At 40.1% G+C, this 72,089-nt stretch overlaps 1 pseudogene; it reads right to left on the reverse strand.

Annotated features, from left to right (window-relative positions):
• Positions 1–9,239: 9,239 nt before the first annotated feature.
• Positions 9,240–15,712, reverse strand: LOC115030643 (high mobility group protein B1 pseudogene; annotated as a pseudogene).
• Between the last annotated feature and the right edge of the window lie 56,377 nt (positions 15,713–72,089).

The following is a 72,089-nucleotide window of genomic DNA, read 5'->3' on the forward strand; positions in this document are numbered from 1 at the left end:
CAAAAAGATACAAAAAAGGAATGATCTGAGATTTTTATTTCAAAAGAAGAAATAACAGTGGCTAAGAAATATCTCAAAAATCTTCCAGCTGAGTCTGACCTGATGCTTCCAAGATGCTGTGCAAATTACCAACAAGGAGAACCAATAATCCTACGTAATTGTGACGTCTATGAGCCTCAACAATAACCAGCAGAGGACAATAACTCTCAGGGTGCAATAGTGGCACTAATATCTTAGTAGTAATCAATAATTCTCTAATTAGACTTACAGCTCATTTAACAGGAGGAAAATAATGCCTGGTATTGGAAACTGAGCTAATTCAGGGCAAGTGGGATTCACTAATATAGCATACTTCCTTACTGCATTCTAAACATCTATCCTTGTACTCATAGATCTGTCATTCTCTCCCATCATCAAAGACTCACCTCTTCGTAACAGAAAGGGTATAACACAGCCAGTACAAATAAGAGGGGCGTGATCATGAGATGCCCAGCCCCAGTTGACACATCTACAATACAACTCTTACACCTAACTCTTAGAGAACACTGTGTAAGATGGGGCAGAAAGATTGTAAGAGCCAGAGAAACAGAAAATCTACTGCTTGATTAGAAGTGACAGGGAAATTTCACCTATAACACACCAACAATATGGCTTTCTAACAAGACTTGAACAAGTGCAACACCAATAGCTATGCTAACATGGAAGAGGGAAATTCCATTGGGTCCCACTCTTAGACAAAGAATTACAAGCAGCTAACGAATGCGGAGAGAGGGAGAAATAGTCTTCCTGGAGGGTAAGACTATTGGGTTATCTAATACCAACAGCTTAGCCCTGTAATCATATATCATATATAAGTAACACTAAACATAATGAGCAAGGTGTGTGTGTGTGTGTGTGTCTGTGTGTCTGTGTGTGTATTTCTCTCTCTCTCTCTCTCTCTCTCTCTCTCTCTCTCTCTCTCTCTCTCTCTCTCTGTGTGTGTGTGTGTGTGTGTGTGTGTGTGTGTGTGTGTGTGTGTGTGTGTGAATAATGAAGGGGAAAATGCTATGGACTTAAAACGGAGTTGGGGCAGACAGGTATATGGGAAGGACCAGGAGGAGAAAGGGGAAGAAGTAAGTTGCTGTAATTATATTTTAAGTAAAAAACAACAAAAGAGAAATAAAGTAAGCCACACCAACACAGGAGGATGCCAAAATCCAAAATGTCCCAACTCCTTTCTTCCCCTCCTTTCTTTAAATGACATGAAGATAATCTAGATATACCAGTAAAAGTTGAATAGTTTGAAACATTTCCTTATTTCTGGAAAAATTAGTCATTTTTTGGCAAAAACTTAGTACGTTCAAAATATAAACATTAGCTTTTACAAACATATATATATATATATATATATATGTTTGTAAAAATGTAAAAATATGTTTGACAGCTTGTTCAATATTTTTCCATATTGTATCTACATCCACAATAGCACCTACCTATGTCATTGTTATACAGCTGCTTATTTGCATATTGGTATCTTTATCATATATATATATATATATATATATATATATATATATATATATATATATATATGATGATCTGTCTCCTACTCCCAGCTTCCAGTAGCATTACTCCATCTCTCAAGGGAATAAAAAAGCTAAGAAATGCCTACAGTCATAAGCCAGAAATCAAGTCCACAGAAGGACTGAAATATAATCACTATATAGAAAATGTTTCCCTTCCATGTACCTTAGAGAAAATTTTGAACACATTCACTTAAACTTCAGAGTAAAGTCCTACCACTTCACATAGCATTCATCATCATCATCAACAACAACAACAACAACAAAGAATTGTCTTTTTAACAAAATATCAAAACACACACTGGAACAACACAAGAAAAACACAGCATGTATCATAACCAAATTTTGAATGTCATGCAGATTATTTTGATTATCACATAAGGAATTTTAAATGACTCTGATTACTATGCTAAGCACTCTACTCATAAAAAGCAAACAGTCTTTGAGAACAGATGGGCAGTGTTGGACCTAGGTTAGGATGCTGTAGCACTACAGTAGTGCAGTCTGCTAGCAAGTGGTTCTCAGACAACATTGCTATGCAGTAGACTGAAAAAGTGTTCAGAGATTAAGGTAAAAGAGTAGATGACAGGAGAACTTTGGATTCAAAAGCAGCCTGGACTATGTGGCAAGACTACCTCAGACCACAACTGCAAACCACAAACAGAAGAAGAAAGAGAAAATATGAACTAAGAAAGAATTAAAAGCAACTGCTGGAGATGTTGTCTAAAACAGCAACAGAAATAAAAAATGCTTCTCATGGATTCACCACCTCGTAAAGTTCAGGCGAAGAAAACATCAGGATGCTTAAGCCAGTGTCAGCAGAGTCCCCACATTGAAATGCAAAGACAAAATCAGATAAAACAATGACAAAAATGGTCAGCCTTTCAATGTAGTCCTGGGAAAACTGGATATACATAAAAAGGACCCTGAAACTAGATCTCTGTTACTCACCCAACTGAGAAATCAACTCAGAGTAGATTGGGCATCTTCATATAAGATCTGAGACTTGAAACAGATAGAGGGAAACATTGCAAGATCTCTACGTAGGTAGAAACCCGGAATAGGACTCTATGAGCTCAGGATATAATATAAAGTGCTGACAGATAATATTGCACCAAATTAAAAAGCTTCAGCACAGCAAAGGAAATTAATGGAGAGGGAACTTACAGAATGGGAGAAAAGTCATTGTTAGATAGACTTCTAAGAGGAGAGTAGTATGCAGTTATATAAAGAACTCAATAAAAGAGCAAATAATGCAATCAATAAATGGGCAGTGGAAATGTGCAGAATCTTATAAATGAAGAAGTACAAGTGACTCATACATAAAAGATGTTTGCTGTCCTCAACCATAGAGGAAAATAAATCAAAACTATATTAAAATCCCGTCTCACCCTTGTCAGATTGGCTATCATCAAGTAAACAGACAACAGCAAATACTGGAAAGGATGGAGAAGAGAGACTCACTACCGGTGGGAACGTAAATGAGACTTCTCTACAGTTTATACATAAAACTTCCATTGAATCGAGTGAAGCCATTTCTATTATTGTGCCCCAAAGAATTCAAAGCAGCATATAGTGGAGATGTCTGCATACCAGTGATTATTGCGGTACTATTCACAATAGACAAGTTATAGAATTGGACTAGGTACACAGCAAGAGAACAATGGATAATGAAAATTCTGTATATATACATGTCATTTTACTCAGTCAAAAAAAGAAGTTGCAGAAAGGCGGATGTATATGATATTATTACATTTAAGTGAAATAAGCTCACCCCACAAAAGTTAAGTATCACATGTATCCCCCCTTTGAGGTAAAAGCTAGAAAACAAGTGGGGCGGGACATCAAGCTAAAAAGGTAAGGAGAGATCCAGAACGAGAAAATAGGGGAGTAGGTAAAAAGGATAAAAGTGAGAGAGGCTGGTGCTGTAACAATGCGTTACAGTGAATATGATCAAACCGCATTACATGCATGTATGGAAATGTCTCGGTGAAACCTGCACTCTGTGCAGTTGATATGTGTTAAGAATGGGCAGGAACACCCCAGAACCATAGACACTTTCAGTAAATGTAACAAGTAAGTAATTTGCATTTTCACAGAAGTATGGAGGTGAGGGAGGGAAGGAATCAAACATGTAAGGAATGAGTAGAAAATAACATTCCAAAATTAGTGGAAGGCAACAAACCACAAATCCAGAAAACTACAAGAACTTGAAGCAGGATAAATGCCAAAGCAATAAACAAATGTAGAAATGTTCTCCCTAGACGTGTCATTTTCAAGCTATATACACACCAAAGACACCAAAAATGAAGAAACATGAAAGGGGTCAATGGTTTCCTTGCAGAGGAATGAGAATAAAAACTACATCTGTAGTCTGGAGCCCTGCATGCCTCCACCGCCCTATGAAAATGACTGTTTTGTTCAAATAAGGGTGTGGGTTACTGTGGGTACACAGTGCCAGTGCATTTTCACAGCACAGCTTCTGTGGAGTAAAGATCAGTTTCTTACTAAACATGGCGACCTATAACACCTGACAATCACTCTTCTGGGTATTTAAGCAACTTATTTGAAAATTCACATCTACACAAAATCTTGTGGATATTTCTATACGTAGTAACTGGATTCCTTCTTTTAAATCGACAGAAAGCATAAGAAGAAAAGTAGTTGGTCGCTGTGGAAGAAAGGGGGAGGACCTAGGGAGGAATTACAAAGGTGAGGCATGAAACTATTCCTGACACTGCCACCATGGATATGTGAGAACACTCTTAAAGACACACAAGATTTCATTGAACAAAGAGTGAATGTAAATGTCAGGAATTGTTTCAAAGGATAGAGCCACAGGATGAAATACAAAATATAACCAAGCAATCAAACTGAACTCCAAAGGATGGAACCACCCCAATGAAAGAAGTGGGAAGTTGCTGGTCACTGCATCTTTAGAAATGAGTCTGTAAGACTTATGACTAAAGAAAAAGTATTTAAGCAATATGCCCTAGGTGTTAAATTTGTTTCATGTGAGGGTATTAGTCATCATATCTGATATAGCCATGCATGCATGATGAAAATGAACAATTCAGCAAGTTTATGCTGGCACCCATTTTCCTCACTGCTGGAACAAGTAGTTAGGAAAAAGTAGGACGACACCAGGTAATTTTTGCAAGGGTGGATTAGAGTGGAAGACAGCACTATTTACGTTACCAAAACATAGACCAGATGACATGGAGAAATATTTATGCACATGCATAAATACAGAAATTATCATAAACAAATCATGATTCTATCTGCTGACAAGGCCCAGAAGCAACAGCAGCCAACAGCAGCAAGCACACTTGCCTACTTGATGCCATTCTAACAAAATAAGAAAATCAGGTTAGAAAAACTAATAGGAAATACCTCTACCTCCACCTCTCTCTCTCTCTCTCTCTCTCTCTCTCTCTCTCTCTCTGACACTCACACACAGATAAGATACATCAAAGGGACACAGGAGTCGACCAAGAATTCCCCAATGGCCAAAGATGAGAATATTGGACCAATGATGCAATTTAAACAGTATTTTATTATAAGCTCAAGTATAAAATAAATATTCATAAGTTAATATAAATAGATGATTGACTGAATAAATAACTGAAAAGAAGAAGCAGTTATCCTCTGGAGTAGAACTCCAAATAAGTTATGTAGCATCTGTACTCCTTTTCCAAGGGACTGAAGATTAGCTTCTTTACTCACAAGACAGACACGGGGAGTTTGGGCCATATAGATTAGCTTGCTTTCAAATGACAACTATGAGGAAAAGGGAAACAGAAATGGGGATAGAGTGACTCAATGAACCACTTTACAATGGAGAAGCCTGATGTGAACCACCTCCAGCAGGTGATACGGGTTTATATGAATGTTAACGCCTCATGTTTATAGTATTCATTCCTCTTCCCCAAACAAGGTCTTCCAAGTATCCCAGGCTAGTCCTTGAACTTGTTTTTCTCCTGACTCAGCCTCTCCAGTAGCTGGGACTCCAGCATGTGCTGCCACACCTTAACAAATCATCTATAAGACGAGATGAAAATGGAAATTCACCTTTGGGGCTCATCTCCACCAAAATCATAGTAAGTTTTTAATCATGAGAAAAATGTCAAATTCCTAGGGAAGAGCTCATTGTTGACCATTACTCTTTAACTGCCAATGTCATTAAAAAATCATAATAATAATAATAAGGAAAACCTGAGAGACTGTACTGCTCGATCGAATATAAAACATGTCACAGATAAATATAATCCAGTACCCCCGAAACAAACTTGGAATGGAAAATGGACTGGGTTGAAACTAAGACAATTTCTACAAAGGATGATAATAGAGATGTGTTACTAACATTTCCCTAGTTTTAACAAATGTACAATACAAATCATGAGAAATGTATACACTATGAATATATATTTCTCCATCAACCCAAATCTCTCCTAAAATTAAAAGTTTTTAATTAATCAAACCATTACTGACATAATGATTTAAGCACAAGCATTCATTGATCTCTGCTTCCTGACTGTGGATACAATATGACCACCCAGCCTCTCTCTCCTGCTGCCCTACTTTCCCATGGGAAATGTATCTCCTTGAACTATAGGCCAGACTAAACCCTTTCTTCTTTAAATTAACTCTTTTCAGGTAGTCTGTTACAGCAAGTAACCAATGCAGGTCTCACCTGGTAATACTACTACAACGGCAATTAAATCTAAGCATCCTCTATAAAGAGGACAGCCAAGCCATAGAGTTCCACCCATTCTCCATACTTGCCCTTCTCACATACAAAATATATTCATTCCAACCAGTCACCCTCAAAATTTTAACTCTCTAGCACAACTCAACTAGTCTTTACTAGTCTCCTGTAAGTTAGATGAGGGTGATGGTCAAGGCTAAAATTCATCCTGAAACAAATCCCTCTTCAGATGTGAGCTTATGAATCCAAACCCAACCCGTGTTTCCAAAACAGCATGAAGGAGAATGATGGCTTAGTTACTTAAAGTTTCATTCCTATAGGAGACATCATGACCAAGGCAACTTATAAAAGAAAGTTTTTAATGCAAGGCTTGCTTATAGTTTCAGAGGGTTAGTCCATGATCAACATAGCATGGAAGGTGGTGGCAGGCAGGCATGGTGCTAGAGCATTAGCTAAGAGCTTATAACTGACACATGAGCAGGATGTAGACAAAAAGGGGACTAGCTAGAAATGACATGTGCTTTTGAAACCATGAATTGTACCCCCAGTGACTCACCTCCTTCAACAAGACTGCACCTCCTAATCCTTCCCAAAAAGTTCCACTAGCTGCAGACCAAGCAGGCAAACATTTAGGCCTAGGGGAATCATTGTCATTCAAACCATCACAGATGGCATTAGAAGAAAAAGAAGACCAAGGAGAACAAGGAGGAGGAGGAGGAGATAGAGAAAAGAAGAAAGTCTAAAGTCCAACACAAGAAACTATACTATGTACTAAAGTTGAGTAGTAATCTACTTTAACATCAAGCCCCAACTTCTGAGAATGTTGAAGCTAGAGTTGGGCCATTAACAAACTCAGTGCATGATTAACTCTTGTAGTTATACTATCAGGCCTGCAGCTCTTAGGATGAAAATGAATACTGGTAGCTCTAGACCTGGGGTCTCAGGATACACCCTGCCTCTCAACATGTGACAGCAATTCTACCCCAGTGTCATGTCTCCAGCTTCCTTTGAAAACCAAGTGGAGGTAGCTATCATATTGTGGTCCCTTTACACCTGTAGAATTTCCCCTATGGGTAAGAATTCCACTCTTGGTAGTAATATTTGTATTAATAGGAGTCTTATCAAGAGAAAGAACCAATAGGTGGATATTCATATGAAGCCCTCAGCTCAAGAAGGTTGGACTTCAGAGTAGCCAGTTTTATAATGATGTAAAATAGTATATACCATTTCAGTTTTTGAATTTTAATCATTTCCCTTGCTATAGAGATGTCGTAAGTTACTCTCTTGTTATTCTGGACAGTGGAAGCCAATCAGGACTCTCAGTCAGCCACATGATCACAGTGGGTTGCTAAACTACAACATTCAGTATGTTTATGCATAATAAATGATAATCAGGTCCTTTAAGTGAAATCCTGTCGTGAGTTCAGGAACACTTAGGTGAATACATATTTAAATAAGTATTTATTAAGAGAGTTAGCTCACATGACTATAGAGGCAAAGTCACAGGACAGACAACATACAAGCAATAAACCCTGGGCTACTTACTAATAGCATGGCTCAGTTCAAGTCCCAGAGTGTCAAATGAGTGAAATGACAATGTTGCTCTCAATCTGATGCAGAAGGCCAGTGAACTGAAGGGGCAAAAATCACAAAGGTCAAAGGCCAGAAAACCCAGAGCTTTGGCATTTGGGAGATGGGAAAAGAATGTCTTACCTCCTGGAAAGTCAAGGCAACTTCCTTTTGCCTTTTTGTTCTCTTGGACTCTAGGCCAATTGCATGGTGGTCTTTCACAATGAGAGGGACTCTTCCCCACTCAGCTGACTAACTCAACATGCAGACATATCCAAAAATAGTGCTCTACCAAACTTTTTGATATCCCATCATTGAATGAGGTTTATACCTAAATTAAGCATCACAACCATGAAAACTGTAAATATGATTGTGTAGTGTAAGACTCTTAAGGGTACTGCATATTTAATTATAAGAATATTTATTCACATTATAACTAATAATATGATGCCCCCCATTCCAGGAGACACATGGATCCCTGGGGTTCACTTACCAGACAGATTAACCTGCTAGGTGAGCTCTGGACAAGTGGGAGAAACTATCCAAAAAGACTTGGGGGCCAAATAGTACCTAATGAATGAAATTCAAAGTTGTCTTCTGGCCTCCACACACAAGCACACATCCTCACTCCTGGACACATGGACACATACCACACACACACACACACACACACACACACACGCAAACTGTGTGGCCTAAGTTCTTATATACTGACAACTCTTTCAAACATCAAAGTTACTATATGTCTACATGTAGACATTTGGAAATAATGGTGTGATTTTCTCTGCAGGCCATTCTACTTTACCATGTACATAATGGTTGTGGTAACTTGGCTAAAGGTGCCCAGATGAGGATAAAGCATAAAGAGAAAATACAAACATTTATTCCTGGGAAGGGGAGGTACACCAACTCGTCTGTGGGAAATTTGTTTTCAATGAGTCTTTCCCAAATAGCCTCAAGTTCCTACAGGGAACTATGGAAACAAACCATCTACCTCGGGCACCAAAGCAACTCAGTGGCAATTTCATTCTGTTACAATTGCATCTGTCTTTCCTGAATTATTCATTAATATTTCCTACATTTTCTATGCAATATATTTTTTAATTTTATATTTTTCAGGTTTGGCATTAACTATTAGTTACTTATTCTCATGTATATTTTGTGAATTTCCTTGATGTCATTTAAATTATTATGGACTGGGATGCATATAAACCAATAATGAATAAAATAATATAAACATAAAGATTAATTGATTCTTATTCAGAACCTCATTTGAAAGTGAATGGTTTTTTGGGTTTTTTTTCTTTTTTTTTTACATTTCACTTGTTTTCTTTAAAAGGGGTGAGTTGTGTACAGGGAATTAAATGCTTTATAGACAAGAAAAATGCACTAGAACCAACTTATTCATCTTCGTCATCATCATCTTCGTCTTCCTCTTCTTCCTCCTCTTCCTCATCCTCTTTATCCTCATCATCTTCCTCTTACTTGTTTTTCTTGCTCTTTTCAGCCTTGACCACCCCTCTTTTTGGCTGCATCAGGTTTTCCTTTAGCTCTGAAGGCAGCGATATCCTTCTCGTACTTCTCCTTCACTTTGGCGGCCTTCTTCTCATAGGGCTGTTTGTCATTCTCTGCAGTATTGTTTCACATCTCTCCTAGTTTCTTTGCAACATCACCAATGGATAAACCATGATGCTCACCTTTGATTTTGGAATTCAGAACAAGAAGAAGGCCGAATGAGAACTCTTGGGTGTACTGGGGTCCTTGAACTTCTGTTTGGTCTCCCCTTTGGGGAGGGGATGTAGGTTTTTCATTTCTCTTTCATAACGAGCCTTGTCAGCCTTTGCCATATCTTCCAGTTTCCCCTTTCCTTTAGCAAACATGGTCTTCCACCTCTCTGAGCACTTCTTGGAGAACTCTGAGAAGTTGACAGAAGCATCTGGGTGCTTTTTCTTATGCTCCTCCCAGCAGGTTTGCACAAAGCATGCATATGAGAACATTTTGCCTCTAGGCTTCTTAAGATCTCCTTTGCCTATGTTTAGTTGATTTTCCTCTTCTAGGAGGCACAGAGTCACCCAGTGCCTGTTGGGCGCTGTCTCTATGAAGCTCAACGTACTGCAGTAGCTGTGAATGATTTAAATTTATAGAAACTTTTCACTCTGTTCAAATGACTCAAGAATAAAATCTAGTCCTAGTTATTTCTGGCATCAACACCTCTGTTCCTCCTCCCAACAGTCCACAGGTTCAAAAGAGCATTTATCATGAAGTGGACTTAATTCTAGTCTTGGGAGGTAATGAGCCACTATGTGCTGAGAGCTTCCATGTTGCTTCCATTCCCTCTACTCCTTCAATAGTTAACGAAAGAAACTTGAAAGGCAGAGTACACAGACTCTAATGTCTGGTGTATTCTAAACACTTGGGAAATATTTGTTTGGTAAATAAACTGCTCATGATTGAATTAATCAACCCCTGAATATTACCTCCCTTGATGAACATGGCACACTGTGGTAGGCGGTAGTATTTGCTGATAACACTTCTTCTCTTCTGTTAATAGGCTAAAAGGATCTGTGGAAATCTTTTAGATTGCTACCACCGTTAGCAATCTTAAGTCCTGTCCCTAAATACTTGATCCTAAACACTAAGAAGTGATAAAATACCCTAGAAGTGCCCACTGAAGTTACTCTCCTGGAAACTGTACCAAACTCTCATGAACTACATGCCAGGGTCTCTACAGATTCCCTAGTTCCATCAATAAAACTATTGTGCCTACTGCACTGGTGCATAAAAAGCTGATTAACAGCCACTCCTTGCACAAATAAAAACTCACAATGGAGATATTTGTTTCTTGGTATCTTCCCACCATTTCAAATCCTGTACCTGATCCAGTTTGCTAAATATGTAGAAGTCGTCCATTCCCAAGGGCAGACAGATTACTGAAAGCAAACAAGTGAACACAGAGAACCAAGGATGTCAAGGCCGGTGTTACAGAGGGCAATCAAACCTGTGGGACAATATCATGTGCCAACAGCCCTGAGTTTAGATGCTTTGTAGAGCAGCCAGGCTCACAAGTAAAGCCAAGATCCCCGTTCAAGGGTGTCACCTCAGATTTTAGACCTTGGTATAATTTCAAGTCTTGTTAAAAACTCTGCTCTGAAAACTCCTACCAGATAGTCATCATTCTGAGGTGAGAACCACCAGAGGTCATTGAGCAGAAAAAGAATAAGATTTCACTTAAGCAAGATCAGTTTGTTTGCCCTGGATTCAGAAGAATAAGGGCAGACTGCCACTGACAGGAGCCATTTTAGGTATTCCAGTAGATAGTAATGGTGGTTTGGACTCTGATGGAATTTATGAAGGTGGTGATTAATAGTCAAATTCCAGATACATTTTAAAGAATTGGTATCACACATTTACAGCCCAGGGATCAACATAGCTATAGCATTTTAAACTGAGAAGTCAAAATAATTAAAAGGATGGATGTTAACTAAATGATAGCATTTGAGTTAAAGACTAGATTATGCTTTGGGAAGCAGGAATGTGAAGAGCCAATTAGACATTTAGGCAGAGATGGAAAAACCACCTGGAGATATAAACTAGAGTATTGTCAACTTATAGACAACTAACCTGAAAGAAATTCCTCTTAGAAAGAAGGTACATGAAAAAGAAAGAGAACTCACCCCTGAGGGAAAAAAATGTAAAAAAAAGCAGAAGTTAAAACAGTCCCTCCAATAATACAGACAAGGGCTAAACCACCCATATGTTACTCCCCGGAACTAAAACAAGTGTTTTAAGAAGAAAGGCAAACCTGCCAAGCACCCTTGATCTCCAAATAAGCTAAAACCTCCATTAGCCCACGCAGGCTAAAGCAGTCTCCCACTTTTTTTTTATGTTTTTTTATTTGGTATTTATTTCATTTACATATCCAATGCTATCCCAAAAGTCCCACACACGCTCCCCCACCCACTCCCACTTCTTGGCCCTGTCTTTCCCCTGTACTGAGGCATATAAAGTTTGCACGACCAATGGGCCTCTCTTTCCACTGACAGTCTCTCACTTTTATGGTCTCAAATTTGTGGAATGTCTCTAAAAAAAGAACTAAAATAATGACATGCTTTGAGATCAGGTGCCAATATCAAGTTCACATAGTGGAGTGAAAACTGTTCAAGTTTGAAGAGGCTAAGCCAGATTCATGACTCCCATGACTCTCCACTGCATCCCCCTTTCTCCCTGCCCCCACCCCCACCCCAGTGTGTTCTGTGGTCATGAAGGTTAGAAAAGTTCTCCCAAGTTGTCTTCTATCTTTCCATGGCTCAATATTTACCTCAAAGGAATCTCTGTCTCTCTACATGACCCATTTGGTTAAGTCAGTGCAAGCTACAACGGAATGCCCCCTTTGCCTCTGCCCACTGCTGCCCATTCATGAGGGGTGATCCGCACTGGACTGTAGGATTGCTCCAAGCTGGGTGTGTACTGTCAGCCTGTCAGATAGCTACAGTGCTGCCTTCCTGTAAAGTGGCTTAGCTTTTGTGTTTATTCTTTGAGGAATGTTCTCTCTGACATTTCTTTCTTGGAGCTCAAAGACCTTCCTGTGCTTCTGATATTATAACTCCCATACAAAGAATGACTATGTAATATCCTAGGTTATTTTGTAATACATGCAATTAAGAAACAATGAAGTCAATGAGATATCCAGAGAAATAGGTCTGCAAGCAAAAATAATCAAGCACCAAATTCAATCTTATCCCAGGCTCAGGTTGACCTACTTCCTTGGAGGCATTAGGAGAAATCCATCCAACTGGATTAGAAGTAAATTCAACCTAAAAAATTCCTGCTCATTTGATTAAAAATTAAATAAAACAAAAACAGCTGCAGAACTTGCTGGATTTAGTTTTAGGCATGATAAATCCAAGAGCTAAAAGAAAAGGGGAAAAGAGAGATTTTTTTTTTAAAGGAAGGGGAGAAAGAGAAGAGAAGGAGCATGGAGGAAGCATGGATGGGTTAGCTTTCTGGTTTCCCCACTCATGGTCAGGATCACGAGAAGATAAACTTCTTCTTGGCCTGCACCATACACCATATACACCTGAGCCAAAAGACACAACTGGGTCACTTAAACCAGTCACTAGTGAAATATGCATGTAATGGCCTTAGTATCTGAGTCATCTCAAATAGTAACAATAGGTGATTTTTCTTAGATAAAAACTAGGATATTGTTATTATAAGAAAAGATAATCTTACGACTCTGGAAATCAGTCTGGCGGTACCTCAGAAAATTGGACATAGTACTACTGGAGGTTCCAGCAATACCTCTCCTGGGCATATATCCAGAAGAAGTTCCAACCAGTAAGAAGGACACATGCACCACTATGTTCATAGAAGCCTTATTTATAATAGCCAGAAGCTGGAAAGAACCCAGATGTCCCTCAACAGAGGAATGGATTCAGAAAATGTGGTACGTTTACACAATGGAGTACTACTCAGCTATTAAAAAGAATGAAATTATGAAGTTCCTAGGCAAATGGATGGACCTGGAGGGCATCATCCTGAGTGAGGTAACCCAATCACAAAAGAATTCACATGATATGTACTCACTGATAAGTGGATATTAGCCTAGAAACTTAGAATACCCAAGATACAAGATACAATTTGCAAAACACATGAAACTCAAGAAGAATGAAGACCAAAGTGTGGACACTTTGCCCCTTCTTAGAATTGGGAGCAAAACACCCATGGAAGGAGTTACAGAGACAAAGTTTGGAGCTGAGATGAAAGGATGGACCATCTAGAGACTGCCATACCCAGTGATCCATCCCATAATCAGCCTCCAAACGCTAAAACCATTGCATATGCAGCAAGATTTTGCTGAAAGGACCCTGATATAGCTGTCTCTTGTGAGGCTATACCGGGGTCTGGCAAACACAGAAGTGGATGCTCACAGTCAGCTATTGGATGGATCACAGGGCCCCCAATGGAGGAGCTAGAGAAAGTACCCAAGGAGCTAAAGTGATCTGCAACCCTATAGGTGGAACAACAATATGAACTAACCAGTACAACTAACCAGTACCCCTGGAGCTTATGTCTCTAGCTGCATATGTATCAGAAGATGGCCTAGTCAGACATCATTGGGAAGAGAGGCCCCTTGGTCTTGCAAACTTTATATGCCTCAGTACAGGGGGAACGCCATGGCCAAGAAGTAGGAGTGGGTGGGTAGGGGAATGTGGGAGAGGGTATGGGGGACTTTTGGGATAGCATTTGAAATGTAATTGAAGAAAATACCTAATTAAAAAATAAATTTAAAAATAGAAAAAAAAAAAGATAATCTTGACAGTGGAAGTTGACTCCACTTGGTGTACCATGTCTCAAGAAGTTTTCATAGTGCCTCCTATGAAAGACAATACCAGACTCCCCCCTCCCCCGACCCCACTCCCCAGAACTCCCAGGGACTAAGCCATCAACAAAGGAGTACCCATGGCTCCAGCTGTATATGTAGCAGAGGATGGCTTTGTCATGCATCAATGGAAGGAGAGGTCCTTGGTCCTATGAAGGCTCGGTACATGCCCCCATGTAGGGGAATCAAGAGCAGGGAGGTAGGAGTGGGTGGGTGGGTGTAGGAACACCCTCATAGAAGTAGGGGGAGAGAGGATGTGATAGGGTATTTCCAGGAGGGAGGGAAACTGGGAAAAGGGATAATATTTGAAATGTAAATAAAGAAAATATCCGAAGGAAAAAAAAAGACTAGTACTAGAATCGGAAAGGATGAAAGGACTTAGCATTATTGAGGGTCCAATTTTTACAATGTTATGTATTAGGCAGTACTATTCTTGCCATACAGATGTGAAAAGTGGGTCATGGAAATATTTGATAACTGGCAAGCAAACTTTGTGATAAATATGGTATGTAAATAAAATAAGTAAGAGCTAAAGCCAACATTAGAACCCAAGGCCTCCAACTCTCAATTCCAATTGTTCTCTCTCCTTGGTACTCTTGACCCTGAGATATTGTCATTAAATGAAGGTGATGAATGTATTATTAATTTAATGCAAATAACTCAGGCACGATAGGTGTTACAAATGAACTGGAGACAGCTGTATTTCTTGTGATATATGCTATAGTCTAAACTATACCTACAGGGAAGAGACTGGCCCAAAACAGCTTCCTCCACCCACTATTTCCCTCACATAAAATTAAAGATTAAACCCCTTTTGAAATCCAAGAAATTCATATGAGATAGTATCATGTTAGGATGTTTTTATATTTGATATCAGAAAAAGTGATTTTTTTTTTAGCCACTGTCTTAGTTATTTATTGTTGTGACAAAAATACCTGAAGGACTCATCCTAATGATGTTGGCTCCCAGTTTGAGGGATACAGTCCATCATGCTGGGGAAGGCACGGCGGAAGGAATGTGACATGGTTGGTCCCATTGCATCTGCAGTGAGGAAACAGAGTGAAATGAATGCTGGTGCTCAGGTCACTTTCTCTTTTATCCTCCCTCTGCAGGATGATGATGCTCATGTTCAAGGTGTGTCTTGTCTCCTCAGTTAACCTCTCTGAAAACACTGTCACAGACATACCCAGCCAGAGACATATCCACTAGTCAATTCTATATCCAGTCAAGGTAGCAATGGAAATTCTCCATCACTGGCACATTGGCTCATGTTACAATTATATCTATAAAGGATACAAAGTAAAATTGACAATCTAAAATTGAAAGGCAATCGGGGCTAGGGATGCAGTTCAGTGGCAAGGTACTTACCCAGTTGTCCAAGACCCATAAGTTCAATCTCCACACTTACCCAGTGTGTCCAAGAACCCCAAGTTCAATCTCCAACACTAGAAAATTATGAAAATAGTCATGCTGTATTTGGACCTCAGACATCTTTCCAGAAGCCTTTCTGGGAAGTATTAAGTGCAGATGTGCACGTAACCAGCAATGCCCTATTCAAGATACAAGTGATTCTTGCTTTGCTTCTCTCTGTAGGTGTTCCAAAAGCTCGCAATCTCCTTTGGTGTTCTGAACTTCTTCTCAGCATTAAATAATCCCCATGGTAACTAGAGCTAGCAAGAACACCTGAGATCTCATTAAGCAATCAGCCATTTAAATGAAGTTTTAATTTGCCTTTGTCTCCCTTTTGTTAGATAGTCGATAATTATCAGTGTTTATATTTCTTCAGGATTTGACTCGTAGAGAAGCTTGGGAAATGAGGTCTGGTTGGCTCACAAAGGTCACCTCCAATATAAAAGGAACCATCTGTATTTTAGAAGTGATGCTTTGCAGTACAAACAGGCAGAAAAAAAGAATCCAAATGTTTCCAAAGTAACTCAGCCGTTTAGCCACAGAAGGAAAAGTCCTGAATTCTGGGATATTTTCTTTTTCTTGGTAATCTTCCAACCTGTGTTTTCATCCTCCCAAATGCCACCTCAGAACCACAGATGGCAGCATGAGTTCAGCAAGCTTGAGCTCTGCTCTTTAATCCAGATCTTAAATTAGTGCAAGTTGATAGGAACCTCCCGGCTTCCTCCACCTCTGTCTTACTCTTCTGCTCCTGGTGCTTTTGTTCCATTGAGCTTGAAGTAGTTGTCTGATCCTAGTAGTGATTTTCCCAGAAAATCCCCCAGACAAAACAGGACTGATGTACATATGATGTCAGAGACTGTGGCAGCACATGAAGGGTCTGCATAGGTTCAAGCCAGCTGGTGTCCCTACACTGAGAAGGAAGTAGATGTGGGCTCCCAGCCTTAAGCAAGAAGGTATCTACACTTGAAACTCACTTTTAAAGAAAAAAAAAAAAACAAAGACGAGTTTTCTATAAAGGAGTGTTACTAGTTATATTAAGCATACTTCAGGATAGGATCAATGCCCACATGTAGGATTGGGCTCAAGTCTTTAAAATCATAATATCATGGATTGATCTGTATCTACATTAGGCACAATATTCCTCCTAGAATTAACCTAGAATTGTTTCCACTGTTCACCTGGTATCCAGGTCCTCGATGTGACTTAGACGTGAAACAGAGCCTTAACACTGACATACAGCACTACAGAGCAATTGTGATAGAAACTGCATGGTACTGGTATAACGACAGACAAGTAGACCAATGGAATAGAATTGAAGGCCCAGAAACGAACCCACACATCTATGGTCACTTGATCTTTGACAAAGGAGCTAAAACCATCCAGTGGAAAAAAGACAGCATTTTCAACAAATGGTGCTGGCACAACTGACAGTTATCATGTAGAAGAATGCAAATTGATCCATTCCTATCTCCTTGTACTAAGGTCAAATCTAAGTGGATCAAGGAACTACACATAAAACCAGAGACAGTGAAACTTATAGAGGAGAAAGTGGGGAAAAGTCTCGAAGATATGGGCACAGGGGAAAAATTCCTGAATAGAACAGCAGTGGCTTGTGCTGTAAGATTGAAAATCAACAAATGGGACCTCATAAAACTGCAAAGCTTCTGTAAGGCAAAAGACACCGTCCATAAGACAAAAAGGCCACCAACAGATTGGGGAAAGGATCTTTACCTATCCTAAATCATATAGGGGACTAATATGCAATATATATAAAGAACTCAAGAAGGTGGACTCCAAAAAAATCAAATAACCCCATTAAAAAATGGGGCTCAGAGCTAAACAAAGAATTCTCACCTGAGGAATACCGAATGGCAGAGAAGCACCTGAAAAATGTTCAGCATCCTTAGTCATCAGGGAATTGCAAATCAAAACAACCCTGAGATTCCACCTCACACCAGTCAGAATGGCTAAGATCAAAAATTCAGGTGACAGCAGATGCTGGCAAAGATGTGGAAAAAGAGGAACACTCCTCCATTGTTGGTGGGATTGCAAGCTTGTACAAACCACTCTGGAAATCAGTCTGGCGGTTCCTCAGAAAATTGGACATAGTACTACCGGAGGATCCCACAATACCTCTCCTGGGCATATATCCAGAAGATGTTCCAACCGGTAAGAAGGACACATGCTCCACTATGTTCATGGCAGCCCTATTTATAATAGCCAGAAGCTGGAAAGAACCCAGATGTCCCTCAACAGAGGAATGGATACAGAAAATGTGGTACATTTACACAATAGAGTACTACTCAGCTATTAAAAAGAATGAATTTATGAAATTCCTAGGCAAATGGATGGACCTGGAGGGCATCATCCTGAGTGAGGTAACCCAATCACAAAAGAACTCAAATGATATGTACTCACTGATAAGTGGATATTAGCCCAGAAACTTAGAATACCCAAGATACAAGATACAATTTGTAAAACACATAAAACTGAAGAAGAACGAAGACCAAAGTGTGGACACTTTGCCCCTTCTTAGAATTGGGAACAAAACACCCATGGAAGGAGTTTCAGAGAAAAAGTTTGGAGCTGAGATGAAAAGATGGACCATCTAGAGACTGCCATACCCAGGGATCCATCCCATAATCAGCCTCCAAACGCTGACACCATTGCATACACTAGCAAGATTTTGCTGAAAGGACCCTGATATAGCTGTCTCTTGTGAGGCTATGCCGGGGCCTGGCAAACACAGAAGTGGATGCTCACAATGGAGGAGCTAGAGAAAGTACCCAAGGAGCTAAAGGGGTTGGCAACTCTATAGGTGGAACAACAATATGAACTAACCAGTACCCCCAGAGCTTGTGTCTCTAGCTGCATATGTATCAGAAGATGGCCTAGTCAGCCATCGGTGGAAAGAGAGGCCCATTGGTCTTGCAAACTTTATATGCCTAAGTACAGGGGATCGCCAGGGCCAAGAAGTGGGAGTGGGGGGTGGGGGGAGGAGAGTGGAGGAGAGGGCATGGGGGAATTTTGGGATAGCATTGGAAATGTAAATGAAGAAAATACCTAATTAAAAAAAAGGGAATACACTGTAATACATTCATTCATGCATTAAGACTCAAAGGCTTTAATGCACCACAATTCAATAGAAATATTCATTTCTATGAAAAGATAGAATATCATACATTATTTTAAGCTTGGTTCTAATTTGCTTTTCCATTACTATGATAAAATACTGACCAAAATAAACATGGGAAGGAAAGGGTGTATTTCGTCTTACAAGTTGCAGTCCAAGGCAAGAACCTGGAAGCAGGAACTGTAACAGAGATCATAAAGGAATGTTTCCAGGATCATGTTCAGCTACCTCTCTTACAGACCAGATCCTCCTGCCTAAGGATGGTACCGCCCACAGTGGGCTGGGCCCTCCTTCATATATAGGGGTAAAGGGGTATAGGGGACTTTCGGGATAGTATTTGAAATGTAAATGAAGAAAATATCTAATAAAAATTTGAAAAAAAAAGAAAATGCCTCATAGATGTGCCTCCAGGACAGTCTAACGGAGGCAGCTGTTCAATCAAGGTCCTATCTTCCCAGATGTGTCAAGGTGACAACCTAGATTAGGCATCTCAAACTATTATCTGAGTTTTTAAAAATATATATTAAAAGTTGTGGACTTCTATTCTGTGGAAGGCATTCCTCTGAGGATTTATGAGACATAGAAGAAAACATAAATGGATCTGCTCATCTGCTAATGAATAGAACACTCTGTTTTAGTAGTTGATAAAGCAGATGATTGAAATACAAGCTACTCCACTGGAGAAAGCCTGTAGCTGTTTTGTGACCAATTCACCTTGTGCTTGGCTGCCTGTCATTTCTAAACCTCTGTGTGCTGTACCAAGCATTCCTGGGATTGATTTGATGAACTAATTCATTCAACAAGTGTATGACTACCGACCAAGTGGTACACACTGTAAAAGGCATTGAACATACAAAGAAAGTCATTTCCATGTTCTCAATGTTGGAGTCCAGGAGTCACCCACAAACCACACGAACACTGGTCTCAGGCAGACAGGTGGTTTATTGAATGCACATCCCTAAGATTGATCAGGAATGTAGCTCAGAATTCAGGAGTTGAGGCTATGGCCACAAACACTTCTTAAGTCTGATAAAGGGAAACACCACAATGAGGTCATTCAAAGGTGCAGGAAGTGCTGCCCAGGGGTAGGCTCTGACTCCAGCTATATTGGCTAGCTAGACAGAACAGTTCTAAATGACCTGTATTCTGATTGGTCCTAAGTGGAGCTTAGGGTTGTTGGATTTCTTAGGAATAATAAACCTTAGAATATATACAACATAACAGGGTATGTGATCAGCATGACCTTGCTCTGAATCAAGTTATTTTTCTGTGTCAATGACTGGCAGGCATATTAAAGCAACAATATGAAATAGCTGGCAGGCATGGAACAACCCCAAGTTATGGCTGGGGACTGAGGGGCAAGCCTCAACATTCAAGATGTGAGTAGTCTCATAGCCAAGGGCATCTAAATAAATCCCTGTAATGGTTAGATTTTACTGTCATAGTGGCAGGACCTAGATTTACCTAGGAAGGGAAATTCACATGAGAATCATATTAGGTCAAAACTGGCCTTTGGTTGTCACTGTGAGAGGATGTTTTGATTGATAATTGATGTGGGCAACACCACCCCTAGGCATGTAGGTCTACAAAGGCTAAGAAAGCTAGCTGAGTGGGTGAGTGAATCAGAGTGACCCAGGAAGTGGTATTCTTCCACTTCCTGTATCCAGGTTCCCACCTTGGGTTCCAACATTGATGTCTCTTAATTATGGATTGTGACCTGGAACTATACGTCAAATAAACCTTTCCTCCCCCAGATTTCTTTTGGTCATGGTGTTTATCACAGCCGCAGATAAATAAACTAAAACAAGACCCAGTTCCACAAACATTATTTAGTCAGGGAAGGGCTGTGAGGGGGGCTGTAAGTTGTATTTATGGGACAAAGAACTGAGACCTTGAATTTACACATTAATATTCCTCTCTCCTTAGACTCCAAAGTGCAAACATTGTCCTCACCAATTAATGTCTCTCTAACACAGATCTTTTAGCAGCTTAAAAATCTAACTCATGGAAGCATCTATAAAAGGCAGATTTCAATCTACTACTGACAGGCTGAATCGCTGGGCAAATTAGTTTAATATCTCTGTGTCCAAATTTCTCTCTATGTGTGTCTACTTTTCATGGCCATGACAAAATAATTGAGATGAAAAGCTTAAAAAGAAAAAAGCATATATAGATATATAATTTCTCTTTAAATATCTTATATCACACTTTTAGAGATTTTACTATAGCATCACTTAGCAACATCAGATTGAACCTGTGGTAAGGCAGAACATCATAACAGGAAAAGCAGAGAAAACTGTCCCAGAATTCAGCAGCTAAGAAGAAAATAGTGAAAAGGACCACATACCCAATATTCCCTTCAAGGACATGACCACAGACACCAAACTTCCTTCCACTAGGTCCCATTCCCTAAAAGTTACATCACCTGCCAACAGTGTCACAAGGTGGAGATACCCTTTAACACATGGTTTTGTGGGGACATTCGACATCAAAACTATAACCCTTTATGACAAGGATTTTGTGGTGGTTTGAATGAGAAATGTCCCACATAGACTCATACATTTGAACATCTGGTCCCAATTGTTGGTACTCTTTGGGGAGATTGTGGTACCTAAAGGAAGTGCAGCTTTGCTTGAAGGTGTGTGTCTCTGAGAGCAAACTTTGAGAGGTCATAGCCCTGCCCCACTTCCAGGTCTTGTCCTCTGAGCTCCCTGTGTACAAATGAAATATGATCTTCCTGCTTCTGCTGCCATGTACTCTGCACCACTGTGGTTTCTATTCCACTGGAACCATAAGAGAAAATAGACCCTTTCTTCTTTAAGTTGCCTTTCATCACGCTGCTTTATCATAGCAACATGAAAGTGACGAATGCAGATGTGTTACTAACTCCAGGTATGTGCAATATGATGTTTGAGGGGAGATAACATACAATATGCCTGACATTGTACATGCTTACTTTCCCCTAGGCAGTCATTGTTTAAATGACCTAATTGACAATACCTCATCTCTAGGCTTATTAACCACCCTGGCCTATAATGATAACAGCTAGCACTCAGACCGGGCTTAAAGGATGCCAGGCTTCTTTGTTCATCATTTCATCCACACATCCCGTTGTGGTTAAATGATAAGCTGTTCCCCATCCACTCATGTGTCAGAACACTTGATCCCTAGCTGATGCTGATGCTGTTTGGGACGGTTATGAAGCCTTTGTAAGGCAGAGCCTTGCTGCGAAAGTGCGTCCCTGAGGACAGGCCTTTGGACTTTCAGGGACAACATTAGATGCTCACTTGCAGTTTGCTGAGGTGCTGATGCAGTGTGATCATCTAGCTTCTTGCTCCTGCATCCTGTCTCCCATGATAGATTCCATCCATCCCCTGAGGAGTGTCAAACAATATAAACCTTTCCTCTAATAAGCTGCATTTTGTCAGACTATTTTATAACAACAATGGAAAAAGAAACTAATGCAGAACTACTCAATAGACAAAGCCAGGCACATGAGCAGACATTAGGGCTCCCTCCAAGACCAACACTCCTTCCCTATTCATTTCTGTGACTGTTTACTGAGCAAGCTAGCCTGTCTATCACCCAGTGGCTGATAAAGCCTCTTACATGTTTGCAGCCTGACAAAGTCACACTGTCCTCTCCGGCTACACTTGGTACCCAGTTCTGCCCACTTGAAGCATTTTTCTCAGCTGGTGTTCCAGGCAGGAAGAGTGGTCAGGAACAAGACCACCAGGGAGACCATATTGCTGGGAACAATAGGCCTCATTGTTCACACTTTTTTCCTCTCCCCACTTAAAAAAAAATCTCCCCCAGCCAAATGTTTCTCCCTGCTGCAGGAAATTTTGTAAGCAAATTCAGCCCAAATGTTGCCAGCTGTGATAGACACATAGAAATACTTTAACTCTTTCCTGCCTCCTATTTAAAGTTTGGTGCTTATTCAAAATAAAGAAAAGTTGCCATTTAAACTTACTGTAAAACAGAATAAGATAAATGTCATTATCCAAATACAAAATGCTTCAAGGAAACAGATACCACAGTCTCTCAAAGCACTGGTACCCAGGCACTGATTTCTATTAACTCTTTGAAAAGGAGTCTGAAGAAACTGTTACCCTAACGATCTCTTATTGCTTAGCCACATTCCTGAAGCAATTATTATATTTTACCTTACCTTTTTGAGATACGATATGATTCCATGATTACTTAATCTCTCTTGTGATCCCTTGGTCAGAGTCAAGACTGATGATAGAGAATTCTTCAGTCTAATAGAAACTTTGTGACATTTATGCCAGAAAATATTTAAGTGCCCACCTTAGTAATAAAAGCTTCTGAAATACAGAGGATACAGAAGGCTACCTACATCGTCAGTTACTGTCATTTCAATCCAGACTTGAAGACCATTCTAACTACATAGTTATTCACCTGGGTTGTGGTTTCTACACAAGGATGCTTGCTGAGCATTTGTGGAAATGTGTGGACTGAAATATCTTCATAGCAGCTTGATTGTATGCCCATAGTTTGTGTTAACTACTTGTAAGTCTTGTAAGGAAATGTCAGAATAAACCTTGAACAAACTCTGCCAGACCCTGGCCAAGGAAATTCCCATTCCCCTAAGGGGGGGTCACGACTCCTTTGGAGGCTGAATGGCCCTTTCACAGGGATCACCTAAGACCATCAGATAAACACAAATGTTTTACAGTACAATTTACAACAATAGCAAAATTACAGTTATTTTTTATATTTTTATTAGGTATTTTCCTCATTTATATTTCCAATGTTATCCCAAAAGTTCCCCTATACCCTCCCCCCCACTCCCCTAACCACCCACTCCCACTTTTTGGCCCTGGCATTCCCCTGTACTGGGGCATATAAAGTTTGCAAGTCCAATGGGCCTCTCTCTTTCCAGTGATGGCCGACTAGGCCATCTTTTGATACCTATGTAGCTAGAGTCAAGAGCTCCAGGGTACTGGTTAGTTCATAATGTTGTTCCACCTATAGGGTTGCAGATCCCTTTAGCTCCTTGGGTACTTTCTCTAGCTCCTCCATTGGGGGCCCTGTGATCCATCCAATAGCTGACTGTGAGCATCCATTTCTGTGTTTGCTAGGCCCCGGCATAGTCTCACAAGAGACAGCTATATCAGGGTCCTTTCAGCAAAATCATGTTAGTGTATGCAATGGTGTCAGCGTTTGGAAGCTGATTATGGGATGGATCCCTGGATATGGCAGTCTCTAGATGGTCCATCCTTTTGTCACAGATCCAAACTTTGTCTCTGTAACTCCTTCCATGGGTGTTTTGTTCCCAATTCTAAAAAGGGGCAAAGTGTCCACACTTTGGTCTTCGTTCTTCTTGAGTTTCATGCGTTTAGCAAATTGTATCTTATTAAGTAGCAACAAAAATAATTTTATGGTTGGGAGTCACCATAACAGAAGAAATTGTATTAAAGGGTCACAGCATTAGGAAGGTTAGGCACCACTGCCCTAAGGCTTGCTTAAAACTCCCACCCATATGTAGAAACTCCAGTCTCTTCCCCATCACTGCCACACAGAACTCAGTCACCTGCATCCTGATAGCCCCTCAAAGCTATTTCGAAAGAGACAGCAGCCTTGTCTGGACAGAGTATTTGTTTCAAATTCATTTTGCTAGAAAGAAAGAAAGAAAGAAAGAAAGAAAGAAAGAAAGAAAGGAAGGAAGGAAGGAAGGAAGGAAGGAAGGAAGGAAGGAAGGAAGGAAGGAAGGAAGGAAGGAAGGAAGGAAGGAAGGAAGGAAGGAAGGAAGGAAGGAAGGGAGAAAGAAAAGAAAGAAAAGAAAAGAAAAAGTAGATATTCAGGTTTCTTAATTTCATAATTTCAGCTCTTCTGTCTTGTTGCTCAAGCCAGAAATTCAGCAAGCCTTCCAAATCTTTGGGCCTCCATCTCATGTCCTCTATGACAATGTTAGTCATTGGTTCTATTGATTCTAACTCCTAAATATATCTTCTTTCCAAGCTTCTCGCCATCCTTCCTGATACAATCTATTCTAACCACTTGTGTTTATAAAACCAATTATATACTAATTGGTCTTCTAAATCCTATTTGTCACTATTTAAGTTGTTCTCCAACCTGAAGTCATAATTAACCCTAGAAAATTCCAACCTTTATCTCACACAATTTTAAAATCCCCCAGTGGTTTTCCATGTTCCCTTATAATCACTACTTAATGTAGACTAATAAGGCTGCCTCTATCTGAGCTCTACCCTTTGCTCTTTTCCCCTTTTCCACACTGGCTGGTCCAAGCAATTTTCCATCTCAAGATATTCCAACATACTGTTTTCAACATGTCCTATTAGCCAACATCCCATTAACTAAGTATTTCAGTTTGTTTTCTGTTGTTTTAATGAAACAATAGAATGTAGCTTGGAAGAGAAAAGAGGTTTTGGATATTTTTTGTTTTGATTTGGTTTGGTTTGGTTGTTGATGGTATTGTGGATTGTTGTCTATATGGAGGTGAGGATAGGCACAAGATAAGGCTAGAGTCTGTGATTGAGCAATGGAAAAAGAAGGCAGGCTAAGAGTTTTAAAGACAGGACAGATAGGGACAGTAAGGACAGAAGGACAGAGAAGATGAAGAAAAGAGGACAAATCCAATCCACAGGGCTTTGAATGGCCAAAGGTAGCTATGAATATCATAGAAGGAATAGAATAATACAGGACAATTTATTCAGTCTAGGTGGGCAGCTTGTGTTGATATTAACTGGCTTTGAGTTCATGGTATGGGCATTTTGTGGGTTGAGAATTTACTGATATAAAGCTGACTGATAAAGTATAAGCCTCTAGAGTTTTGATTTTACTGGATTACAGGGATTTGTGACAGCTAGCTACAGGGGATGTGAGCAGGTTCCACAGTAAGCAAACTGCTAGTTGGGCAGCAGCAACATGGGGACCATGGGGGCAGGGAGACAGCATTAACAGAGTGTAGCTAGCAATTCGGTAGATTGATTTTTAATGTTACACACAGTTGGTGGTGGTGGTGGTTTGTTTGTTTTTTAGCATACAAGTTATTGAGAGAAATAAAGGCTAGAGTTCAGAGCAAGAACCTGAAGGCAGGAAAGGGAGCAGAGACCATTGTGGAACACTGTTCATGGCTTGTTCAGCTTGCTTTCATATACAACCCAGTACCATTTACCCAAGTAGCAACACCCAAAGAAGTCTAGGCCCTTCCACATCAATCATTAATCAAGAACAAGTACTACAGACATGCTTTGGTCATACTAGTCTGGTGTCTTTGACAAAAATTAATCAGCACCCACCAAGCTAACTTATTTATTCTGTAGGTAGCAGCTGAAAGGTCAGTTACCTGAGAGAACTAGATCTTTTCCTAATCTGTCCTGCTCACAAACATACTCCAAACCAGCCTTCAATCCTCTATGTTTCCCAAACACCCTGAGTTCTCCTTTTATAGAACAGTAATTATTTGCTTAACATCTGCACTCCTTGCTAGAATATCAACAGGTGGAAATCTTAATCCACAAATCCAGATGCAAAGTGCAAGAAATAAAAGTTTTGTTTTCCTTACATTAATTTCAGTCAAATCCTTTCTTAATCCATTTAAATCAAAGCCCCACTAATCTGGAGAGAATTCTAATCCTGGTTATTATTAGCATCTACTCACCCTTCCTACTGTTATAACTAATCTATGTGGGGAATCTTGTTCTTCCAAAGCTCTATATTGCAAAATGGCTCTTCCCTCCTCAGCTCATCCCAGTTGCTTCAGAGATGCCCATTTTCCAGGCTATCATTGTCTCCCATGGACTAAAATACCTTTCTGTTCTGGTTGAGTTGTGTGTGACTTATGGACACAACACAAAAATTTACTTATCCCAGTCAGAAATCCAATGGCTGACCAACATTAAAAGTCTAACCAAGTCCAAGATGGCAAACCAATTATTTTATTGGGGTTATTTACAGGTATATGGATGAGGTATTATTTGTTGGAACAAGGTTGAATCAAATGCAGGTGTGTCACTGAAAAGCCCACTCCAACATGTATAATGATATATGAAAGCTACAGCCCTGGAGCTCTCTACAAGACTTACAGTCAAACTCTCCTCTACTTAGTGATCTTTACTGCTTATATAAAGTTAGGGAAAGAGTGGGAGTGGTAGAGGGTGAAAAGTAAAGGAATAAGGCTTATTAATCTGGTAAATGTCAGGGACCTCTCGAGATTTGGGAATTGTTTACTTCCTGGGTCTTGGCAGCCTCCCTTCAGGTTTGAATGTTTAAACATGAAAGAAATCACTACTCAACAATTAGAAATATACTTGAGAATCTTCACTAGACATGAAACTGCTATGACTTGGCACCAGACCATTGAGTCTTGCCATTTCTCAAGAGTGTTACATAGCATTTCAGAGTTGTTCAACAGATTTGGTGTCTTCTGCCTTGGCTTCATCTAAAGAATACAATTTTCAGATGGACCTAGAAGGTATCATCCTGAGTGGGTAACCCAATCACAAAAGAACTCGCATGATATGTACTCACTGATAAGTGGATATTAGCCCAGAAACTTAGAATACCCAAGATACAAGATACAATTTGCAAAACACATGAAACTCAAGAATAATGAAGACCAAAGTGTGAACACTTTACCCCTTCTTAGAATTGGGAACAAAACATCCATGGAAGGGGTTACAGAGACAAAGTTTGGAGCTGAGATGAAAGGATGGACCATCTAGAGACTGCCACACCCAGGGATCCATCCCATAATCAATCTCCAAACGCTGACACCATTGCATATACTAGCAAGATTTTGCTGAAAGGACCCTGATATAGCTGTCCCTTGTGAGGCTATGCCAGTGCCTGGCAAACACAGAAATGAATGCTCACAATGGAGGAGCTAGAGAAAGTACCCAAGGAGCTAAAGGGGTCTGCAACCCTATAGGTGGAACAACAATATGAACTAACCAGTAATCCCCAGAGCTCATGTCTCTGGCTGCATATGTAGCAGAAGATGGCCTAGTTGGCCATCATTGGGAAGAGAGACCCCTTGGTCTTGAAAACTTTATATGCCTCAGTACAGGGGAACACCAGGGCTAAGAAGTGGGAGTAGGTGGGTAGGGGAGTCGGGGAGGAGGGTATGGGGAACTTTTGGGATAGCATTTGAAATGTAAATGAAGAAAATACCTAATTAAAAAAAAGAATACAATTTTCTCTCTATGGCCCTAAAAGATACTCTTTGCTCCCCGCTTCCCCACTTGTTGTAAATAAACAATCTGGCGCAAAGGCAAAGGGTTTGTTTCAAAGAATTTCTACTTTGTTCTTCAGACATCTTTGAAGTATGAACCAAACATTTTCTGAACTAAGAAGAAACACAAAAATAAAACAAGAAAGAAAAAACACTTAAAGTTAAACCTGATGAATATATATATTTGCTAAAATAATAGTAAATTAAAAGGGTTAAGTCACAGACTGGTTATGGGTTTTGTATGCATTTTATGTGTTGCCAAAATGCATACATACATAGAAAGATAGGTAGAGAACATGGCTGGCATGAACGTCGAAAAAGGGGGCACACAGAACAAACAGCTACACTTCATTTCCAGTAGGTGAATGGGTTTTCCAGTTGCTGTCTTGCCAATCATTAACATTATGTCCAGTTCCATATCCATGATCAACTAGGTACTGTAGACACCACTACTGCCATCTTGGTAAATTAAGAGAAAAATAGGTATTTCTGTACAGAAAATCACACCGTATTAGTCAGTTTTCTATTGTGATAAAATGCCATGACCCAGAAAACTTATAAAAGAAGGTTTTTAATTGAGTTTATGATTTCAGAGGGTTAGAGTCTGTAATGGTGGAGCAAAGGTATAGCAGCAGGAATAGCTGAGAGTTCACATCTTGAACAGTAACTAAGAGGCAGAGAAAGCACACGGGGAATGATGAATCCATTGAAACCTCCTCCAACAAAGCCATATCTCCTAATTCTTCCCAAACAAGTACACCAACTGGGGACAAAAATTTCAAACATATGAGCCTATGGGAATGTCGTAGTTTGGGTTTTACTTCTGTGAACAGACACTATGACAAAGGTAACTCTTTAGCAAGGAGAGCAACCAGTGCTGAGACAGTGTTTGTTTCTTCATCTTTTCTTTACCAGCTTGGACCACCTGACCTTACTTTTATGACTTCAATGAATGTGTGTGAGCTGAGCATGGTAGCACATGCCTATAGTCTCAGAACTTTGGGGGTAGGGAGTGTCTAAACAAGAAAGTTGAGACCCTTTTTAAAAAGCAAAATCAGACCGAGCATGGTGATACATGCCCTTGATCCTAGGACTCAGGGAACAGAGGTAGGTGGATGGATCTCTGTGAGTTTCAAGCCAGCCTGGCCTACATAGTGAGTTCCAGGCCAATCAGTCCTACATAGTGAGACCCTGTCTCAAAAAAAAAAAAAAAAAAAAAAAAAAAGAGTTAATGCTAAATCCAATTGCGCGCGGGACCTGAGACTGCACTAGTTAGGGAAGCAGAAACCGGCCTGAGTAGGGCCACAGGCCTCATCCGGCCAGATCAGCACCTGGGTAGCTAGAGCGCAGGGTCAGCTGACACCCGCCAGCTACCCACGACCCCGCCACAGGATTTTGAGACTGCTGGTGAGTGGAACACAGCTTCTGCTCCAGTCCAGTCACCCGGGACCTGACACTGCTCTGGCTGGGGAGAGAGAAATCCAGCCTACATAGGGCCCCAAGCCTCTTCCGGTCAGAAAAGCACCTGGGTAGCAAGGGCGCAGGGTCGGCTGACACTCGCCAGCTACCCACAACACCCGCCACAGGATCTTAAGACTTCTGGTGAGTGGAACACAGCTTCTGCTCCAAACCAATTGCGCGCGGGACCTCAGACTGCATTAGTTAGGGAAGCAGAAACCGGCCAGAGTAGGGCCACAGGCCTCATCCTGCCGGATCAGCACCTGGGTAGCTAGAGCGCAGGGTCGGCTGACACCCGCCAGCTACCCACGAACCCCGCCACAGGATTTTGAGACTGCTGGTGAGTGGAACACAGCTTCTGCTCCAGTCCAATCACGCGGGACCTGACACTGCTCTGGTTGGGGAGAGAGAAATCCGGCCTACATAGGGCCACAAGCCTCTTCCGGTCAGAAAAGCACCTGGGTAGCGAGGGCGCAGGGTCGGCTGACACTCGCCAGCTACCCACAACACCCACCACAGGATCTTAAGACTTCCGGAGAGTGGAACACAGCTTCTGCTCCAATCCAGTTGCGCGCGGGACCTGAGACTGCATTAGTTAGGGAAGCAGAAACCGGCCTGAGTAGGGCCACAGGCCTCTTCCGGCTGGACCAGCACCAGGGTACTGCCAGCGACCCACGACACCCGCCACAGGATTTTGAGACTTCTGGTGAGTGGAACACAGCTTCTGCTCCAATCTTTAAACAGTGACAACGACAACAACTAACCCCAGAGATTACCAGATGCCGAAAGGTAAACGTAATAATCTTACTAACAGAAACCAAGACCACTCACCATCATCAGAACCCAGCACTCCCACTTCGCCCAGTCCAGGGCACCCCAACACACCGGAAAAGATAGACACGGATCTAAAAGCATATCTCCTGATGATGGTAGAGGACTTCAAGAAGGACTTTAATAACACACTTAAAGAAATACAAAGGAACACTGGTAAACAGGTAGAAGACAATAAAGAGGAAGCACAGAAATTTTTTAAAGAATTGCAGGAGAACACTGCTAAAGAGTTACAAATCCTTAACAAAAAACAGGATAACCTAATCAAACAGGTAGAAGTCCTTAATGAAAAACAGGAAAACACATCCAAACAGATGATGGAAATGAACAAAACCATACTAGACCTAAAAAGGGAAGTAGACACAATAAAGAAAACCCAAAATGAGGCAACACTGGAGATAGAAACCCTAGGAAAGAAATCTGGAACCATAGATACGAGCATCAGCAACAGAATACAAGAGATGGAAGAGAGAATCTCAGGTGCAGAAGATTCCATAGAGAACATCGGCACAACAATCAAGGAAAATGTAAAATGCAAAAAGATCCTAACTCAAAACATCCAAGAAATACAGGACACAATGAGAAGACCAAACCTACGGATAATAGGAGTGGATGAGAATGAAGATTTTCAACTCAAAGGACCAGCAAATATCTTCAACAAAATTATAGAAGAAAACTTCCCAAATCTAAAGAAAGAGATGCCCATGAACATACAAGAAGCCTATAGAACTCCAAATAGACTGGACCAGAAAAGAAATACCTCCCGACACATAATAATCAGAACAATAAATGCTCTAAATAAAGAAAGAATACTAAAAGCAGTAAGAGAAAAAGGCCAAGTAACATATAAAGGCAAGCCTATCAGAATTATACCAGATTTTTCACCAGAGACTATGAAAGCCAGAAGATCCTGGACGGATGTTATACAGACACTAAAAGAACACATATTCCAGCCCAGGCTACTATACCCAGCCAAACTCTCAATTAACATAGATGGAGAAACCAAAGTATTCCACGACAAAACCAAATTCACACATTATCTCTCCACGAATCCAGCCCTTCAAAGGATAATAACAGAAAAAAACCAATACAAGGACAGGAACCACGCCCTAGAAACAACAAGAAGGTAATCCCTCAACAAACCTAAAAGAAGACAGCCACAAGAACAGAATGCCAACTTTAACAACAAAAATAACAGGAAACAACAATTACTTTTCCTTAATATCTCTTAATATCAATGGACTCAACTCCCCGATAAAAAGACATAGACTAACAAACTGGCTACACAAACAAGACCCAACATTTTGCTGCTTACAGGAAACTCATCTCAGAGAAAAAGATAGACACTACCTCAGAATGAAAGGCTGGAAAACAATTTTCCAAGCAAATGGTATGAAGAAACAAGCTGGAGTAGCCATTCTAATATCTGATAAGATTGACTTCCAACCCAAAGTCATCAAAAAAGACAGGGAGGGACACTTCATACTCATCAAAGGTAAAATCCTCCAAGAGGAACTATCAATTCTGAATATCTATGCTCCAAATACAAAGGCAGCCACATTCATTAAAGAAACTTTAGTAAATCTCAAAGCACACATTGCACCTCATACAATAATAGTGGGAGACTTCAACACACCACTTTCACCAATGGACAGATCATGGAAACAGAAACTAAACAGGGACACAGAAAAACTAAGAGAAATTATGAATCAAATGGATCTGGCAGATATCTACAGAACATTCCATCCTAAAACAAAAGGATATACCTTCTTCTCAGCACCTCATGGTACCTTCTCCAAAATTGACCACATAATTGGTCACAAAACAGGCCTCAACAGATACAAAAATATTGAAATTGTCCCATGCATCCTATCAGATCACCATGGACTAAGGCTGATCTTCAATAACAAAATAAATAATAGAAAGCCAACCTTCACGTGGAAACTGAACAACACTCTTCTCAATGATACCTTGGTCAAGGAAGGAATAAAGAAAGAAATTAAGGACTTTTTAGAGTTCAATGAAAATGAAGCCACAACATACCCAAACTTATGGGACGCAATGAAAGCATTTCTAAGAGGAAAACTCATAGCTCTGAGTGCCTCCAAAAGGAAACTAGAGAGAGAACACATTAGCAGCTTGACAACATACCTAAAAGCACTAGAACAAAAGGAAGCAAATTCACCCAAGAGGAGTAGATGGCAGGAAATAATCAAACTCAGGGGCGAAATCAACCAAGTGGAAACAAGAAGAACTATTCAAAGTATCAACCAATCAAGGAGCTGGTTCTTTGAGAAAATCAACAAAATAGATAAACCCTTAGCCAGACTCACTAGAGGGCACAGGGAAAGCATCCTAATTAACAAAATCAGAAATGAAAAAGGAGACATAACAACAGATCCTGAAGACATCCAAAACACCATCAGATCCTTCTACCAAAGGCTATACTCAACAAAACTGGAGAACCTGGATGAAATGGAGAAGTTCCTAGACAGATACCAGGTACAAAAGTTGAATCAAGATCAGGTTAATGATCTAAACAGCCCTATATCCCCCAAAGAAATAGAAGCAGTCATTAATAGTCTCCCAACTAAAAAAAGCCCAGGACCAGATGGGTTTAGTGCAGAGTTCTATCAGACCTTCAAAGAAGATCTAATCCCAGTTCTTCACAAACTATTCCACAAAATAGAAACAGAAGGTACTCTACCCAACTCCTTCTATGAAGCCACAATTACTCTGATACCTAAACCACAAAAAGACCCAACAAAGATAGAAAACTTCAGACCAATATCCCTTATGAATATTGATGCAAAAATCCTCAATAAAGTTCTTGCTAGCCGAATCCAAGAACACATCAAAACAATCATCCATCCTGACCAAGTAGGTTTCATCCCAGGGATGCAGGGATGGTTCAATATACGGAAATCCATCAACGTAATCCAGTATATAAACAAACTCAAAGACAAAAACCACATGGTCATCTCCTTAGATGCGGAAAAAGCATTTGACAAGATCCAACACCCATTCATGATAAAAGTCTTGGAAAGATCAGGAATTCAAGGCCCACCATACCTAAACATGATAAAAGCAATCTACAGCAAACCAGTAGCCAACATCAAAGTAAATGGTGAGAAGCTTGAAGCAATCCCTCTAAAATCAGGGACTAGACAAGGCTGTCCACTTTCTCCATACCTATTCAACATTGTACTTGAAGTCCTAGCCAGAGCAATTCGACAACAAAAGGAGATCAAAGGGATACAAATTGGAAAAGATGAAGTCAAAATATCACTTTTTGCAGATGATATGATAGTATATATAAGTGACTCTAAAAATTCCACCAGAGAACTCCTAAGCCTGATAAACAGCTTTGGTGAAGTAGCTGGATATAAAATTAACTCAAACAAATCAATGGCCTTTCTCTACACAAAGAATAAACAGGCTGAGAAAGAAATTAGTGAAACAACACCCTTCTCAATAGTCACAAATAATATTAAATATCTTGGTGTGACTCTAACTAAGGAAGTGAAAGATCTGTATAATAAGAACTTCAAGTCTCTGAAGAAAGAAATTATAGAAGATCTCAGAAGATGGAAAGATCTCCCATGCTCATGGATTGGCAGGATCAACATTGTAAAAATGGCTATCTTGCCAAAAGCAATCTACAGATTCAATGCAATCCCCATCAAAATTCCAAATCAATTCTTCAACGAATTAGAAAGTGCAATCTGCAAATTCATCTGGAATAACAAAAAACCTAGGATAGCAAAAACTCTTCTCAAGGATAAAAGAACCTCTGGTGGAATCACCATGCCGGACCTAAAGCTCTACTACAGAGCAATTGTGATAAAAACTGCATGGTACTGGTATAGTGACAGACAAATAGACCAATGGAATAGAATTGAAGACCCAGAAATGAACCCACACACCTACGGTCACTTGATCTTCGACAAGGGAGCTAAAAATATCCAGTGGAAGAAAGACAGCATTTTCAACAAATGGTGCTGGCACAACTGGTTGTTAACATGTAGAAGAATGCGAATCGATCCATTCCTATCTCCTTGTACTAAGGTCAAGTCTAAGTGGATCAAGGAACTTCACATAAAACCAGAGACACTGAAACTTATAGAGGAGAAAGTGGGGAAAAGCCTTGAAGATATGGGCACAGGGGAAAAATTCCTGAATAGAACAGTAATGGCTTGTGCTGTAAGATGGAGAATTGACAAGTGGGACCTCATGAAACTACAAAGCTTCTGCAAGGCTAAAGACACCATCAATAAGACAAAAAAACCACCAACAGATTGGGAAAGGATCTTCACCTATCCTAAATCAGATAAGGGACTAATATCCAATATATATAAAGAACTCAAGAAGGTGGACTCCAGAAAGTCAAATAACCCCATTAAAAAATGGGGCTCAGAACTGAACAAAGAATTCTCACCTGAGGAATACCGAATGGCAGAGAAGCACCTGAAAAAATGTTCAACATCCTTAATCATCAGGGAAATGCAAATCAAAACAACCCTGAGATTCCACCTCACACCAGTCAGAATGGCTAAGATCAAAAATTCAGGTGACAGCAGATGCTGGCAAGGATGTGGAGAAAGAGGAACGCTCCTCCATTGTTGGTGGGATTGCAAGCTTGTACAACCACTCTGGAAATCAGTCTGGCGGATCCTCAGAAAATTGGACATAGTACTACCGGAGGATCCAGCAATACCTCTCCTGGGCATATATCCAGAAGATGTCCCAACCGGTAAAAAGGACACATGCTCCTCTATGTTCATAGCAGCCCTATTTATAATAGCCAGAAGCTGGAAAGAACCCAGATGTCCCTCAACAGAGGAATGGATACAGAAATTATGGTACATTTTCACAATGGAGTACTACTCAGCTATTAAAAAGAATGAATTTATGAAATTCCTAGCCAAATGGATGGACCTGGAGGGCATCATCTTGAGTGAAGTAACACAATCACAAAAGAACTCACACAATATGTATTCACTGATAAGTGGATATTAGCCCAAAACTTAGGATACCCAAGATATAAGATACAATTTGCTAAACGCATGAAACTCAAGAAGAATGAAGACCAAAGTGTGGACACTGTGCACCTTCTTAGAATTGGGAACAAAACACCCAGGGAAGGAGTTACAGAGACAAAGTTTGTAACTGTGATGAAAGGATGGACCATTTAGAGACTGCTGTATCCAGGGATCCATCCCATAATCAGCTTCTAAACGCTGACACCATTGCATACACTAGCAAGATTTTGCTGAAAGGACCCAAATATAGCTGTCTCTTGTGAGACGATGCCGGGGCCTAGCAAACACAGGAGTGGATGTTCACAGTCAGCTATTGGATGTATCACAGGGCTCCCAATGGAGAAGCTAGAGAAAGTACCCAAGGAGCTAAAGGGATCTGCAACCCTATTGTTGGAACAACATGATGTACTAACCAGAACCCCGGAGCTCTTGTCTCTAGCTGCATATGTATCGAAAGATGACCTAGTCGGCCATCAATGGAAAGAGAGGCCCACTGGACTTGCAAACTTTATATGCCCCAATATAGGGGAATGCCAGGGCCAAAAGAGTGGGAATGGGTGGGTAGGGAAGTGGGGGGCGCTATGGGGGGCTTTTGGGATAGCATTGGAAATGTAATTGAGGAAAATATGTAATAAAAATATTAAAAAAAAAGAGTTAATGCTAGTCTTATATATGAGGAATAGCATTCCATACAAATATTTATATTCAGCAGTCATTCATTCACTCATTCATTCATTTATTCTAACCTTAATCTTAGCTCAAGTACACATTCATAGTTACACCCATAATTCTTTTACATACTCAAATTTCAGAGCAAACTATTAAAATAAGATGAGTATATCTTAACCAGATTTCTACTGTGGACCTTTCGATGTTTGATGTTTTGCTTACAACATGAAATAAAACCTTCACTTTCAAAGTTGTAAGCAGTCCCTGAAATAGCCATGAAACTCCCTGCTTGGAGCCCAACATAGAGGATATGCTCAGCTCGCTATTTTATAAAAATTCTCCCTGCTATGGCTCTTCAACGTCTCCCTAGTTTCCATTGCTTGATCTAAATCAGCGGCAGCTCATCTCAAAAATTCCAGCACCTTCATTAAACATTTATTCTTCCAACCCTGTGCTTTTTAATTCAGTAACCTCTGGGCCCATACACCTTCTGAAACATATATTTCAATTATTTGTTTTAAATAGATTTACAAACTCAGTTTCTGGCTTGCACCATTCATACTTTGGGTGTGCATTTCCACGTGTAGCCAGTGACTACAATATCATGAAACACAACTATGCTGTCATGGTACAATGAGAAAGTCTAAGGGAGACTCTATGTAACAGGTATCAGGAATTAGCTGCCAAGGACTTGATTGATTCACACATATCCCGCCTCCACCCCTCCCTCTCTCACTCACACTCATGCCTTGCTCGCACTCCCTCTGACTCATGCCATCTTACTCTGTCTCTTTCTGGATAGGGCTTCATGTAGCCCACGCTGTCTTGGACTTGCTATATATTCAAGATAGAGGATGACCTTGAATTCCCATCCTCAAACCTCCACCTCCCATCCTCATACTGCTATCATATTGTGATAGAATTAATTAAAGTTTTAAGGCTTTAAATTACTCTTGGTTTCTGTGGCCAGGAGAATGGGATTTCTTAGTCTCCTATATCTAGTTTAGGATTCCCTGCAAAGAGGACTTAACCTGTGACTTACCGACCTGAGCATGTAAATGACACATGGTAACAGTTTCCATTTTTCTTTGAGTTACATGATTCTTCAATGCTTTGAAACAAAACAGAGGAGAAAATCCCCTTATAGATTTCTCCATGTCCTGCTGCTTGTGTCTTTGTGTTGATGCCTTATAAGAAGTTGTTATTCAAGGGTAACTTCCCATTTCAATTCCTTGGGACCCTGCATGCAGAACAGTAACCAACTTATAGTTCAAGTCTATCTCATGTGATGGAGAAATGCTATGGCATGAAATGTAATATTTGCAACTGGCCATTATTCATTGTCAGACACCATTACAGAGAACCTGTCACATCTTGGCCCCTTGACTGAATGTTGGGGTACAGTGAGAAACAAACATATCTCTCCCATGGTGCTTACAGATTAATATTCCAATTCAGCTTTCATTATATATGTTGTATAAGTATGTGATAAGATCATATGATGTTTCAAGTTATTTCATTTTCTTACCCTCAGACTAAATGACTTTTCCTTGTACAGCCACATTTAGACAAGATGTCTTTCTTTTCCTCTATATTCTTTTACAGGAATACAATGTATATTATGTATATAATAACTGTATATGTCACGTGTAACTATATATAGTTAGCTATATATAGTTATATATGTCATATATAGTTATATATACATATATAATTTATGTGTATAGTTATATATATTTAATATATATATAGTTATATATATCTAACTATATGTATATATAGTTATATTCATATATATTCAAATAAAAACTACATTCTCCAAAGCTGCTCAATTCTAGTCTTACTTCAGCTACCAATTGGGCTTAGTTACCAAAATGCAAAACATCTCATACACCAGCTGTAATTAATTGGCATTGGGATTTGAGATCTTCCAGATATTTCGGGTGAGGACATCAAGACTAGATATTTTGGGAATGAAGTTAATCATAAAATCTATTAATAGTATCTTCCATAAGTTTAAGACAGGGGAGAATGTCAGCTATGCCCACTTATTTACACCTCCTGGAAACAATTGGAAATGTCAGAAGGAGGAATTACCCCAGAGTTACAAAACAAGCAAGGGCAAAAACATAGAGATGTATAAAAGCAAGAGGAAATAGGGAAACAGAATATAGGCTGGGAGAAGATATCAGGAAAAAATGAGCAATAGAAATTTGAGTGGAGACTATGCAGTATCTTGAATGTCCAACATCCATGGCAGATGGTTCATCTCTGGTCCTTTTCAGGGATCCTGACTGCAATCAGCAACTCCACTCATGCTCCCTGCTGCTAATTTTTTTCTAAAAATAACTTTTTCTTCTAAACTTCTCTCTAACTAAGGCATCTGTTCGCACATAAATCATCTCATTATCATTATCTCTAAGCTTAACATTTTTAAAATTCAACTCTTAAATTTAATGGGCTTTTTCTTCAGTTACAGAGAAGAAAATAGTAAAATAATGAATAACACAGGGTCAGTCAAATATTTAGATCACTAACATAAATTCCAGCCAAACTACTTATAAGGACAAGGCTAAAATAGACACCATGTGTTTCTCTCACTCGGGGTGAGGGTGAATATGTTTAATTCACAACAGACAGGAAAATATTAGGTATGCCCACTTTGCAGAAATGTATTCTATGAAAAGTCAGTTGTCATTTTTTGTAACATTAACCCCTAATATTCCCTAAATGGTTCTGCCCTCTAAATGGCTCCTTTTCTCTCAGCCAGCATGCATGCATGCATATGTACACATGTGTGTGTGGACAGAGGGGAAGTGAGAATAAGGCAAAAGTGGAATGTAGCTATCATGCTTCCAGTGAGCAATGTACTGCAGGCTTGTGTCATTGTTGGCACAGTAAAATTACCTAATGTACTGAAATGACAAATCATTTCGTGCTTCAATTTTATGCAAACTGCCTGTGCTTTGAAAGACATACTCTGCAGGAAGGGGGCCTACATGGAGTACTTTAAATTGAATAGCAAATGAAAAGGGAAACTGGAGGAAAAAAAAACTGTTTTATCAAATATCTTCAAAATAGACCAGCCGAATGGAATGTTTATCTGCCTCTGCCACCTTGTGGCAAACACACATCATAGTTATTGGAAATCCAGGTTCAGGAAACCAAGCATTGCAGAATGACTGAGCATAAACACACTACAATGGGGAAATATAGATCACTTTTTATAGTTACTAACAAAATAATTGTAGGCACTGCGTGAACTTAGTGCAATGTCTGTGGCTTGGTTTAGGAGTGGTCGGAAAAAGGTGGTCATAAGCATACAATACTGAATGGCTCAGGCAGAAATGGGATAACTTTTGTTTTAGGCCTTTAAACCCGTGTAATGGTGATTATCTGTGTTTTACCCAGAGACTGTACAGGGTTTTATGATATTCGCCATTCAAAAGGAATGACGACTATTTACCAAAGACAACTTGTATGTCGGATACTAGATTCGCTCTTGGGAAGAAACTAATAAGCAGAATCAACAAAGATGTTGCTTGCATGGAGTATACGGTATCCATTTTGGGGTCCGCTTGTGGTTCCGTGTCCTCCACTTCCTCCCTCTTAGGCATCGATGCACACCGGACTGAAAAGAGGAAGCAGAGTCCAGAACAGATGGAGTTCAGCAGGATCCTGTTCCAATTCGCAGTGAGTGCAAGGGGCAAGAAGGAAGACAGGAATAAGGCCTTCTGGGAGTATCCTGGAGTTACAGCTCTTTTAAGCAAAGGCCTTCTCTGATGATCTTCAATGAAACATCTCTCTGAGACTAGAAGATCTTAGCTTGTGCATATTTCTTTACCTCAGAGTGGGTTGTTTATTCAAGAGTATATATGGACCTGAGAAAATGGGAAGGAGTTTTCAGGGTAAATAAGAATCAACCGCTAGAGTTTTAAAGTTCTGTGAGTGCCTTGTTTGCATGGAGAGGCATTCCAGGAATCTCAGATGCTTGCTGGCAGGCTCTTGTCAGGAGAAAGGAAGCTGAACGTGTAATCTCACCAAAGCTAAATGACATTCTGTGGGTAGAGGATAGGGATTTGGGGCTCCCCAGATAAGTCAGAGAAGAAGAAGCCCTGATGGTAAAGGGGGTTCTCCATTTTTCACAGAGATAGAAGGCTATCCAGACAATGGCACACTTTGATCATAATTAGCAGGGCTCAATAGAATGTAGATAATGTTTAAAGGACGAGAATGTGGGACTTAGAGTCAACAGCAAAAGTAGATGAGGCAGGTAGAGCTCTACTAAGGAGGGAGAAGTCAGGGAGGCTAGTTGTCCTCTCAATGTTGCAAAGAACATCAAATTGCTCTAAAAATAATCTATTTTCTTTCTTTTTTAAGAAAAAAAAAGTGTTTCATAGACAATGGATGCTGAAGTATGCATAGAGAGGTGCATGGGTGTCTTAGTTAGGGTTTTACTGCTGTGAACAGACACCATGACCAAGGCAAGTCTTATAAAAAACAACATTTAATTGGGGCTGGCTTACAGGTTCAGAGGTTCAGTCCATTATCATCAAGGTGGGAGCATGGCAGTATCCAGGCAGGCATGGCACAGGAGGAGCTGAGAGTTCTATGTCTTCATCCAAAGGCTGCTAGTGGAAGACTGACTTCCAGGCAACTAGGGTGAGGATCTTATACCCACACCCACAGTGACACACCCATTCCAACCAGGTCACACCTATTCCAACAAGGCCATACCTTCAGATGGTGCCACTCCCTGGTCCAAGGATATACAAACCAGCACAATGGGCAAGTCCATAAGAAAAAACTCTAGAGAGTGCGGAGGCCTGAAACATTCCAGGGCCAGAAAAGTTAGAATCCATGACCAAAGAACATAGAAAAGCATGTAGGGACCAGAACCTAGAGGCCATGTTGTGAATGTAAGTGTTAAAAGCAATGGGAAGCCATTAAAGGGGTATTAATAAGGGACTAACATGCCTGCTTGCTTTTGAAAATATTAACTATCTAAATATTAAGAAAACAGAATAAATGATACAAAGTATAATGATTTTATTAATTTTCATGCATTTATGGTTTGCTGATTTGGTACCAATGTCCATTCTACACTTTTAAGTGTGAACATTTGATCTTCCCTGCCTATAAAGTAAACAATAAAGTAGATGATTGCAACTGCTTCCACAAAAGATAGTGGTGGCATGGACTAGAATGTTGGCCATGGGGACAAATGATGAAGATGACTGGAAAATGAGTAGAAAAACCAGTGACAGGTGACAGACTGAGTTTAGAGATATAGACATGTCAAGTATTTCTAAGACGGGTGGTCTTAGCTCGCTGGACGGGTTGTGGTGCCATATCCTAAAAAGAACTTCAAGGACCACCAGATTCTATAAATGGTGGAGGGAGGGAGGGGTGAGAAGACTGCCTACTAATCTTGAGAATCTTGACTGGATGTAGGGAGTTTCTGAGGCATCTAGGAATAGATATGTAGGTCTGGGAAACAAATGCTCTCAGCCAGAGAAGAATAAGACACATGAGTTGTAAAGGAGTGGACAGTCATTCCATTAAAGACAGCTGGAGGGATGAGGAGACGGCTCAGTGAGTACACCACTTGCAGCACGTGGATGAGGATACAGTTGGAATCTCAACTGGGGAGACTGCTGGCAAGGTTGGCTGGTTAGACTATCTGAATCTGAGTTCAGGTGAGAAGGCTTTCCTCAAGATACAGGATGGAGAACGATCAAACTTGGGGGAAGCATCACCGTTGGCCTTCACGTGCTACATTTATGTATGCTGTGCATCAACATCCACAAGTGTGTGCACACACACAAATGCACCATATAAACATGCAAAAAAAAAAAAAAAAAAAAACAGAAGAAGCAGGATCATCTATTTAGCACAAAGTTAAATATTAGAATACTATTTATGGAAGTTTTGTGATGGCAGACAAGCAAATAAAATCACCAAAAATAAATAAATAAATAAATAAATAAATAAATAAATAAATAAATAAATAAATAAATAAATTGATGAAATGGTCATTCCCTGAGTAGCAACCCATAAAATACACTTAGCTAGCAAAAATAATCGTGACGATTTTATAAGGAATGTTTTCATGGGGCGCCTGCATATGACATAGTCCACAGGTAGCAAATGAATTCTTAGATTTCACACAGGAATAACTAATCATACTGACTTGCATTGCTTCTTAAGATATCTGTAACACTCATCTGTTATCACTTATGATATTAAACAATTCAATTTGTGATGATTTGTCACATCTTCACATTTGGTCCATGGTAGCCATTTCTTTTCTTTTTTTTTTTTTTTACATGCATGAATCAAGTAATAAAGTTTTATTGTCACAGGTTTTAATTTTTCAGTTTACAACAAATAACACGGCACTTTTTATTTGTAATAACAAATGAGCCTCTAAAATTGTCTCCCTTTAATAACAGAATTCTTTGAGTTGGAAAGTGAAGACTGAAAAAACAAGAGTACAGAAATACACAAATATGCTAAAACTTGGGGGTGGGGTTAACACGGCTAAAGTTTCCTTTTTGTTTAGAATGACTGTACAGAATTAAGGAAGCTGGTGGGACGTCGTTCCAGCACTAGAGGCCCAAGTGGTAAAAACCTGGTCTAGCAGCGCAGGAGTAGGGGTGGTGGCAAGAGTAGTGAGATGTTGGCATGGATCAGTAGTGCTGATGTAAGGTGATGGTGAGCTTGTCCTAGTGATGACAGTAAGGACAGGTACCAGTGGAAGAAAGGAAGGGAGAAAGCGCCTCTGCATTTGCTTAGAGCAGCACTGGTCTACCTCCATGGCAGCCATTTCTTTTCACTGTTAGGTGTTCACAGAGAATCAAATTTCTAAATTACTTCAAATCAGGTAAGGTAACCTAACTCCTTTAAAGGAGTTAACACCTTTTAACTAATTCTGCTTCTTTTTTGGATGAATTTAAAATTTAAATCTCCATTTAATTTCATTTAAGCATTTTATTTAATTGAATTTCAACTTCATTTAAAATTCGGATTTGTTTTAATGAATTTCAATTTGAAGTTTAATCTTGTTTAAAGTTTAATTTAATCTTCAATTTTAAATGTTAGAAATATAAAAAAGAGAGCTAGCATGCCATTTGGGGAAATGGCAAAAGAGGAAGGAAAACATTTGAAGTTTCCCTAAATAGAGTATGACATACAAAGGTAACCGAAAATATTTCAAAGGTGGACAAGCAGTGTTGTTATACATAAGAAGAGAAGCCCTTGGGTGACACTTTTTCCTGAAAGAACATGATGAACTAGATGAACAAGAGTTGTTTTACTAACCTCTAGTACCCAACATTGTTTCTATGAGGTTCTCAAATGATACAACATTCTTAAAATCTTAATATCTAGAAAAGCATTTTTTTATCATTAGGAACTATGGTGGTTTAAATAGGAATAGCCCCCATAGACTCATATATTTGAGTGCTTGGCCCATAGGGAGTGGCACTATTAGGAGGTGTGGCCTTGTTGGAGTAGATGTGGCCTTGGAGAAACTGTGTCACTGTAGGGGAGGACTTTGAGGTCTCCTATGCTCAAGCTATGCCCAGTGTGACTCATAGTCTCCTTTTGCTGCCTGCTGATCAAGATGTAGAACTCTCAGCTCCTTCTCCAGCGCCATTTGCAGCATGTCACCATACTGTCATGCTTCCTATCATGATGGTGATAGACTAAATCTCTGAAACTGTAAACCCGCCCCAATTAAGTGCTTTCCTTTATAAAAGCTCCTGTGGTCATGTTGTCTCTTCACAGCAATAGAACACTGATTTGGGTAGGTACCAAAATTGCACATCCTAAGCGTGCTGTTGTTGTTACATTAAGTGTATCTTAGATTAAAGTGTGGATAGTATGATGCTTAACCTCAGTTACAACTTAATGAGATGTAGAGTCACTTGGGACATAGGCTCTGGGCATACCTACAGGGGTTACCTTGATTAGTATTTGAGGTGAGGCGACTCTCATGCTGTGGATGGTACTCTTTGCTGACTGGAATCCTACATGCATAAACACGGACAAGAAACTGAGCAGCAACATGCATTTACCACCTTCTGCTTCCTAAATGCAGATGTATACAAAGTGTGTCCTTCTGCTCCTACCCCTGTGCCTTCATGACTCTGGCTTTGCTTCCTGGCCCTGATTGACTGTACTCTGGAATTATGAACCAAAATAAACATCTCCTTCCTTCAGTTGTTTATACAGGGGTATTTTATCACAGCCACAAAAAATTACTAAGAAAGACAGCATCTCTATTAAAACAGGAAAATGTCCATCCTATATTTACAGTACTTGTTTGCTATAATTTGCCTTATGTTTGTTGGTGTGAATGTCCTGATTATCTAGAGCAGATACAGCTTTTGAGCCATTTCCATGATTCCAAACCTGACCCTGGTAATCAGAAAGGGCGGGAGTCCAAGTCTTCATTCCAACATTCCAAACATTTGACACTTCTGTCCTGTGAACAAGACAAAGACAAATTGTCACTGGGGAAAAATACATGCTCAGCACCCAGTAAGCATGGTGACTCCGAGATTTAACAATGAGGCAAAAGAGAAGACAGTGATGGATGGAATCATAAATATCACTAGCTTTTAAGATTTAAATAAAGACAGAGGCTGGAAAGATGATGCAGCAGTAGGACATGTACCACTCAAGAGCAGGACAGGGGCTGGCACACAGGACAAGCAGCTAGCAGTTACCTATGACTCCAGCTCCAGAAAGTCCCATTCCTTCTGTTCTCAAGGCATTGAGTTCATGTGGGTAACCCCACACACACACACACACACACACACACACACACACACACACACAAATAAAATATGACACTAGAAATATGGCTCCGTGCTCGGTGGTTAAAAGTACTGACTGCTTTTGCAGAAGACCTGGTTTCAACTCCCAGCACCCAATGATCTGTAACTCCAGTTACAGATGTATGATGCCCCTTCTGGCCTCTTCTGGAACTGCATGCTTGTGGTACACACACCTGCAGACAAAGCACCCATCCATATAATTTTTTAATTTTATTTTTTAAAAATGAGGATTAAGTTAAAACCAATTAACAAGGAAAACATAAGACGAAAGAAGAGAGGGAAAAGCAGTGTTCAGGAAACCATGAAAGGTCAATGTTTCAAAAGAAGGTGCGTAGGATCTGAAATTATTTGAGAGACAAGATCTGAAAAACAGACCACTGGATTTTAAATTAAGGAAGACTTAACAATATGTCCAGATATTCAAAAGATGAAAAGGAGGAATAATATTCATATAGAGTACATACAGTGGCATTTTTCAAAGTGTATCCCAGGAAAGAAATACTGCACAAAGTATTCTCTAAAAGGAAAAAGAGCCATACTCAAATGAACTTGAAACAAGATGTGTCTCTGTAGATACATAAATATTTCTTCAAAAACACTGAAAACTTTTTCTCACTTTGGGAGATAAGAAAAATAAGAGAGCTTCTTACACTTAAGCATCTACCATGAATGAGTAGGCTTCCTCACAGTGATGAAGAGGTGGTTCAGAATATGAAAATTCATAAACATAATCCATCATATAAACAAACTGAAATTAAAAACCCACTCACGATCGTCTCATCAGACACAGAAAGGACCTTTAACAAAATTCAACACCCTGTCACAATAAAAGTCCTGGAAAGACTACAGTTACAAGGTACATAATAATAAAGACAATTTACATCAAGCCTATAGGACGCATAAAATTAAATGCAGAGAAACTCAAAAGAAGTTCCACTTAGGTCTGGAATAAGACAAAGTTGTCCACTCTACCAGTACTTATTCAATATAGTCCTTGAAGTCTTAGCTAGAGCAGTAAGAAACCTGAAGAAGATCAAGGGGAGAAGGAAGTAGTCAAAGTACTGTTATTTCCACATGAAATGAGAGTATTATAAGTGACCTTAAAAATTCTACCAGGAAACTCTGAAAGCTGATAAACAATTTCATCAAATTAGCTGGGTACAAAATTAACTCAAACAAATCAGTAGCCCTCCTATATACAAATGATGAATGGGTTGAGACTGAAATAACAGAAAAACATCTCAAATAAAATATAAAATATCTTGGGGTAACTCTAACCAAACAAATGAAAGACTTATAAGATAAAAGTGTCAAGTCTTTGAAGAAAGAAATTGAGGAAGATATCAGAAGATAGAAAGATCTCCCGTGCTCATGGATCAATAGGATTAACATAGTAAAAAAAAAAAAAAAAAAAATGGCCACCCTTCCAAATGCAATCTACAGATTCAATGCAATGTCCATCAAAATTCCAGCACAATTCTTTACAGACCTTGAAAGGGAACTTCTCAACTTTATATGAAAAAACAAAAACCCAGGATAACTGAAACAATAATCATAATAAAACTGAAATCATAATAAAATCTGCATGGAATTGGCATAAAAACACACAGGTTGATCAATGGAGTTGAAGACCCAGACATAAATATACATATACACACTTGATTGTGGATAAAGAAGCCATAAATATACACTGGGAAAAAGACAGCATCTTCAGCAAGTGGTGATGAGCAAACTGGGTGCCTGCATGTAGAAGAATGCAAATAGATACATACTTATCATCTTGCACAAAACTCGAATCCAAATAGATCAAATATATCAACATGAAACCTGATACACTGAACCTCACAAGAGAAAGAGGGATGTAGCTTGGAACAAGAGAAAACTTTCTGAAAAGAATGTCACTAGCATAGGCACTAAGACTTACAATTAATAAATGGGACCTCATGGAAGTGAAAAGCCTCTATAAGGCATAGGACCCCATTGTTTGGGTAAAGTAATAGACCACAGAATGGGAACAGAGTTTTATCAACTCTACAGTCAACAGAGGACTAAGATCCAAAATATATAAAGAACTCAAAAAACTAGATATGAAAAAAACCAAATAATCCAATTTTAAAATGAGGTATAGAAGTAAACAGAATAGAGAAACATATGTTTATATGTGTTTCTCTGTTGTGAATTCTGTTTATACAAATATATAAAAGAATATATAAAGAATATATATTCAAATATATATTTGAAGAATTTTAAGAAGCAAAATGCACACATATGTGTGTGTGTACACACACACACATATATATTTGTTTCTATTTCTCGTGTTACAAATCTGTAAAAAAAAAAATCAGATTCCAAGCCTGGCTAAAGTTACAGGCCAATTGACAATTGACTGACCAATTTTTGTACTATTTTTCTCATCCATAAAATGAAGCTCAGAATAACGCCTATTCCAAAGGGTCACTTCAAATGTCAATGAAATATCAATAAAACCTGGAAAATCCTAGGACTATCATAGAAACTGCTCAGTAAATATTACCTGATTTACTCTTATTACTAAACTTTGTATATTCCTTTTGGTGCCCAGATGATATAAAACAGAAGTCAAATAATCTGGGATCCCTGATGGAGAGATATTCAGAAGTCACTGAATCAGTAGATCATAATTTACTGATCAATAATTAAGGATTGACAGAAAAATAGAATGTTTATTTCCTTTGATTTTGTAAGTAATCTGTCTGCTGTTGCGGCCGTTATCCATACAGATTTATATAGTTGGGGTTTGCTCACATAATCCCTCTAATTTTATGAAAATAGAAAACATGAAATGCATATTCCTATCTAGGATCCAGAGCTAAATGTAAGTCCGCATGTATTTCTACATGAATGACGCCTCTCTATTACCTGGTGTGGCACTAAATCATCCCATAAAGAAGCTGTTTCTAGGAAGGACACTACAGGGAAGGGTTGAATTGTCCTCATAATTAAAGAGCAATTCTTTATATCTTAATGTGATATGAAAACCTGCATATGAAATCTGCTCTGAAGAAAATGAGATTATATACATTGAGCTGCCGAAGATTCCCCTGCCTGAGAATTCATGTCACGTGATCTCACAAGCCGTGAGCATCTCGGAAGACTCTTCTAAACCCTCCCAAGCCTGGGAGCATCGCCTGGCACGCAGCTTCCCTGTATATGTGAGCTTTTATTTAAGCATAAAGTTTCAAATCATTTTTACTTTAATGTCAGTCTCCTTCAGAGGCTATTTGCAGAATCCAGCGTTAAGTCCAAAAAAAAAAAAAAAAAAAGTTGTTAGAATGCCTTATCCCCAGCACTGGGGGGGAAAATCTGAACAACAACAAATGACATCATAAATAGTGTAGCCTTAGAATCTGCGGCTGGAAGAGCAGTAAATTCCTCTTTCCAGTCTGCCGTTTGAGCTTTACAGGAGTTGTTTCTTGTATTGTTTAATTTCTAGCATTCTCAGAAGGTGGTTTATGCCTGTTTGTCCAGCAGGAGGTTGACTTGACCACCTGTGAAGAACAATTGCTCTCTCACGGTTGCCACCTTCTACCTGTCTCAATTCACAGACCTTTTTCTGTCTTGGCACCTCTGAAAGAAAAACAAAGTAATACATCCATCCCACTTGTATCAGTTTATTTTAATTTTTTTGTTTTGTTTTATTTTCCTGATTTTTGATTTTTTAATTGGTTGTTTTATTCGTTTACATTGACCAGTTTCCCCTCTGAGAACTCCCTATCCCATCCCCCCCCCGTTTCTATTAGGGTGCTCCCCCACCTACCTACTCCCACCTCCCCACCCTAGCATTCCCCTACACTGGGGCATGGAGCCTTCTCAAGACCAAGGGTCTCTCCTTCCTTGATATATGACAAGGCCATCCTCTGCTACATATACAGCTGGAGCCTTGGGTCGCTCCATGTGTACTCTTTGGTTGATGGTTTTGTCCCTGGGAGCTCTGGAGGTTCTGGTCAGTTGATATTGTTCTTCCTATGAGGTTGCAAAGTCCTTCAGCTCCATCAGTCCTTCCCCTAAATCCTCCATTGGGGTCCCCTTGCTCAGTTCAATGGTTGGCTGTGAGCATACAAACACACACACACACACACACACACATGTGTTGTGATTCTCATGTGTAGGTCAGAAGACAGGAGTGTGGATCATTCTAGCCTACACCTTTAGTGGGTTAGGGAGATGGCACTCAGGACATCAGGCTTATGCTGATCAATCTATTTCTGCCATGATTTTGTAACATACTCCTCTTGCTAGGGTAGACAGGAAAACACTAAAAGAAAACTATTGCATCAGTCTCATGCTTTGTTGTTACTTTGTAATGTTCCTGCCTTCATTTAATCCTCTCCAATCAGCCAGGCCAGAAATAGTCAATGGCTCCTTTTCTGTTCTTTTTTTTTTTTTTTTTTTTTTTTTTTTTTTTTTTTTTTTTTGAGACAGGGTTTTGTGTAGCCTGATCTGTCTTCAAACTCACTACAGAGCCAATGATAACCTTTAATTCCTGGTCCTGCCTGTAGTGTTAGGATTATAGGAATGGGTGACCATGTCTAATTTTCGGCAGTTTCTTTACTAAAAGACATTATCCATCATCAAGGCGCAAGCCCTCTCTACCAAATGATCTCCATGCTCAATGCTAAGTAGACATTTGTTTTGTACCTAACTTCATAGTTACCAAACTTTGGCCTTATCATCACTGGCCTTGCCTTGCCTATTTCTCTGTGTTCTGAAGTATAACATATTCAAAGAGAATTTCTCCCCCCCCTCCTCTTCCTTCACCTCTTTCTCTTCCTCCTTCACCTCTTCTTCATCCTCCTCCTTCTCCATCTTTTCATCTTTTCCTCTTTTTCCTCTTCCCCCTCCTTTTCCCAACACACACCTGTCTAGATCAAGACATCCTTGCTATTCTGAGAAACACTATAATTTTTCCTTAGTATTTTATATATTTATAATTACATGACAATTTGCTTGTTTAGTATTCATTGCTTCCTCTCCTCTTGGCTACCATTCCCATAGCCACTGGTTAATGAGTGTTTGCTGAACAGAATCTTGTGACTAACAACTTTGGAACAAGGAAGATGGCTCAGTGGGTAAAGCATTTGCCGTGCACACTTGAGAACCTAGGTTCGAACCTCCAGAACTCATGCAAAAGCTGGGTGCTATGCAATGTAGACACATCTGTAATTTCATGTGCTCCTAGAGCAAGATGACAGCAGAGCCAATAGAATCCCTGGATACCAAGTGCCAAACCACAGAGAAGAGGCTGTCACATACAAAGTTAAAGACAAAGGCCAACACTTGAGGATGTCCTCTGACCTCTACACACAGTGTGGCATACACACATGTGACCCCTCACCTCACCCACACACATATCATACACACACACACACACACACACACACACACACATACACACACACAAGGAAAAGAAAAAAAAAAAAACAAGCTCAGTAAGATTATGACCAGGTTCATATTTATTTATTTATTTATTTTTATTTATTTGTTTGTTTATTTATTTATTTATTTATTTATTTATTTTACAGCAAATGGAGAAATGCTGAGGCCTGGGTTTTAACTGAGTCCTCACTTCCAGTTTCTCAACCAACATCAGGGCTCCGCCGCAGCCATGCAAATCTCTACAGCTTCTGATACCAGGGAGCAGGCAGCCTGTGGGCATCTCCCCCTCTCCAGCTTTCTCTCTCTTCATGTCGGAAGCCTGTGGATTTACAGCGTTTTACAGGGAGACTGTGCACTTTGGAAGTTGTTTCTTTTACCTTCCACGGTGGGTTTAGGTATCACAGGGGAGATTTCCAAGATGGCTAATCTGCCAACTTTCTGGAAGTAACTCTCTTTTTTATTAATATTTTTATTAATTATTTTTCTCATTTACATTTCCAATGCTATCCCAAAAGTCCCCCATACCCTCTCCCTGCCCACTCTCCTACCCACCCACTCCCACCTTTTGGCCCTGGCATTCCCCTGTACTGGGGCATATAAAGTTTGCAAGTCCAATGGGCCTCTCTTTCCAGTGATGGCCGACTAGGCCATCTTTTGATGCATATGCAGCTAGAGACAAGAGCTCTGGGGTACTGGTTAGTTCATAATGTTGTTCCACCTATAGGGTTGCAGATCCCTTTAGCTCCTTGGGTACTTTCTCTAGCTTCTCCATTGGGGGCCCTGTGATCCATCCAATTCCATCCAATAGCTGACTGTGAGCATCCACTTCTGTGTTTGCTAGGCCCCGGCATAGTCTCACAAGAGAAAGCTAGATCTGGGTCCTTTCAGCAAAATCTTGTTAGTGTATGCAATGGTGTCAGCGTTTGGAAGCTGATTATGGGATGGATCCCCAGATATGCAAGTCAATGGCCTTTCTGTACACAAAGGATAAACAGGCTGAGAAAGAAATTAGGGAAACAACATCCTTCTCAATAGTCACAAATAATATTATAATACCTTGGCGTGAATCTAACTAAGGAAGTGAAAAATCTGTATGATAAGAACTTCAAGTCTCTGAAGAAAGAAATTAAAGAAGAACTCAGAAGATGGAAAGATCTCCCATGCTCATGGATTGGCAGGATCAATATAGTAAAAATGGCTATCTTGCCAAAAGCAATCTACAGATTCAATGCAATCCCCATCAAAATTCCAACTCAATTCTTCAACAAATTAGAAAGGGCAATCAGCACATTCATCTGGAATAACAAAAAACCTAGGATAGCAAAAACTCTTCTCAAGGATAAAAGAACCTCTGGTGGAATCACCATGCCTGACCTAAAGCTGTACTACAGAGCAATTGTGATAAAAACTGCATGGTACTGCTATAACGACAGACAAGTAGACCAATGGAACAGAATTGAAGACCCAGAAATGAACCCACACACCTATGGTCACTTGATCTTTGACAAGGGAGCTAAAATCATCCAGTGGAAAAAAGACAGCATTTTCAACAAATGGTGCTGGCACCACTGGCGGTTATCATGTAGAAGAATGCGAATTGATCCATTCCTATCTCCTTGTACTAAGGTCAAATCTAAGTAGATTAAGGAACTCCACATAAAACCAGAGACACTGAAACTTATAGAGGAGAAAGTAGGGAAAAGCCTTGAAGATATGGGTACAGGGGAAATTTTCCTGAATAGAACAGCAATGGCTTGTGCTGTAAGATCGAGAATCAATAAATGGGACCTCATAAAGTTGCAAAGCTTCTGCAAGGCAAAAGACACCATCAATAAGACAAAAAGACCACCAACAGATTGGGAAAGGATCTTTACCTATCCTAAATCAGATAGGGGACTAATATCCAATGTATATAAAGAATTCAAGTTCCAAATCAATTCTTCAACGAATTAGAAAGTGCAATCTGCAAATTCATCTGGAATAACAAAAAACCTAGGATAGCAAAAACTCTCCTCAAGGATAAAAGAACCTCTGGTGGAATCACCATGCCGGACCTAAAGCTCTACTACAGAGCAATTGTGATAAAAACTGCATGGTACTGGTATAGTGACAGACAAATAGACCAATGGAATAGAATTGAAGACCCAGAAATGAATCCACACACCTATGGTCACTTGATCTTCGACAAGGGAGCTAAAAACATCCAGTGGAAGAAAGACAGCATTTTCAACAAATGGTGCTGGCACAACTGGTTGTTAACATGTAGAAGAATGCGAATCGATCCATTCCTATCTCCTTGTACTAAGGTCAAGTCTAAGTGGATCAAGGAACTTCACATAAAACCAGAGACACTGAAACTTATAGAGGAGAAAGTGGGGAAAAGCCTTGAAGATATGGGCACAGGGGAAAAATTCCTGAATAGAACAGTAATGGCTTGTGCTGTAAGATCGAGAATTGACAAGTGGGACCTCATGAAACTACAAAGCTTCTGCAAGGCTAAAGACACCATCAATAAGACAAAAAAACCACCAACAGATTGGGAAAGGATCTTCACCTATCCTAAATCAGATAAGGGACTAATATCCAATATATATAAAGAACTCAAGAAGGTGGACTCCAGAAAGTCAAATAACCCCATTAAAAAATGGGGCTCAGAACTGAACAAAGAATTCTCACCTGAGGAATACCGAATGGCAGAGAAGCACCTGAAAAAATGTTCAACATCCTTAATCATCAGGGAAATGCAAATCAAAACAACCCTGAGATTCCACCTCACACCAGTCAGAATGGCTAAGATCAAAAATTCAGGTGACAGCAGATGCTGGCGAGGATGTGGAGAAAGTGGAACACTCCTCCATTGTTGGTGGGATTGCAAGCTTGTACAACCACTCTGGAAATCAGTCTGGCGGTTCCTCAGAAAATTGGACATAGTACTACCGGAGGATCCAGCAATACCTCTCCTGGGCATATATCCAGAAGATGTCCCAACCGGTAAAAAGGACACATGCTCCACTATGTTCATAGCAGCCCTATTTATAATAGCCAGAAGCTGGAAAGAACCCAGATGTCCCTCAACAGAGGAATGGATACAGAAATTATGGTACATTTACACAATGGAGTACTACTCAGCTATTAAAAAGAATGAATTTATGAAATTCCTAGCCAAATGGATGGACCTGGAGGGCATCATCTTGAGTGAAGTAACACAATCACAAAAGATCTCACACAATATGTATTCATTGATAAGTGGATATTAGCCCAAAACTTAGGATACCCAAGATATAAGATACAATTTGATAAACGCATGAAACTCAAGAAGAATGAAGACCAAAGTGTGGACATTGTGCACCTTCTTAGAATTGGGAACAAAACACCCAGGGAAGGAGTTACAGAGACAAAATTCGTAGCTGTGATGAAAGGATGGACCATTTAGAGACTGCTGTATCCAGGGATCCGTCCCATAATCAGCTTCTAAACGCTGGCACCATTGCATACACTAGTAAGATCTTGCTGAAAGGACCCAAATATAGCTGTCTCTTGTGAGACGATGCCGGGGCCTAGCAAACACAGGAGTGGATGTTCACAGTCAGCTATTGGATGTATCACAGGGCTCCCAATGGAGAAGCTAGAGAAAGTACCCAAGGAGCTAAAGGGATCTGCAACCCTATTGTTGGAACAACATGATGTACTAACCAGAACCCTGGAGCTCTTGTCTCTAGCTGCATATGTATCGAAAGATGGCCTAGTCGGCCATCACTGGAAAGAGAGGCCCATTGGACTTGCAAACTTTATATGCCCCAATATAGGGGAATGCCAGGGCCAAAAGAATGGGAATGGGTGGGTAGGGAAGCGGGGGGCGCTATGGGGGACTTTTGGGATAGTATTGGAAATGTAATTGAGGAAAATATGTAATAAAAATATTAAAAAAAAAAAAAAAAGAATTCAAGAAGGTGGACTCCAGAAAATCAAATAACCCCATTAAAAAATGGGGCTTAGAGCTGAACAAAGAATTCTCACCTGAGGAATACCGAATGGCAGAGAAGCACCTGAAAAAATGTTCAACATCCTTAATCACCAGGGAAATGCAAATCAAAACAACCCTGAGATTCCACCTCACACCAGTCAGAATGGCTAAGATCAAAAATTCAGGTGACAGCAGATGCTGGCAAGGATGTGGAGAAAGAGGAACACTCCTCCATTGTTGGTGGGATTGCAAGCTTGTACATCCACTCTGGAAATCAGTCTGGTGGTTCCTCAGAAAATTGGACATAGTACTACCGGAGGATCCCACAATACCTCTCCTGGGCATATATCCAGAAGATGTCCCTACTGGTAAGAAGGACACATGCTCCACTATGTTCATAGCAGCCTTATTTATAATAGCCAGAAGCTGGAAAGAACCCAGATGCCCCTCAACAGAGGAATGGATACAGAAAATGTGGTACATTTACACAATGGTGTACTACTCAGCTATTAAAAAGAATGAATTTATGAAATTCCTAGGCAAATGGATGGACCTGGAGGGCATCATCCTGAGTGAGGTAACACAATCACAAAGGAACTCACACAATATGTACTCACTGATAAGTGGATATTAGCCCAGAAACTTAGGATACCCAAGATATAAGATACAATTTGCTAAACGCATGAACCTGAAGAAGAACGAAGACCAAAGTGTGGACACTTTGCCCCTTCTCAGAATTGGGAACGAAACACCCATGGAAGGAGTTACAGAGACAAAGTTTAGAGCTGTGACAAAAGGATGGACCATCCAGGTTCATATTTAAATAACCAAACTGAGGCCCAGTGAGGAAGAAATAAGAATTACCCATTTTATCACTTCTGTATTTAGAAAAGCATTTAATCTAGCCCTCACCCTTTCATGAGTCTGACCCTTTAAATTTTAAATATGACAAGTTAGGATACCTTGCTCAAGAGTATTATTCCTCTGTTCTTATTTTCTGTGACTGGCTCAGGGCACTAGACTACAATGTCACCCTTTTCAACCAATCACTAAGTGCTGCTTATAAAAACTGCCACTTTTACCTCCATGGTCAGCACTGATAGTGGCTACTCTGAAGTATCTTTGCTGTATTCTCTGCCATGTCTGTCTTTCCTGTTATCTGCTTTAATGCTTGGCTCCCTCTTAGTCCTTCAAACATTTTTATTGCAAGGAAACTATTGGCTGGTGAGTACTTTTGCATAGTTTCTTTACTCCTTCAGAACTGCCCAGTAATGTTGCTACCACCCCTCCCTCATCAGCTGATGTATGCTTAGAAGAAAAAAGCAATTGCAATAATATCTGGAGGTAAACACAATTAGGAAACAAATCTTTGTAGGAAAAAAAAATATTCACAATAATGCTTTCCAGAGCCAAGTATAATTGGTTTATTTTAAATATCTTATATTCACTTGTCAGGCTGATTTCCAGAATCTTACATCTCATTCAGCGTTTCCATCCTCACCTCAGATGTTGCTTCAAAGGTTATTTGCAGTGTTGTTCATAATTACTAACTATCATAGTTTTACAGAAATCAAAATACCAAGGACAAATATAGCCAAGGCAGCTGTAAATGTTTGTCCTCTAAATAAACTCTCAAATCTTCTTCCTGCTTTAAAAAAAAAATTAACCACATGAATTCTACTAGAAACTGTTAATAAGCCTACAAATAAATTTGATACAATAAATACTACATGCCTGGTGCATATGGCCCTCGGGAAAGGCAGAAATGAATACATATTTTTTTTTAAACTCTCAAAACCTCATCTATCAAACAGCACTTACTTCAAATCTTTGTCACAAAGATTAAATGAGTTAATACTTATGACGCAATTAGGGCAGGACCTTAGCATGTACTGGACTCCAGAATTTTAACCCCAATTATTACTGTTTATTGTAATAATCATAGTATTATTACTGGTGATAATGACAGATGCCCGCCACTATTGTAAGTCAAAGAATCTAAATATGGACCTCACTGGAATTGTTCTAGCTATTTTAAGTATTTTTTTTCAACTTCATTTATGGTTAGGGTTATACTTAGACTTAGGCTTAAGATTAGAGAGTTAAGTTTAGAGGATTAAGGATAATATTAGGGTCCATTTGCCTTGAAAATACATCTATCTAAGCAGTAAGACCAATAGGGTCTGACCTAGCCTTGAGAATTTCAAACTTAAGACCGAAACAGTCAACTCTTCCCTTACCCGTTTCTACAGAAAGCCTCCGTGTAGTGACTTTCCTCAGTGCCAGGAGCAAAGGTTCCAGATAAAAGCAGCTTGAGGACGAAGGGTTACTTGGGCTAACATTCTGGGGAACAGGCCATCTGGGACACAGGATGTCTGGAGGCAGTGAGAGGACACTGTCAACCACATTTAAGGTCAGATGATAGAGGGAAATGAGGCTTGTGTTCAGCCTTGTCTAGGAGCCCAGCCCATCGAGGGTACCACCCAAGGTTAAAGTGGTTCTGGCTTGCCCAGAGATTTATATCTAGCTCATTCTAGATCCTTCCATCGTCAGTCTGTACTAACTATCAGCAGGCATTTCTTCCTGGGAAATGAGGGTTCCAGCTCCACTGAATGCCACTTCTTGGCTATTCTTAAATAAACTTAAATAGCAGGTGAAATTGGTAGTATAAGGTGAGTTTTTGTTCTCGTTTCTGTTGTTTGGTTAGGAGGAAGGCTTGGTTTTTGGTTTGGTTTTGGTTTGGTTTTGTTTTTTGTTTTTGTACTCTATAAATTTTTGTACTCTATAAAATGGTATAAGAATAAGAAATAACTATATAATGCAGTAAGCCCTACTTATTACCTACTACTGGCAGCACTTCCCACCTATTAAGTCATCTAATTTTCATAACAACCAACAATTGTTTCCAATTTACAGAAAAGGAGGCTTCAAAATAGAGAGGTGATGTAATCTTCCAAGGTCACGTAGTTACTTAGCCAGCATTTGAGATGAGTCAGTGTTCTTAACCACAATACTATATTGGTTCTTACCCTACCTAGATAATAACTTCTGCCTAAACCAAAGACTTCTAGTGTGCCAAATCCAGAAGCCCCAGATTTCCCTCAAAGCAGGACAGAGACCATTGTCATATCTTATTGAACTGTTGAGCTGGCTCCCCCAGTGAGAATCACCATGCATCTAATCATGCCTGGGATAGTCCAGGGGAACGACTAGCGTACTCCCCTTTCACTTACAAAAGCATCCTCCCATATGTTGTATTTTGGATATACACACAATATAGGGTCTCCCTTTGGATATACACACAATACAGGGTCTCCCTTTGTAGCCCAAGCTGGCCTCTAACCTACATTTTTCCTATCCCAGACTGTGAAGACTAGGATTATAAGCTACCATGTCCAGCCTACCTGTGAACCTTTAATTTACAATTGCCAAATAAAGGAAATGAGCTTGTGTTGCGTGGCTGTTTCTATGTGCCTCTGTGGGTATGTGTATGTGTGCAAAATGTTGTCCTTGGCCTTTAAAATGCCTTTTCAATTTATTTTGCATAGATTTCTACCCTTAAAAATCTATCACATTGATCCCTTGGTGGAAGGTTGGGCATGGGTATAGGGGAGCAACAGGCCTTTTTTGGTTACCACAAAATTATAAATTGGAAGCAAAGCATTTTTGCATCTTCCTGTTTAGTTAATGAACGCCTGCTCAATTCTGTGAATGTACCTTTGTCCAAATATACTGCCAGTCACTTTTCACATGCTTTGTCCTTTCTGAATTCATAGATCCACGTGTGTGGTGTGAAAATTCAAGGATCCTAAGCTCAGGTAGGAGCTTCGTCAGGTTTTTAGGGTGTCTACAGAGTTATGGACTGTTATTTCTCCTGCCAGACTGGCTTCTTTGTCATGGGTCTTTGTCCTTGGTGCTGTTTTGTTTTATGAATTTGACTTGTCTTCTTTAATGCAAAATAGAAAAGAAAAGCAGCAATTACAGCTGCTTTCTGTGCCTCTGGGCACCCGCCTCCTGTCACTTATCATTGCCGTACTGATGAAGTGACTCTCTTGGTATGGATTCTAAGTAGACATCTGACTGAAATGCCCTCTGTGTCTTCTCCCTCTGGTGAAATCATACCCATCTTTCCAGGCTCAGGGTATGTATCTGCGCTTCTGTGAACCCTGCAGACACAATTAATTACCACACCATCTGCAGAAAGGCTGTCTTGTTTACTCCACATGATGGTCTCACCTTTGTCTGTCATCCCTCTAGGTTGTGGACTGGATCAGAGAAGAAGGACCAGTTTTTGTTTGGTTTTGTTGAACCTACAGAAAGATCTGGAATGCAAGTACTTGATGAACGTTTGATGATAGACTACTGTGTTACAGGAGTCAATGTTTTTCTTTGTTTAAACTGCATTGGTTATATAGCTAACCTATTAATTATAATATCATAAATATCTTAAATATCTCTTTTCCATAGGAAGGAAATCTGAGCAACTGCAGAAGGCAGGGGAAATGAGAATATAGACCGTTCCACAGGAACCAAACTCACTAGATGTATTCAAATCACAAAGTACTTATTCTACAAAGACAATGAAGACAATTTTTATTTAAGAAATATTTGACTGAACAAATATGTCTAGTATCCAAAGAAGCCTTCCCTGCATTGTTACATTGTTTTTCTTTGCTATCTTTTTTTTTTTAGCTTTTCTGTGGCAGTTTCACCTGACATAACATCTGCAGGGTGCTGGCTGGACTTCAAATGTTGCCCAAGGAAGATGAATCTAGGAGCCATGCTTCCTGACAGATTCTCCAGAACTTTTGAACAGTTTCCAAAATAGTTACAGCCAGAGGAAAGTGGGCAAGCTTTCAGACACCAGAAAATCTCCCAACCATAGTACAACCCTGCTGTGGACACCTTTCTCTCATTCACTTGTTTAATACGCTCTGAAAGGAGGTTGGGAGGTGTTATATATGCTGTCCTATGTTATATATGAGATTGTATATGCTCAGCTCAGGGAGTGGCACTATTAGAAGATGTGGCTCTGTTGGAGTAGATATGGTCTTGTTGGAGTAGGTGTGGCCTTGTTGGAGTGGGTATGCCACTGGGTATGGACCCTAAGACCCTCATCCTAGCTGCCTGGAAGTCAGTATTCTGCTAGCAGCCTTCAGATGAAGATGTAGAACTTTCAGCTCCTCCTGAACCATGCCTGCCTGGATGCTGCCATGTTCCCACCTTGATGATAATGGACTGAATCTGTAAGCTAGCTACAATTAAATGGTGTCCTTATAAGAGTAGTCTTAGTCACGGTGTCTGTTCACAGGAGCAAAAGGACTTTCAGGATACCATTTGAAATGTAAATGAAGAAAATATCTAATTAAAAAAAAAGAGGTAAGTGGAATGAGTTGACACAAGTGTCACTTATACTTAACAAGAATCCATGTCCGTACACATACATGTTCTTCTCCCTGTATGAACGTGTTTAGAAGGAAGTGCTGTTGGCTCAGAGTGTGATGTTAATAAAAGATGGTCTTAGTAATGAACAGAATGTTAAATTTAGAGATAAAATATGATGAATAAATAGGATCTAAATGACGGGGTACATAGTATTGAGGTTCTGAGTCATCCAGGGAACTGCTGTTTGTTTCTCACCAGTATTTCTTGTGTCCCAGATTCTGTTACACACAGACTCTTGGTGCTGGGTGAAATAGGCATGGTCCATGACCCAAAAGGCTTTGTGTTTCACAGGAAAACTTAAATCTGTACAAGTTCTAAAATTCAGGGCAGTTAACCTAGAGAGGGGATATGTACACTGACACTGACAGATCAGTAAGTTTGTCCTACCCAGAAGGGGAAGGATGACAAAATTAGGAAGAGTTTTTCTCGGGCAAAGAGTGAGAAAGACAATAGCTTACCACATCGTCCTCCACTGTGGCACCTGCCTGCGGTGACTCGGTGATTCCTGCTGCCATTAACAAACATAACGCAACTGGGAATGGGGGCAACATTTGGAATGTTAAATAAATAAAATACCCAATTTAAATAGTAATAATAATAATAATAATATTTGGCCCATTCTGTCTTCCTGAATTTGAAAATATTATGCCACCCTGTGGATGAACCCAAGCTAAGTGAGACCACATGGAAGGAAATCAAATGCAGTCTGCTTACTGGCCACTATGTATAGGGACATAGCAGACCACTGAGCCACCAACAGACACATAAGAAAGCCCAGCAAGATTAGCTGAGCTATTGTAGACCTAAAACATTTCCTGGCTGATTCATGGAAGTGTGAATTAAATAATATTTCTACTTTAAGATGCTAATCACACAGGGTTATCTCCTCAAAGGAGGAAGTGAGTACCTGTTTTCCATCCAGAACGCCGGGTGTGCGTGTTGCTAATGACCTGCTGACCTTTGTTATCTGTAGAACCAAACTTCACCCAAATACCACAGTATGTTCTTCCCAGACTCTCCCTCCTTAGACCTTTAGCGTTAGCTTTGTTTCTCAGTCACTAGAACACTAGCATGTACTGCTAGTACATGTGACTAAGGGGAGATGTCACATGTACTAGCAGCCTGCTGACATCCACGTTATCTTGGTCAGAGACTACACCAAATTCTAGGCCCTCCCTTAAGCTATAGAACCCATCTTCATAGTAGAGGCCACATGTACCTTGAGTTGAATTTTGATGTAGTTATGCCTCCTTGTGCACTGGAAATTGTATTATACTAATAATTTTCTCCCAAATTGTACTGCATTTAAATATGCTTACAATCAACCATCTCATGTTAGACTCCAGAAGTTTTTGATCCCGCACCAGCTAAGTTGTGCTGAGCTGAGTTTTCTTTCTTACCTGTATTGGAACCTGTCCCTGCTGAGAGTAGAGCATTCAGGAGCACCGCCCCCCAACCTCATCTCCTACCCCCCACTCCTGTGCACACATGAACACACAAATCGTCTTAAATTCCATATATAGAATGCCTCATAGTAGCTATTAAGAATTCAAGAGTCTTGGTTCCACTTTACTTAGATTTTTTTTTTTTTGGACCAGAAATCTAGAAGTATGCAAGTAAAAATCCAAACACTTCGTAAACTCCAAGGATCACTGTCATATACTGTAAACGTACAAAAGTTTTTCTGTGTGATTCCTTAATAATATAATGACAAGCAAAATTTGTGGACAGGAACTGGATATGCTGTGAAATTCACACATAAATGACCACAACCTAATAGTCTCCCCATCCTTCCTGTTGCATTAATTCTATGCTCTGACCACCTCCATCACCAGCATCTCTCTGTACCATCACCACCACCACTACCTCATAGAACACAACCAGTTTCCCTCCCAGAAGTGGAAATCCTTGCCCTCCTCCTGAACTGCCACAGAACCTGTAATTGTAATTGTAATTTCAGAATTGTAATTCCACAGAACCTGATCTGTCCCACGATCCCAAAGCTATACAAATTTCTTCCTGTTGAGATTCTGCTGTATCACTCAGGCATCTCTGTGTCTTTTAATAAGCAGCCACATATATTAAATGACATCAGGTTTGTGAAATCAGTTGCTGATTAAGAATAAATATTGTCTCCCAGCTGCTAGGAGAGTTCAAACACTTGAAAGTGATTGCAGAATAAAAATAAGTCCAATCTGTTCTGGTCTATGAAATGTCAATAGAGGTGGCTATGCACACACATCTAATACATATTTTTCCTACAAATCACAGGGTAGAGTGGGAGCAGGATAGCATGAAGAGAAATCTGCATTCCAGGAGAACAAGGATCATATTGTCAAGCTGAACCTCTGCTGGTTACTCCCTGCTTCTGATCCCTAGCTGTAGCTCCATTTCTGAGAGATCTCTAGTCACAGGGCCCTTCTCTATCCCTGTGATTTTGAGAACTCACTTGTTTATAACACTGGGATGTGAGGTGCGGGGTCCATAATTATACTGCATTCACCTTCCCAAGAGCACTTTGGCTCTTCGCTGCAGATGATGGGTTCACACATGCTTTCCAAAAAAGCATTAAGGGCCTACGTTTAAAATACCTTAGCATCTGTTCAATAACTTCATGCTAGGACCAGTGGCCGGCCTGCCTGCTCTCCATCTCCACCTCCTCCTTCATGGATCTGTATAACAGCTGAATCAGAATGACCACTGCAGCTTGAAACAAAACAGAGAAAACATTTATCTGAGAAGGAAAGGAAGGAAGGAAGGAAGGAAGGAAGGAAGGAAGGAAGGAAGGAAGGAAGGAAGGAAGGGAGGGAGGGAGGGAGGGAGGGAGGGAGGGAGGGAGGGAGGGAGGGAGGGAGGGAGGGAGGGAGGGAAAAAGGGAGAGGGGGAGGGAGAGGGAGAAGTCCCTGTCACAAACAGCAAGTCCTTTTCCACACAGATTCTGCTCTCTGAGGACTCCTGGAGGAATCTATTAAGGAAAGCAGTTTCAACCTCAAGAGAACTTTTATAGGTCAGGGAGAAAAGGCAGATTGCTGATCTCACACCTTTAGATAATTCCTTTCCCCCTCACGCCTAACTAAACCTAATTGAAACAGTTTGTAAAAGTCACTAATAGCTATGAGATCTCAAAAACTGGGGATTTAAGGGAGACAGGGAAAGGACCACCCTCCAATCATTGTAAATTATATTAAACTCATCACTTTAGTTCACTCCTTTTCAGTTCAAGCCAGGGTTTGATAAATGATTCCAATACAGAATATTTGGCAAGTTGTAAATGCCATAGGCATTCTGAGACTGGGGAATGAATGCAAATTTACAAAATAAGCAATTAGAGACACAAAATGGTTGTGAACCTGCTACCTTTGTGACTGTAAATGTGTTGTGCTGCCAGGAAGACAAATCCTAAAGCCATGAAGTTCTCTTGACCTGTACAAAGGAGAAGGTAAGCCATTGTCCCATGACATTGCAAAGTACCTCCATTTTGGTACAAGTAATTTGACTTCCAGACCTAAAGGTTTTCTTTTTTTTTTTTTTTTTTCTCAGATTTCTGCACCACTTACTCTGCAGACTGCTGTCACCCACTAACTAGAGAGATATTTAGAGACCTTCGGACACTCTTTTACCTGCCACTCACCTTCTGTCCCAAACCACAGGCAACCACAGCACAAAATAGGACAAGTCTCCTCCCCTAACTCATTTCCCTTTGTCTGCCCTGTAACTATTACAGCCTTCAAGTAGACTGTGGCTCCCATTCGCTCTTGGACTAGAGACCGCCCACTTCAGACATCTATGGGAATGAAGACTGCGCCATTGCTAGATCCTTGTCGCTTTATAGTCCTCGCTGACCTTCCAGGCTCACCTAGGGCCAACCCAGGTGAAAAATCAAGGAGGCTTTGAACAGGCTCCCCCATCTTCACCCAGAAGTTGAAAAAGCACCATTTTGCCAATCTTAATATTAGTGACTTTAGTGCAAACCTTTGTCGTTTTATAAATCTTAAAGTTATCACAGTCAAACTAATTTAAGCTGGACTGGGAAATATTTGAGTAGCGTCCTATGAAGTACTGACAACTATTCTTAGGCCAGTGTTTTGCTCTTCTCTTCCTAGCTGTAGCCCTCGATCCTCTGGAGCTACAGCTGCCATGTTAAATGTAACCTCTGGTCCAGTTTAACAACACTGTCACTCTGAAATGTGGAGAAACCAGACTTCTCTTGCCTAAGTTCTTCAGTCCCATCCCCTTAGGTCTCCTCGCCTTAAAAATCAACCAACTCATAGGAGTAAGTACAAGGGCTAAAAGTATAGTTATGAACAAGGGTCCTTGTAGGTTTATTTACCAATCTGATCCATCCATTCTATCACGTTGTCATCCTAACAACTTGGGAAGTAAGGTCTCCTGGTCTTCACGTGTACTCTTGCCACGCTTATCGGCCCTAACAATAAATCAAGCTCCAGCTGATGGCTGCCGTTTCCACCCAAGGGACATGGTCAGACATAGGTAATAAAATTCCTGTAGGCAGGCTATTAAAAGGATCACTTATTTTCATTCTTTGCCCATATGACAAAGAGCTGATGAAACAAGCTAATACATCCATTGAAACGAAACCTTCCTCATTAGAAGTCTGCATTTCAAAGCAATGTAAAGGCCACATATAAAAATAGCAGGTGTGAAGGGTCTCAACAATTCAAAGACCACACACTCAAAACTATTCTGTAAATTGGAACTAGACATATTTCATTCTCCAAGTGAAAAATATTTTTTGACTCACCAAGGGAAAATGGAAGACTGACAAGTCAGCTATCAGGGTAAGCTCAGATCTAAAGAAACAACTCAAATTACCTTCAGTTACAAGGGATAGCAAGTTGAAAGTCACAATTTAGTTTCTGGAAATGGGAAATTTTTACCAATTTCTCAATGTTTGGGGGACTTTTACTTGGTAAAGCATTAAGAAAGGAACAGAATAAAGAAATGTATACAGACTTCAGAACAGAAATACAGAGAGATTTATCTGACCTGTCAAAGTTTAATAAGGTGACAAAAATGAAGCAGACCTTTTCATTCAGTGCTAAGATAAGCAATTCTTACGCTTAAACATCTGGTTCACAGATCTTGTTGAATGCCTGAGAAATAGGTGAGCCAAAAAGTGATTAGTAGTAGCAGCAGCAGCAGTAGTAAATCTATAATGCTCGCTACTCCCAAGATGCCCTTGCAAATGCGATGTGTCTGCTGAGTTTATAATAGCCTTAATTAGATGTCTTCTATTTCTTGCAATATACACACAGAGAAAGTAAAATACAGAAGTATCGAGTAACTTCAGCAAAGCCCCCTTCCCCTCCCCCCATAGCCTTGTGAAAGTAGAGGTCAGATTTGGATGGTGTGATTCTAGGGATTGTGTTCTTAACCCAAAAGTGAGAAAGTAGCAATGGGGTAACACCTGAGCAGGTCTTCAGCTGTGTTATCAGGAATAAGAAGTGTTGGACACTGTGGGAAAATGGAGAATACATTTATTGGAGATTCCCATTCATTCTTAAGCTGCACTGGCCAAAGTAGAACAGGATGGACACCAAAGTCTTGAGGATCGAGTGGAACAGCAATTAAAGCCTTGTGGTAGCACGATTCACCAGTGACATCCTGCCCAGTATTTACTGAGCTGAGTCTTCCTGATACCAGCCATTCTTACTAGAGTAAGTGATGTTGCCTTGGGATTTTGATCCACATTTATATGATGATTAGTGGTTTGAGACAATTTTTTCATGTACCTGCAAAATATTTGTATGCCTTAGAAAATGTCTATTTAACTCTGCTGCCCAGTTTTTAATCAGACCATTTAAAGGGTTCTGAAATTGAGTTTTGGGGTTTCCTTATCTCTTCTAGATATCAAACCCTTGTCAAACATACAGTTTGAAAATACTTTTTCCCCATTCTATAGATTGTCTCTTGACTCTGGTGATTTGCTTCACTGTGCAGAAGATCCGAAATAGACAGAAGCACTTTGGAAAGTGTCACATGGGTCCAGGGAGAGCAGTGGCAACTGTGAGGATAACTACAAACAGAGGCTAGAATTGCTCTCAAAAATCCAAAATTCGCAAGGAAAGAAAAGACAAGCCTCCCCCTGTGAAAATGAGTACTACTGGACATCATTGTGTGTCGGGGAAAACTGGAGTATCTGGAAGGGTGGAGCCCCTCTGCCTCCTCTTCCAAGAACATCTGTAGAACTGTGCCTCGGGCTTGTATTCAACAGCTAGCTAGTATTGATTTGTAGAGACAATATTTAACTTTTTCTATCAAGAAATGTACATGAAATGTGCCATGTAGGGGTACATGTGGGTTCATGTGTGCATGTAGCATATGTGTATAAAGGCTAGGGGTGGGTTTCAAACACCTTCTCAATACCACTCTATCTTAGTTTTTGAAATAGGATATCCCACATGACCTGGTGTTCTCCACTTCAGCCAGACTGAGTGATGAGTATGTGCTAGGGATCCATCTACCTCCCCCTGCACAGTGCTAGGATGACATGACTGTACATGTGGATGCAGAGATCTAAACTCAGGCTCACTCGCTTACACTCCATTGACTGAGCCATCTCCCTAACCCAGTTGTGAATTTCTTATTTTTTTAATTTTTTTATTAGATATTTTCTTCATTTACATTTCAAATGTTATCCCCTTTCCTAGTTTCCTCTCTGAAAATCCCCTATGCCCTCCTCCTGCCCTGCTCCCCAACCCACCCACTTCTGCTTCCTGGCCCTGGCATTTGCCAGTACTGGGGCATATAATTTTCACAAGACCAAGGGCCTCACCTTCCACTGATAGGCAACTAGGCCATCCTCTGCTACATATGCAGCTAGAGACACTAGCTGGGGGAGGGGGTGGGGGGGGTTGTACTGGTTAGTTCATATTGTTGATCCTCCTATAGGGTTGCAGACCCCTTTAGCTCCTTGGGTACTTTCTCTAGCTCCTTGGGTACTTTCATTGGGGGCCCTGTGTTCCATCCAATAGATGACTGTGAGCATCCACTTCTCTATTTGCCAGGCACTGGCATAGCCTCACAAGAGACAGCTATATCAGGGTCCTCTCAGCAAAATCTTGCTGGCATATGCAACAGTGTCTGCATTTGGTGGCTGATTATGGGATGGATCCCCAGGTGGGGCAGTCTTTGGATGGTCCATCCTTTCGTCTCAGCTCCAAACTTTCTCTGTAACTCCTTCCATGGGTATTTTGTTCCCTATTCTAAGGAGGAATGAAGTATCCATGTGTTGGTCTTCCTTCTTCTTGATTTTCTTGTGTTTTGCAAATTGGATCTTGGGTGTTCTGTGTTTCTGGGCTAATATCCACTTATCAGTGGGTACATATCAAGTGACTTCTTTTGTGATTGGGTTACCTCACTCAGGATAATATCCACCAGATACATCCATTTGCCTAAGAATTTAATAAATTCATTGTTTCTAATAGTTGAATAATACTCCATTGTGTAAATGTACCACATTTTCTGTATCCATTCTTCTGTTCAGGGACATCTGGGTTCTTTCCAGCTTCTGGCTATTATAAATAAGGCTGCTATGAACATAGTGGAGCATGTGTCATTACCAGTTGGAACATCTTCTGGGTATATGCCCAGGAGAGGTATTGCTGGATCCTCCGGTAGTACTATGTCCAATTTTCTGAGGAACCGCCAGACTGATTTCCAGAGTGGTTGTACAAGCTTGCAATCCCACCAACAATGGAGGAGTGTTCCACTTTCTCCACATCCTCGCCAGCATCTGCTGTCACCTGAATTTTTGATCTTAGCCATTCTGACTGGTGTGAGGTGGAATCTCAGGGTTGTTTTGATTTGCATTTCCCTGATGATTAAGGATGTTGAACATTTTTTCAAGTGCTTCTCAGCCCTTCGGTATTCCTCAGTTGAGGATTCTTTGTTTAGCTCTGTACCCCATTTTTAATGGGGTTATTTGAATTTCCAGTGTCCAGCTTCTTGAGCCCTTATGAATTTCTTATACCTCATGTTTATGAAAAAGTATTATTTATTCACTGTAGATTTATGGATTATTTTCAGCTAAAAAGGACTTCTTTGACTTCACCTGTATCTCATGGGTTTCTAAGTAACCAAGGAACTCAGCCAGTTAGCGGGAGAGCAAGTAAGAGAGACACTCTCAAACCTCACTCTCACAAGGTCAATATACTTATTCTTCACAGAAATTTTTATAAGATCAAAAGTGGCTGGTCATAGTTCTCAAATATGTTAGGCAATTGCCGTCCTTTTGTATGACTGCTTGGTACCCACGGATGCGATGGTCCTGTGGAAGTCATTCCCACTTCCATCCATGTCCTCTGTAGTCTCTCCCTCTGCTTTCAGAAGGCATCTGCTTCCATCCAGAGTGCCTTCCCATCCTTTGTGACCTCCGCAGGGAACAGCTTGAGATTCTCTCCCCACAGATTTTCTCTTACCATCATAAGAGAGCTCTCACTGAGACCCTGAGGCTTTCGCACACAGAGGAGGTGTCTAGGATCATTTGCACTAAACTGACTTCGAGAAGGGAAACAACTTCCATGTGACGAATAGCCTGACCTGTCCTGTTATGTGCTTCTGAGTCATTAGTGAGCATTCAAAGCACAAAGCTCCTACTAGAGATTTAGTCCAGCGACTCGGCTTCATTTATTTTTCGCATAAGTTGGAGAGGCTAGTGTTACCTTTCTTGTTACAACTTCAAAGTTTTAGTATCTTCATACTTCCAGTTCTGAAAAACAGTCCCTCCTCTCCTGGCTCTGAAGGAAATTGCTGAAAACAAGAAGAAAACTCCAGAAATAAGGATGCTAAATTTTAACAAAAACTAACAGGTCACTTTTACTTACTTTTTTTAATAGATTTTTTTTTTTTGGGCGACACAGGATTCACATAGTACAGACTAGCCTTGAACTCTCATTGTGTACATAAGACTCGCTTTGAACTCCTGATCCTTTTGCCTCTCTCTGTGATCTTAAAAGTCCAGTGTTCACCACTATGCCTAGTTATATGCAGGGCTAGGAAATGTATTCTGCCAAGTTGACAATTCACACTAACTTTCATAAGTACCTTGAGATACTGCCCCCCCCAGTAAACTTGATCCTCCTCTATCAGTTAGGAATCAAGAACATACACATCCAGACTTTCATGCAAGCAAACTGATAGAGATTTTTCTCAGTTGATGCTCCTCTTCTCATTGGATTTTAGTTTGTGTCAAGTTGACACAAAACTTACCAGGCCATGTTCTTATAAAAGCTATTCATCATAAAATACATTCTGAATCATATGGATTAGGGAGGGTGCCAAAGCAGGATTTCTCAATATTTGTACTTTTCCTTCTGTCCTAGTTTGTTTTCTGTTGCTGTGATAAAGCATTCTGACAAAAAGAAAATTGAGGAACAAAATGTTTATTTTAGCTTACACATCTAAGACTTCATTATAATATTGCATCTCTCTCTCTCTCTCTCCAAACTTGAATAAATAAATGAAATGAAATTCTATAATTCTACCCAGTGAGATCACAGAATTCTGGAGGTCCCCGTACTTGTAGAGTCTGTGCCCTTGATAATAGGGTATGGCAAGGAATTTTACAAAGGATTTGAATAACATAGTGGCTATTACATGAAATATGAGAGCACAGAGTGATTTTTAAAAATTATTATTTGCATATTTCCTTAATATCCAGAGGAAACGGTATAATCTTTATAAACCAGAAGAAAGATATGGTCCTTTGATTTCTTCCCTCTTTCTTGTCTTTTCTTTTTTTTAAATGTATTTTGTTAATTTTTATACATTTGAATTAAAAGAAATTGCATCACTTTTCTCCTTCCCTGTCCTCCCTACAGTTCCCCCCAAGTCCCCACCCTCCAGCGCCTGCGCTCAGACTGATAGCAGTTCTTTTTCTTTACTATTGTTACATACATAAATATGCATGTATATTTGCATAAATGCATGTGTACATCTGAATAAATACATAAATACAACCCTCTGAGTCTGTTTATATTGCCTTTCTCAGCAGTCATTAGAAGCCTACAGTTCTTGGTCTTAGTGTGTGTCTTAGCTAGGGTTTTACTGCTATGACAAGACACCTTGACCAGGGCAACTCTTATAAAGGACAATATTTAATTGGGGCTGGCTTATAGGTTCAGAGATTCAGTACGTTATCATCAAGGCAGGAACATGACAGCATCCAGGCAGATGTGGGGCTGGAAGAGCTGAGAGTTCTACGTCTTCATCCAAAAGCATACAGAAGAAGACTGGTCTCTAGGCAGCTAGCACAAGGGTCTTAAAGCCCACACCCTTAGTGACACACTTTCTCCAACAAGGCCACACCTACTCCAACAAATCCATACCTCCAAATAGTGCCACTCTCTGGGCCAAGCATATTCAAACCACCACAGTGTGTCTTAGTTAGAATTTCTATTCCTGTGATCAAACACCTTGATCAACAACTAGAGGGAGGGAGCATTTTTTAACTCTCAGCTTATAAATCCATCATCCATACTAATCAGAAAGGGAACTCAAGGAGAACAAGTAATAACTGGTACAGTGGGCATGAAAGAGTGCTAATCACTGGCTTACTCTCCATGACTTGCTCAGCCTCTTCTGTTATATCACCTAGGACCATCATCCCAGAGGTGAATGGCCCACAATGGGCTGAGAATCCTCAAACCAATCACTAACTAAGAAAATGTACTACAGACTTGACTATAGGAAAATCTTATGGAAGCATCTTTTCAGTTGAGAGCCCCTTTTTCCAGATGAGTCTAGCTTGTATCAAGTTGACATAAAACCAGCCAGCACAGAATAGAACCCCATGAGATTGTTCTCCACTTCTACACTAGTACACTTACTGCCATTGCTGTTGCTCAGGTTTTGTTTGTGTGGCCATTTCTTTTTTTTTTTTTTTTTATTACGTATTTTCCTCAATTACATTTCCAATGCTATCCCAAAAGTCCCCCATACCCTCCCCCCTCTCCCCCATTTCCCTACCCACCCATTCCTTTTTTTTTTTTTTTTTTTTTTTTGGCCCTGGCGTTCCCCTGTACTGGGGCATATAAAGTTTGTGTGTCCAATGGGCCTCTCTTACCAGAGATGGCCGACTAGGCCATCTTTTGATACATATGCAGCTAGAGTCAAGAGCTCCGGGGTACTGGTTAGTTCATAATGTTGTTCCAACTATAGGGTTGCAGATCCCTTTAGCTCCTTGGGTACTTTCTCTAGCTCCTCCATTGGGAGCCCTGTGATCCATCCACTAGCTGACTGTGAGCATCCACTTCTGTGTTTGCTAGGCCCCGGCATAGTCTCACAAGAGACAGCTATATCAGGGTTTGTGTGGCCATTTCTATGAGAGACTGTTTCATAGCAGAGAGACTGGTATTCTGACCCTTACAGTTTCCTGCCCCTTCTTCCATGATGTCCTCTGAACCACAAAGACGCTGTGATATATGTGCATCCACTGAGACTGGGATCCCAACAATCTATTAATCACTACACTGTACCCAGTGGTGGTTTTCTGTGCTGATCTTTATTTGCCATAAAAAAAGCTTCTTTAATAAGGGTAGTAGCAATACTTATCGATGGGTATAACAATAAGATTTAGAATATAGGTAGAGATTATGCTGGCGTAGCAAAGTGGCAGCAGTAGATTCTCTTCCAAAACTCATGACTCTAGTTGTCCCAGGAATTTAGCTAAGTTTCTAGCACCAGCTGCCATTTTGCTCTTTTGGGTAGACCCTAAGTCCAATTAGATAACTGTAGTTTACCACATGTGAGTACCACTTATGCACTTTATGGTATCATGCCTTACTGGTCACTGTAGTTCATAATGTTTGTAGGAATATTAGCCACGTCCCTCTCTTGGCAGTGTGCACAGTACCTTCCTAGTAACACAGAAGCAAGCGCACGGAAAAGAGGCCTTCAGGTGGATGTGCTTTAATGCTCAGATGCCAAGAATACTCTATTATAGTAGTTAGGTAAGATGTAAACCCAAGCCTAACAAATGAATTCAAATACCTTGTGTTCTTCACAGTTGCTGCTTTGCCATGAAAAAAGCAGCCATTACATGCACTAGGTTAAGATAGATAGATAGATAGATAGATAGATAGATAGATAGATAGATAGCAATCCAGATTCCACTAAAAATAGCTTCTGTGAAATATCTAGAATTTAAATGAGACTTTGCACACTAATCTAGAACCCAAGAAAGAAGCTACAATCACTTGCATCTTACCTTACAAAGAAATTTTATTTCTTCTTTTTTAAAAATACCTAATATTCTATCTAGGGAGATGGATCCATCAGTAAAATGTCTTCTCCATAAGCATGAAACCCTGAGTTTGGATTCCCTGAGTCCATATAAAACATGCTGGACTGGGTGATATATGTCTAGAACCCCAGTCTTGGAGAGACAGTGGGGAGGAGACAAGGAGATCCCTG

This window comes from Mus caroli, unplaced genomic scaffold (genome assembly GCF_978045245.1).
Source record: "Mus caroli unplaced genomic scaffold, Mus_caroli_1 scaffold_3, whole genome shotgun sequence".
Classification (NCBI taxonomy): Eukaryota; Metazoa; Chordata; class Mammalia; order Rodentia; family Muridae; genus Mus; species Mus caroli.